We start from the raw sequence: 72089 nt of genomic DNA, 5'->3' as shown, positions 1-72089 counted from the left end.
ATAATAACACTTTAGTTAGGTGGAACCACGTAGACAACAACAGGGCCCTATAATAACACTTTAGTTAGGTGGAACCAGGAGACAACAACAGGGCCCTTAATAACACTTTAGTTAGGTGGAACCACGTAGACAACAACAGGGCCCTATAATAACACTTTAGTTAGGTGGAACCACGTAGACAACAACAGGGCCCTATAATAACACTTTAGTTAGGTGGAACCAGGTAGACAACAACAGGGCCCTATAATAACACTTTAGTTAGGTGGAACACGTAGACAAACAAAAGGGCCCTATAATAACACTTTAGTTAGGTGGAACCACGTAGACAACAACAGGGCCCTAATAACACTTTAGTTAGGTGGAACCACAGACAACAACAGGGCCCTATAATAACACTTTAGTTAGGTGGAACCAAGACATAGACAACAACAGGGCCCTATAATAACACTTTAGTTAGGTGGAACAGTAGACAACAACAGGGCCTATAATAAACATTTAGTTAGGTGGAACCACTAGACACAACAGGGCCCTATAAAAACACTTAGTTAGGTGGAACACATAGACAACAACAGGGCCTTAATACACTTTAGTTAGGTGGAACCACGTAGACAACAACAGGGCCCTATAATAACACTTTAGTTAGGTGAACCACGTAGACAACAACAGGGCCCTATAATAACACTTTAGTTAGGTGGAACCACGTAGACAACAACAGGGCCCTATAATAACACTTTAGTTAGGGTGAAAACAGTAGACAACAACAGGGCCCTTAATAACATTTAGTTAGGTGGAACCACAGACAACAACAGGGCCTATAATAACACTTTAGTTAGGTGGAACCACGTAGACAACAACAGGCCCTTAATAACACTTAGTTAGGTGGAACCACAGACAACAACAAGGCCCTATAATACAACTTTAGTTAGGTGGAACCACATAGACAACACAGGGCCCTTAATAACACTTTGTTAGGTGGAACCCTAGACAACAACAGGGTCCTATAATAACACTTTAGTTAGGTGGAACCACATAGACAACAACAGGGCCTAAATAACACTTTAGTTAGGTGGAACCACGTAGACACAAACAGGGCCCTAATAACACTTTAGTTAGGTGGAACCACGTAGACAACAACAGGGCCCTATAATAACACTTTAGTTAGGTGGAACCACGTAGACAACAACAGGGCCCTTAATAACACTTTAGTTAGGTGGAACCACAGACAACAACAGGGCCCTATAATAACACTTTAGTTAGTGGAACCACTAGACAACAACAGGGCCCTTAATAACACTTTAGTTAGGTGGAACCACAGACAACAACAGGGCCTAAAATAACACTTTAGTTAGGTGGAACCACGTAGACAACAACAGGGCCCTATAATAACACTTTAGTTAGGTGGAACCACGTAGACAACAACAGGGCCCATAATAACACTTTAGTTAGGTGGAACCACGTAGACAACAACAGGGCCCTATAATAACACTTTAGTTAGTGGAACCAAGTAGACAACAACAGGGCCCTATAATAACACTTTAGTTAGGTGGAACACCGTAGACAACAACAGGGCCCTATAATAACACTTTAGTTAGGTGGAACCACGTAGACAACAACAGGGCCATAATAACACTTAGTTAGGTGGAACCACGTAGACAACAAACAGGGCCCTTAATAACACTTTAGTTAGGTGGAACCAGTGACAACAACAGGGCCCTATAATAACACTTTAGTTAGGTGGAACCAACGTAGACAACAACAGGGCCCTATAATAACACTTTAGTTAGTGGACCACAGACAACAACAGGGCCCTATAATAACACTTTAGTTAGGTGGAACCACGGTAGACAACAAACAGGGCCCTATAATAACACTTTAGTTAGGTGGAACCACGTAGACAACAACAGGGCCCTATAATAAACACTTAGTAGGTGGAACCACGTAGACAACAACAGGGCCCTATAATAACACTTTAGTTAGGTGGAACCAAGTAGACAACAACAGGGCCCTATAATAACACTTTAGTTAGGTGGAACCACGTAGACAACAACAGGGCCCTATAATAACACTTTAGTTAGGTGGAACCAGGTAGACAACAACAGGGCCCTATAATAACACTTTAGTTAGGTGGAACCACGTAGACAACAACAGGGCCCTATAATAACACTTTAGTTAGGTGGAACCACAGACAACAACAGGGCCCTTAATAACACTTTAGTTAGGTGGAACCACGTAGACAACAACAGGGCCCTATAATAACACTTTAGTTAGGTGGAACCACGTAGACAACAACAGGCCCTTAATAACACTTTAGTTAGGTGGAACACACAGACAACAACAGGGCCCTTAATAACACTTTAGTTAGGGGAACCACGTAGACAACAACAGGGCCCTATTATAACACTTTAGTTAGGTGGAAAAATAGACAACAACAGGGCCCTATAAAACACTTTAGTTAGGTGGAACCAGGTAGACAACAACAGGGCCCTATATAACACTTTAGTTAGGTGGAACCACGTAGACAACAACAGGGCCCTATAATAACACTTAGTTAGGTGGAACCACAGACAACAACAGGGCCCTAATAACACTTTAGTTAGGTGGAACCACGTAGACAAACAACAGGGCCCTATAATAAACCTTTAGTTAGGTGGAACCACGTAGACAACAACCGGCCCTAATAACACTTAGTAGAGGTGGAACCACTAGACAACAACAGGGCCCTTAATAAACACTTTAGTTAGGTGGAACCACGTAGACAACAACAGGGCCCTATAATAACACTTTAGTTAGGTGGAACCAAATAGACAACAACAGGGCCCTATAATAACATTTAGTTAGGTGAACCAGTAGACAACAACAGGGCCCTATAATAACACTTTAGTTAGGTGGAACCACGGAGACAACAACAGGGCCCTATAATAACACTTTAGTTAGGTGGAACCACTAGACAACAACAGGGCCCTAATAACACTTTAGTTAGGTGGGACCACACGTTGACAACAACAGGGCCCTATAATAACACTTTAGTTAGGTGGAACCACGTAGACAACAACAGGGCCCTATAATAACACTTAGTTAGGTGGAACCAGGTAGACAACAACAGGGCCCTATATAAACACTTTAGTTAGGTGGAACCACGTAGACAACAACAGGGCCCTTAATAACACTTTAGTTAGTGGAAACCCGTAGACAACAACAGGGCCCTAATAACACTTAGTTAGGTGGAACCATAGACAACAACAGGGCCCTATAATAACACTTTAGTTAGGTGGAACACGTAGACAACAAACAGGGCCCTATAATAACACTTTAGTTAGTTGGAACCACGTAGACAACAACAGGGCCTATATAACACTTTAGTTAGGTGGAACCACGTAGACAACAACAGGGCCCTTAATAAAACACTTAGTTAGGGGGACCACAGACAACAACAGGGCCTATAATAAACACTTTAGTTAGGTGGAACCACGTAGACAACAACAGGGCCCTATAATAACACTTTAGTTAGGTGGAACACGTAGACAACAACAGGGCCCTATAATACACTTTAGTTAGGTGGAACCAGTAGACAACAACAAGGGCCCTTAATAACACTTAGTTAGGTGAACCACGTAGACAACAACAGGGCCCTATAATAACACTTTAGTTAGGTGGAACCACAGACAACAACAGGGCCCTATAATAACACTTTAGTTAGGTGGAACCACGTAGACAACAACAGGGCCCTTAATAACACTTTAGTTAGGTGGAACCACGTAGACAACAACAGGGCCCTATAATAACACTTTAGTTAGGTGGAACCACGTAGACAACAACAGGGCCCTAAAAACACTTTAGTTAGGTGGAACCACAGACAACAACAGGCCCTATAATACACTTTAGTTAGGTGGAACCACATAGACAACAACAGGGCCCTTATAAACACTTTAGTTAGGTGGAACCACTAGACAACAACAGGGCTATAATAACACTTTAGTTAGGTGGAACCACAAGACAACAACAGGGCCTATAATAACACTTTAGTTAGGTGGAACACGTAGACAACAACAGGGCCCTTAATAACACTTTAGTTAGGTGGAACCACGTAGACAACAACAGGCCCTAAATAACACTTTAGTTAGGTGGAACCACAGACAACAACAGGGCCCTATAATAACACTTTAGTTAGGTGGAACCACAGACAACAACAGGGCCCTATAATAACACTTTAGTTAGGTGGAACCACGTAGACAAACACAGGGCCCTATAAAACACTTTAGTTAGGTGGAACCACGTAGACAACAACAGGGCCCTATAATAACACTTTAGTTAGGTGGAACCACGGAGACAAACAGGGCCTTAATAACACTTTAGTTAGGTGGAACCAGTAGACAACAACAGGGGCCTATAATAACACTTTAGTTAGGTGGAACCACGTAGACAACAACAGGGCCCTATAATAAACATTTAGTTGGTGGAACCAGGTAGACAACAACAGGGCCCTAAATAACACTTAGTTAGGTGGAACCACGTAGACAACAACAGGGGCCCTATAATAACACTTTAGTTAGGTGGAACCACAGACAACAACAGGGCCCAATAACACTTTAGTTAGGTGGAACCACGTAGACAACAACAGGGCCCTAATAACACTTTAGTTAGGTGGAACCACGTAGACAACAAACAGGGCCCTATAATAACACTTTAGTTAGGTGGAACCTAGACAACAACAGGGCCCTTAATAACACTTTAGTTAGGTGGAACCACGTAGACAACAACAGGGCCCTATAATAACATTTAGTTAGGTGGAACCACATAGACAACAACAGGGCCTATAATAACACTTTAGGTAGGTGGAACCAGTAGACAACAACAGGGCCCTATAATAAACTTTGTTAGGTGGAACACAGTAGACAACAACAGGGCCCTATAATAACACTTTAGTTAGGTGGAACCACAGACAACAACAGGGCCCTTAATAACACTTTAGTTAGGTGGAACCACGTAGACAACAACAGGGCCCTATAAAACACTTTAGTTAGGTGGAACCACGTAGACAACAACAGGGCCCTTAATAACACTTTAGTTAGGTGGAACCACAGACAACAACAGGGCCCTATAATAACACTTTAGTTAGGTGGAACCACGTAGACAACAACAGGGCCCTATAATAACACTTTAGTTAGGTGGAACCAATAGACAACAACAGGGCCTATAATAACACTAGTTAGGTGGAACCAGTAGACAAACAAAAGGGCCATAATAACACTTTAGTTAGGTGGAACCACGTAGACAACAACAGGGGCCTATAATAACACTTTAGTTAGGTGGAACCACATAGACAAAAACAGGGCCCTTAATAACACTTTAGTTAGGTGGACCACGTAGACAACAACAGGGCCCTATAATAACACTTTAGTTAGGTGGAACCACGTAGACAACAACAGGGCCCTATAATACACTTTAGTTAGGTGGAACCAGTAGACAACAACAGGGCCCTATAATAACACTTAGTTAGGTGGAACCACGTAGACAACAAACAGGGCCCTATAATAACACTTTAGTTAGGTGGAACCACCAGACAACAACAGGGCCCTATAATAACACTTTAGTTAGGTAGACAACAACAGGGCCCTATAATAACACTTTAGTTAGGTGGAACCACGTAGACAACAACAGGGCCCTATAATAACACTTAGTTAGGTGGAACACGTAGACAACAACAGGGCCCATATATAACACTTTAGTTAGGTGGAACCACGTAGACAAACAACAGGGCCCTAATAACACTTTAGTTAGGTGGAACCACGTAGACAACAACAGGGCCCTATAATAACACTTTAGTTAGGTGGAACCACGTAGACAACAACAGGGCCTATAATAACACTTTAGGTAGGTGGAACCACGTAGACAACAACAGGGCCCTATAATTCACTTTAGTTAGGTGGAACCAGTAGACAACAACAGGGCCCTTAAATAACACTTAGTTAGGTGGAACCACGTAGACAACAACAGGGCCCTATAATAACACTTTAGTTAGGTGGAACCACGAGACAACAACAGGGCCCTATAATAACATTTAGTTAGGTGGAACCACAGACAAAAAACAGGGCCCTTAATAACACTTAGTTAGGTGGAACCAGGTAGACAACAACAGGGCCCTATAATAACACTTTAGTTAGGTGGAACCACGTAGACAACAACAGGGCCCTTAATAACACTTAGTTAGGTGGAACCACAGACAACAACAAGGCCATAAACACTTTAGGTGGGGAACCACGTAGACAACAACAGGGCCCTTAATAACACTTTAGTTAGGTGGAACCACATAGACAACAAACAGGGCCTATAATAACACTTTAGTTAGGTGGAACCACATAGACAACAACAGGGCCCTATAATAACACTTTAGTTAGGTGGAAACCACGTAGACAAACAACAGGGCCTATAATAACACTTTAGTTAGGTGGAACCACGTAGACAACAACAGGGCCCTATAATAACACTTTAGTTAGGTGGAACCACGTAGACAACAACAGGGCCCTATAATAACACTTTAGTTAGGTGGAACCAGTGACAACAACAGGGCCTATAAACACTTTAGTTAGGTGGAACCACAGACAACAACAGGGCCCTTAATAAACACTTTAGTTAGGTGGAACCACGTAGACAACAACAGGGCCTATAATAACACTTTAGTTAGGTGGAACCACGTAGACAACAACAGGGCCCTTAATAAACACTTTAGTTAGGTGGAACCACGTAGACAACAACAGGGCCTATAATAACACTTTAGTTAGGTGGAACCACGTAGACAACAAACAGGGCCCTATAATAACACTTTAGTTAGGTGGGAACCACGTAGACAACAACAGGGCCCTATAAAACACTTTAGTTAGGTGGAACCACGTAGACAACAACAGGGCCCTATAATAACACTTTAGTTAGGTGGAACCACGTAGACAACAACAGGGCCCTATAATAACACTTTAGTTAGGTGGGACCAACGTAGACAACAACAGGGGCTATAATAACACTTTAGTTAGGTGGAACCACGTAGACAAACAACAGGGCCCTATAATAACACTTTAGTTAGGTGGAACCAGTAGACAACAACAGGGCCTATAATAACACTTTAGTTAGGTGGAACCACGTAGACAACAACAGGGCCCTATAATAAACACTTAGTTAGGTGGAACCAGGTAGACAACAACAGGGCCCTATAATAACACTTTAGTTAGGTGGAACCACGTAGACAACAACAGGGCCCTATAATAACACTTTAGTTAGGTGGAACCACGTAGACAACAACAGGGCCCTATAATAACACTTTAGTTAGGTGGAACCACATAGACAACAACAGGGCCCTTAATAACACTTTAGTTAGGTGGAACCACGTAGACAACAACAGGGCCCTATAATAACACTTTAGTTAGGTGGAACCACGTAGACAACAACAGGGCCCTATAATAAACACTTTAGTTAGGTGGAACCATAGACAACAACAGGGCCCTATAATAACACTTTAGTTAGGTGGAACCACATAGACAAACAACAGGGCCTATAATAACACTTTAGTTAGTGGAACACAGACAACAACAGGGCCCTATATAACACTTAGTTAGGTGGAACCACGTAGACAACAAACAGGGCCCTTAATAACACTTAGGTTAGGTGGAACTACCTCATTATAACAACTACATGTCTCTCTACCTCATTATAACAACTACATGTCTCTCTACCTCATTATAACAACTACATGTCTCTCTACCTCATTATAACAACTACATGTCTCTCTACCTCATTATAACAACTACATGTCTCTCTGCCTCACTATAACAACTACATGTCTCTCTACCTCACTGTAACAACTACCTGTCTCTCTACCTCATTGTAACAGCTACATGTCTCTCTGCCTCACTATAACAACTACATGTCTCTCTACCTCATTATAACAACTACATGTCTCTCTACCTCACTGTAACAACTACCTGTCTCTCTACCTCATTATAACAACTACATGTCTCTCTACCTCACTGTAACAACTACCTGTCTCTCTACCTCATTATAACAACTACATGTCTCTCTACCTCACTGTAACAACTACATGTCTCTCTACCTCACTGTAACAACTACATGTCTCTCTACCTCATGATAACAACTACATGTCTCGCTACCTCAAATTTGATGTGTGCATAAATGCATATAAATATACAGGTCCCCCATCACAGCTTTATATCAATTATAATCTCCCATCTGTTCTCATTGAGAGGTTGGCAGCTTGGAAGGGAAGAGGAGGATAGTTGATAGTGGAGATGCATAGGCATATGCACACACACACACACACACACACACACACACACACACACACACACACACACACACACACACACACACACACACACACACACACACACACACACACACACACACACACACACACACACACACACACACACACACAACTCCAGCTGACTCTTGGCATAGCGCATGGGGATCTTAGACTTGTGTGCGGCTGCTCGGCAATGGGAATCCATTTCATGAAGCTCCCGACGAACAGTTCTTGTGCTGACATTACTTCCAGAGGCAGTTTGGAAATTGATAGTGAGTGTTGCAACAGACGAAAGACACATTTTACGTGCTACGCGCTTCAGCATTCGGCGGTCCCGTTCAGAGAGTTGTGTGGCCTAACACTTCACGGCTGAGCTGTAGTTGCACTTCACAGTAACACCACGTACAGTTGACCGCGGCAGCTGACGAACTGACTTGTTGGAAAGGTGATATCCTATGACGGTGCCACATTGAAAGTGCCTGAGCGCTTCAGTAAGGCAATTCTACTGCCAATGTTTGTTTATGGAGATTGCATGGCTGTGTGCTCGATTGTATACACCTGTCAGCAACGGGTGTGGCTGAAATAGCTGAATCCACTCATTTGTGTACACATACATTTGTACATATAGTGTATAAACAGACACACTCACAAAGAAGAGACACACACACACCACGAACAACACTAGAATACATGCAAATACCCATACAAATAGACAATTACAAATAAAAACACACACACACTTCAATCACACATCACACATCGCTCTCACAACTTCCCCTAATTGAAATTCCTTTCGCCAGAAGATGGAGATCTCTCCCTCCTCCCCTCTCCCCTCTCCCCTCTGCCAACCTGCAGCAGCTGTTTCTATACACACACACATCAATTAACTCTACAGCTACAGCGGATTGATGAAATGTCCTGTCTGTCTCTCTGTCTGTCCCTCTGTCTGACTGAAGGCTTTCCCTTAATCTGTCTTTTGATTGCCTCTGCGGCTCTCTGCGCCTCTCTGCGTCTCTCTGCGCCTCTCTGCGCCTCTCTGCGCCTCTCTGCGCCTCTCTGTGCCTCTCTGCGCCTCTCTGTGCTCTGACGCTAATACTGCTGTAGTAGACGTTAGCGTTATAGGTTGTGGGGGACAAAAAAATACAAATCTTACTGATCTGATTGACTGGTATAGGGTTTGCTGAGGGTGTGTCTGTGTCGTAGTTGAGTACTATTCTGAGCCTCCCTCTGAGCCTTGTCTATCCACCATTATTCAGTTCAGCCAGGGCTATAGCGCTCTCTGGGTGTTTTCATGCTTTCTGTCAGTTCATGCCTCTGTTTTATGTGGGAGAATAGAAGGGTAATATTACTGAGTGCAGTCGCAGCATCCAGTCTGTGGATTACATCATTCTATACTCCCCCTTCTCTCTCTCTCTCTTTTGACAGGATTCTGCAGTGATACGGCATCCCAGGTGATTACCTCTTGAAGCTGGTTGAGAGAATGCCAGAGAGTGTGCAAAGCTGTCATCAAAGAAAAAGGTGGCTACTTTGAAGAATCTCAAATATAGAATATATTTTTATTTGTTTAACATTTGTTTGGTTACTACATGATTCCATATGGGTTATTTCATAGTTTTGACGTCTTCACTATTATTCTACAATGTAGAAAGTAGTAAAAATAAAGAAAAACCTTGAATGAGTAGGTGTGTCCAAATGTTTGACTGGTACTGTAGAGAGAGAGAGAGACACAGAGAGAGAGAGAGACACGGAGAGAGAGAGACACAGAGAGAGAGAGACACAGAGAGAGAGAGACACAGAGAGAGAGACACAGAGAGAGAGAGAGACACAGAGAGAGAGAGAGACAGAGAGAGAGAGACAGAGAGAGACAGAGAGAGAGAGACAGAGAGAGAGAGAGACAGAGAAAGAGAAACCATCAGTATATTAGTGATATCTGTCACTGATCCCTCCTCTCTCTCAGTGCTGCAGGCAGGGCTAGCTACATAGCTAGGAAGCGCTCCTACACATTAAGATCAGTGCCACTCAGCTAAAGCTAATGCTATTGCTGCCCTTGGCATACACTGAGCTAGCATGCTAAAGGACAAGGCTACCGTACACAGGGCTATCACAGGCAACCCTGAGGCTACGGCTGAGGACAGGAACAAGTACAAGAACTCCCGCTATAATCTCCCACAGAGTCATCAAACAAGCAATAGGACAATATAGGAATAAGGTGGAATCATATTACACAGGCTCCAACACATGTTGCATGTGGCAGGGGTCACAGTCCATTACAGATTACAAAGGAAGACCCAGCCGTTATCTGCCCAACGATGCCTCTCTACCAGAAGAACTCAATGCATTATATGCAGGCTTCGACAATAACAACCCCGTGCCATGCATGAGGGCATCCGCCGACCCAGAGGACTGGATGATTTCCCTCTCCGATGCTCATGTGGGTAAGGTCTTTAATCAGGTCAACACTCGCAAGGCCGTGGGGCCGGACGGTATTCCAGGGCGCTTTCTCAGAGCATGAGCTGAACAGCTGGAAGACATATTCACAGTCATTTTCAACCTCTGTAATGCCCAGATGTCTTACCCTGACGACCATCCTTCCTGTTCCCAAGAACTCTAAGGCTTCATGCCAGAATGACTACCGCCCTGTAGAACTCACATTGGTAATCATTAACTCTAAGGCTTCATGTCAGAATGACTACCGCCCTGTAGAACTCACATTGGTAATCATTAACTCTAAGACTTAATGTCAGAATGACTACCACCCTGTAGAACTCACATTGGTAATCATTAACTCCAAGGCTTCATGTCAGAATGACTACCACCCTGTAGAACTCACATTGGTAATCATTAACTCTAAGGCTTCATGTCAGAATGACTACCGCCCTGTAGAACTCACATTGGTAATCATTAACTCTAAGACTTAATGTCAGAATGACTACCACCCTGTAGAACTCACATTGGTAATCATTAACTCTAAGGCGTCATGCCAGAATGACTACCACCCTGTAGAACTCACATTGGTAATCATTAACTCTAAGGCGTCATGTCAGAATGACTATCACCCTGTAGAACTCACATTGGTAATCATTAACTCTAAGGCTTCATGTCAGAATGACTACCACCCTGTAGAACTCACATTGGTAATCATTAACTCCAAGGCTTCATGCCAGAATGACTACAACCCTGTAGAACTCACATTGGTAATCATTAACTCTAAGGCTTCATGTCAGAATGACTACTGCCCTGTAGAACTCACATTGGTAATCTTTAACTCCAAGGCTTCATGCCAGAATGACTACCACCCTGTAGAACTCACATTGTTAATCATTAACTCGAAGGCTTCATGCCAGAATGACTACCACCCTGTAGAACTCACATTGGTAATCATTAACTCTAAGGCTTCATGTCAGAATGACTACCACCCTGTAGAACTCACATTGGTAATCATTAACTCTAAGGCTTCATGCCAGAATGACTACCGCCCTGTAGAACTCACATTGGTAATCATTAACTCTAAGGCTTCATGTCAGAATGACTACCACCCTGTAGAACTCACATTGGTAATCATTAACTCTAAGGCTTCATGTCAGAATGACTACCACCCTGTAGAACTCACATTGGTAATCATTAACTCTAAGGCTTCATGTCAGAATGACTACCACCCTGTAGAACTTGGTAATCATGAAGTGCTCTGAAAGGCTGGTTATGGCACACATCAACTCATCCCATCCCAGACATCCTAGACACACTCCAATTTGCATACCGCCCAAACAGATCCAGAGGTGACGCCATCTCAATTGCACTAAAATACTAAAACGTAGAAATTTGCATGAAAGTAGTTATACATTTGCAAAGTGTTCTCTCCGCCTCATGGCAAAATGTGTACAATTCTCCAGACACACACACACACACCCAACACTAGTCTAGGGTGACAGGTAAGGTGGAGGTGATATGATCCTTAACTAGTCTCTCAAAGCACTTCATGATGACACAAGTGAGTGCTACGGATAGTCATTTAGTTCAGTTACCTTCAGTTTCTTTGGTACAGGAACAATGTTGGACATCTTGAAGCAAGTGGGGACAACCGACTGGGATAGGGCCACCCCTCATGTGCATGCACATCAACCATATCCATAGTACAAACAAACAGGCACTGGTCCAAAAGTTAAGCGTTGTCAGAGCTGTGCTGCTCTTGTAATCCACTCCTTCTGCTTGTTTTCTGCACCGCAAGTGTGTGTGTTTGGGGGGGTTAACACCCTCCTCCCTGCCGTTCCTCGCTGTGTGTGTGTTTGGGAGGGGGGGTTAACACCCTCCTCCCTGCCGTTCCTCGCTGTGTGTGGCAGTCACACTATTGCAGGGGAGGATGAGGGACACACAGACATGGTTGGGGAAGCATTTCACGTATGCACACACTGAGTATAGGCTTGGCACTCAAACATAGAAACGGGTCAATCCATCCATCTGGCATCCGTTTATGTAAACAATGTTGAAGAAAGATTAAGAGTGAACAGGAAAGAGAGAGGGGAGAGGGGGAAGAGAGATGGAGGAGAGAGGGGAGAGGGGGAAGAGAGATGGAGGAGAGAGGGGAGAGGGGGAAGAGAGATGGAGGAGAGAGGGGAGAGGGGGAAGAGAGATGGAGGAGAGAGGGGAGAGGGGGAAGAGAGATGGAGGAGAGGGGAGAGAGAAGAGAGATGGAGGAGAGGGGAGAGAGATGGAGGAGAGGGGAGAGAGAAGAGAGATGGAGGAGAGAGGGGAGAGGGGGAAGAGAGATGGAGGAGAGAGGGGAGAGGGGGAAGAGAGATGGAGGAGAGAGGGGAGAGGGGAGAGGGGGAAGAGAGATGGAGGAGAGAGGGGAGAGGGGGAAGAGAGATGGAGGAGAGAGGGGAGAGGGGGGAGAGAGATGGAGGAGAGAGGGGAGAGAGAAGAGAGATGGAGGAGAGGGGAGAGAGAAGAGAGATGGAGGAGAGAGGGGAGAGGGGAGAGGGGGAAGACAGATGGAGGAGAGAGGGGAGAGGGGGAAGAGAGATGGAGGAGAGAGGGGAGAGGGGGGAGAGAGATGGAGGAGAGAGGGGAGAGGGGGAAGAGAGATGGAGGAGAGAGGGGAGAGGGGGAAGAGAGATGGAGGAGAGAGGGGAGAGGGGGAAGAGAGATGGAGGAGAGAGGGGAGAGGAGAAAGAGAGATGGAGGAGAGAGGGGAGAGATGGAAGAGAGACGGAGGAAGTTTGTCATTGGAGACTTCTCCCTGAGACCATAATGGTGTTTTCCATTGGGGGGATTAACAACAGTTAGAGTCCTGGGCCTGGGCCAGAACCTAATAGGACAATAACAGTGTTTTTCCACTGGGGGGATTTACAACAGTTAGAGTCCTGAGAACAACCCATTGGAACCCAGTGTGTGTACTGCAGTGATACATCACACTGTGGGAACCCACTGCCAAGCCTGTACCCTCTGTATTTAAATCACCATTGGACTGTTGATATATACTCCAGCATTGCAATCCATAACTCGTTTGGCACCATTCAATGCTGTTTGCTTCTGACTATAGCAAGGGGGGGGGGGCATTGAGGTCTACAATCGGTGACAAGAAATCAATCCGCTAACAAACCAGGGAGAAAATGCAAGCTGCTATAGACTGCACTATTGACTGCACTATAGACTGCACTATTGACTGCACTATAGACTGCACTATAGACTACACTATAGACTACACTATAGACTGCACTATAGACTGCAGTATAGACTGCACTATAGACTGCACTATAGACTGCACTATAGACTGCACTATAGACTGCACTATAGACTGCACTATAGACTGCACTTTAGACTGCACTTTAGACTGCACTATAGACTGCACTATAGACTGCACTATAGACTGCACTATAGACTGCACTATAGACTGCACTACGGACGGAGAGAGATAAATAAATAAAGAGTGAGAGACGGGGAGGAGCGAGAGAGATAAATAAAGAGAGAGAGGGGAGAGAGATATTGTGACAGAGAGAGAGAGAGAGTAGGGGGAAGGAAAGGGAGCGAGAGAAAGATATTGTGACAGAGAGAGAGAGAGGGGGGAGAGGGAGAGAGAGAGATATTGTGACAGAAAGATAGAGAGAGAGAGAAAAAACAGAGCAAACTAGAATGCTATTTGGCCCTAAACAGAGAGTACACATTGGCAGAATACCTGACCACTGTGACTGACCCAAACTTAAGGAAAGCTTTGACTATGTACAGACTCAGTGAGCATTGCCTTGCTATTGAGAAAGGCAATCGTAGGCAGACATGGCTCTCAAGAGAAGACAGGCTATGTGCACACTGCCCACAAAATGTGGTGGAAACTGAGCTGAACTTCCTAACCTCCTGCCCAATGTATGACCATATTAGAGACACATATTTCCCTCAGATCACACAGATCCACAAAGAATTCAAAAAAAATCTAATTTGGATAAACTCCCATATCTACTGGGTGAAATACCACAGTGTGCCATCAGAGGAGTAAGATTTGTGACCTGTTCCAACAAGAAAAAGGCAACCAGTGAAGAACAAACACCATTGTAAATACAACCCATATTTATACCTATTTATTTTCCCTTTTGTACTTTAACCATTTGTACATCATTACAACACTGTATATATACATAACATGACATTTTAAATGTCTTTATTCTTTTGAAACATCTGTATGTGTAATGTTTACTGTTCATTTTTATTCTTCATTTCACTTTTGTATAATATCTACCTCACTTGCTTGGCAATGTTAACATATGTTTCCCATGCCAATAAAGCCCCTTGAATTGAATTGAATTGAGAGAGAGATAAAAAAAGACAGAGAGAGAGAGAGAGAGAGAGAGAGAGAGAGAGAGAGAGAGAGAGAGATTAAAAAAAAGACATAGAGAGAGAGAGAGAGAGAGAGAGAGAGAGAGAGAGAGAGAGAGAGAGAGAGAAATAATCTTACCCTGCCATGACGATGAAGAAATCCAGACGGTTCCACGTGTCGCCCAGGTAACAGCGACGGCCAAAGATTCCGAGGGCCATCATCTTCACCACCATTTCCACCGCAAAGAAGACATAGATGAACACGTCGAAGGCCTGAGAGAGGGGGAGAGAGAGGGAGAGGGGAGGGAGAGAGGGAGAGAGAGGGGAGGGAGAGGGGAGGGAGAGAGGGAGGGGGTAGGAGAGAGCAAGAGAGAGATGGGGAGAGAGGAGAGGGATTGAGGGAGGGAGAGGGGGTGAGAAAGAGGGAGGGGATGGTAGAGAGAGAGAAAGTGAGAGAGAGAGGGGGGGAGGAGAGAGAGGAAGAGAGAGGGCGAGGGGAGGGAAAGAAGGATTAAGGAGTGAGGGAGGGATTGAAGGAGCAAGGAGGGGAAGTGGGTGGAGGAAGGAAAAGAGGGTGAAAGTAGGAGAGAGGGAAGAAAGGATAGTCAGTTTATTGAGAATACCTGATTTCACTCCATCTCCACATCCCTCCCTCCCAATCCACCTCCATATCACCCGTCTCCACCCTCCATTCCCTTCTTTCTGGAAACAGACGACTAATGAAAACTATTTGTTTGAACTGCAATCAGCGAAAAGCTTACACAGACACACACGGCGCGCACGCACACACACACACACATCGAACCACGGTCCCTAATCAAGCAGCTAATTAAAACTGTATAAAGGCATCACCAATCTCTGCTGCTTCTGTTGTTGACATTAATATTGTTGTTGATGTTATTGTTGTGCTTAATTCATTCACTCCAACATTCTGTTTGTTGTCTGCTGTTTATTGCAGGGATTACAGAATCATTATTTGGTTCAAAGAGTGCTCGTAATTGTATTAAATTGAATAATGTACACAACATGATTTGAAATTGAACTGCATGATACAACCCATTCATTTGTTGATCTGAGCTGAAAGCATCTTTCCCCTCTAGTCACAGTATAGTTGACAGAGCTGGAGTCTCTATCTACTGATAGAGGTTCAGATTTTATATCCACCTTAGGGGTATCGCAATCTGATCCTAGACCTGTAGTTAAATCAAGTGACAACTCTGTCAATCTTCACCTTTGACCTTTGTGAAATGGAAGCAATGAGCGAGGAGAGACCCTCAGTAAAGATCACCCAGGAGACAGAGTACCAACGATCAAACTAAATCATCCCTCCCTTGACATTTCTACAGGTTATTACCTCCCTCTCTCCCTCTCTCTCTCTTTCTGTCCTTCCCTCCCTCTCTCTCTCTTTCTGTCCCCCCCTCCCTCTCTCCATACCTCTCTCTTTCTGTCCCTCCCTCCCTCTCTCCATACCTCTCTCTTTCTGTCCCTCCCTCCCTCTCTCCCTAACTCAGATTTGACAGGAGGGCTCAAAGAATTTCAATTATTTTTTCATCTCTGAGGATTCAGATAGAGAAAGACTGACAACCCATTCACACAAACAAACAAGCACATACACACACACACATAGCTGATACGCATGGATGGAACCAATAGAGTGTAACTCAGGCTCTCTACATCACTAGCCCATCACAACCAAAATATCCCTGTCATTTCAAAACCATGAATGAACAAAACAGAAAGTACCAACAGTATGCACGGATGACTGTAAATCGCTTTAGATAAAAGCGTCTGCAAAATGGTACATTATATTATGATAAAAACAGACATAGCTAAAACTGTGTGTGTGTGTGTGTGTGTGTGTGCGTGTGCGTGTGCGTGTGCGTGTGCGTGTGTGTGTGTGTGTGTGTGTGTGTGTGTGTGTGTGTGTGCGTGTGCGTGTGCGTGTGTGTGTGTGTGTGCGTGCGTGTGCGTGCAGTGTGTGTGTGTGATACTGACCTGTAGTACCTTACAGCGGTCTGAAGAGCAGTCTATGTTCTCACAGGGTTGGTACATGCCCAGGGTCACACAGTTGAGTAATATCACCATTATACTGCAGCGCTCAAACCACGTAGAGGCACCAGGGTTAAGGATAATACACAGTGTAGAGAGACTGGATTAACAGAACATACAGACTGGATTAACAGGACAGAGAGACTGGATTAACAGAACATACAGACTGGATTAACAGGACAGAGAGACTGGATTAACAGAACATACAGACTGGATTAACAGGACAGAGAGACTGGATTAACAGAACATACAGACTGGATTAACAGGACAGAGAGACTGGATTAACAAAACATGGAGACTGGATTAACAGAACATGGGGACTGGATTAACAGGACAGAGAGACTGGATTAACAGGACAGAGAAACTGGATTAACAGGACAGAGAAACTGGATTAACAGAACATACAGACTGGATTAACAGGACAGAGAGACTGGATTAACAGGACAGAGAAACTGGATTAACAGGACAGAGAGACTGGATTCACAGGACATACAGACTGGATTAACAGGACAGAGAGAGTGGATTAACAGAAAATACAGACTGGATTAACAGAAAATACAGACTGGATTAACAGGACAGAGAGACTGGATTAACAGGACAGAGAGACTGGATTAACAGGACATGGAGACAGAAATAGTACTATTTTATACAGTCTCTAAAATTAGGTTCCTGTGTCCTGGTTAATCATGTGACATGCCTGGATTTGAACCTTTTTTTCAAGCTTCTTCATAAAATTGTTCATTTTTCTTTTCTGTCAAATGGTCCAGCTTTATGTTGTGATTTATTCCTGAATTCTGTAAAAGCCTTAAAATAAAAGGTTAAACTCCAGGACATGTGACATGAGATAATTAGTATAATACAAACATCTAGAGATATGTTTTTTGCATTGGATGCGTCTCAAGATAGTTAGGTGGAACCACGTAGACACCAACAGGGTCCTATAATAACACTTTAGTTAGGTGGAACCACGTAGACAACAACAGGGCCCTTAATAACACTTTAGTTAGGTGGAACCACGTAGACAACAACAGGGCCCTTAATAACACTTTAGTTAGGTGGAACCACGTAGACAACAACAGGGCCCTATAATAACACTTTAGTTAAGTGGAACCACAGACAAGAACAGGGCCCTATAATAACACTTTAGTTAGGTCGAACCACAGACAACAACAGGGCCCTATAATAACACTTTAGCTAGGTGGAACCACGTAGACAACAACAGGGCCCTATAATAACACTTTAGTTAGGTGGAACCACATAGACAACAACAGGGCCCTATAATAACACTTTAGTTAGGTGGAACCACGTAGACAAGAACAGGGCCCTATAATAACACTTTAGTTAGGTGGAACCACATAGACAACAACAGGGCCCTTAATAACACTTTAGTTAGGTGGAACCACATAGACAACAACAGGGCCCTATAATAACACTTTAGTTAGGTGGAACCACGTAGACAACAACAGGGCCCTATAATAACACTTTAGTTAGGTGGAACCACGTAGACAACAACAGGGCCCTTAATAACACTTTAGTTAGTCGGAACCACGTAGACAACAACAGGGTCCTATAATAACACTTTAGTTAGGTGGAACCACGTAGACAACAACAGGGCCCTTAATAACACTTTAGTTAGGTGGAACCACGTAGACAACAACAGGGCCCTATAATACCACTTTAGTTAGGTGGAACCACGTAGACAACAACAGGGCCCTTAATAACACTTTAGTTAGGTGGAACCACGTAGACAACAGGACCCTATAATAACACTTTAGTTAGGTGGAACCACGTAGACAACAACAGGGCCCTATAATAACACTTTAGTTAGGTGGAACCACAGACAACAACAGGGCCCTATAATAACACGTTAGTTAGGTGGAACCACGTAGACAACAACAGGGCCCTTAATAACACGTTAGTTAGGTGGAACCACGTAGACAACAGGACCCTATAATAACACTTTAGTTAGGTGGAACCATGTAGACAACAACAGGGCCCTATAATAACACTTTAGTTAGGTGGAACCACAGACAACAACAGGGCCCTATAATAACACTTTAGTTAGGTGGAACCACGTAGACAACAACAGGGCCCTATAATAACACTTTAGTTAGGTGGAACCACGTAGACAACAACAGGGCCCTATAATAACACTTTAGTTAGGTGGAACCACATAGACAACAACAGGGCCCTATAATAACACTTTAGTTAGGTGGAACCACGTAGACAACAACAGGGCCCTATAATAACACTTTAGTTCGGTGGAACCACGTAGACAACAACAGGGCCCTATAATAACACTTTAGTTAGGTGGAACCACGTAGACAACAACAGGGCCCTATAATAACACTTTAGTTAGGTGGAACCACGTAGACAACAACAGGGCCCTATAATAACACTTTAGTTAGGTGGAACCACAGACAACAACAGGGCCCTATAATAACACTTTAGTTAGGTGGAACCACATAGACAACAACAGGGCCCTTAATAACACTTTAGTTCGGTGGAACCACGTAGACAACAACAGGGCCCTATGATAACACTTTAGTTAGGTGGAACCACGTAGACAACAACAGGGCCCTATAATAACACTTTAGTTAGGTGGAACCACGTAGACAACAACAGGGCCCTATAATAACACTTTAGTTAGGTGGAACCACATAGACAACAACAGGGCCCTTAATAACACTTTAGTTAAGTGGAACCACAGACAAGAACAGGGCCCGTAATAACACTTTAGTTAAGTGGAAACAAATAGAGAGAGAGCGAGAGAGACAGAAATATATGCACATACATACAGTGGGGAGAACAAGTATTTGACACACTGCCGATTTTGCAGGTTTTCCTACTTACAAAGCATGTAGAGGTCTGTAATTTGTATCATAGGTACACTTCAACTGTGAGAGACGGAATCTAAAACAAAAATCCAGAAAATCACATTGTATGATTTTTAAGTAATTAATTTGCATTTTATTGCATGACATAAGTATTTGATACATCAGAAAAGCAGAACTTAATATTTGGTAGAGAAACCTTTGTTTGCAATTACAGAGATCATACGTTTCCTGTAGTTCTTGACCAAGTTTGCACACACTGCAGCAGGGATTTTGGCCCACTTCTCCATACAGACCTTCTCCAGATCCTTCAGGTTTCGGGGCTGTCGCTGGGCAATACGGACTTTCAGCTCCCTCAAAAGATTTTCTATTGGGTTCAGGTCTGGAGACTGGCTAGGCCACTCCAGGACCTTGAGATGCTTCTTACAGAGCCACTCCTTAGTTGCCCTTGCTGTGTGTTTCGGGTCGTTGTCATGCTGGAAGACCCAGCCACGACCCATCTTCAATGCTTTTACTGAGGGAAGGAGGTTGTTGGCCAAGATCTCGCGATACATGGCCCCATCCATCCTCCCCTCAATACGGTGCAGTCGTCCTCTCCCCTTTGCAGAAAAGCATCCCCAAAGAATGATGTTTCCACCTCCATGCTTCACGGTTGGGATGGTGTTCTTGGGGTTGTACTCATCCTTTTTCCTCAAAACACGGTGAGTGGAGTTTAGACCAAAAAGCTTTATTTTTGTCTCATCAGACCACATGACCTTCTCCCATTCCTCCTCTGGATCATCCAGATGGTCATTGGCAAACTTCAGACGGGCCTGGACATGCGCTGGCTTGAGCAGGGGGACCTTGCGTGCGCTGCAGGATTTTAATCCATGACGACGTAGTGTGTTACTAATGGTTTTCTTTGAGACTGTGGTCCCAGCTCTCTTCAGCTCATTGACCAGGTCCTGCCGTGTAGTTCTGGGCTGATCCCTCACCTTCCTCATGATCATTGATGCCCCACGAGGTGAGATCTTGCATGGAGCCCCAGACCGAGGGTGATTGACCGTCATCTTCAACTTCTTCCATTTTCTAATAATTGCGCCAACAGTTGTTGCCTTCTCACCAAGCTGCTTGTCTATTGTCCTATAGCCCATCCCAGCCTTGTGCAGGTATACAATTTTTTCCCTGATGTCCTTACACAGCTCTCTGGTCTTGACCATTGTGGAGAGGTTGGAGTCTGTTTGATTGAGTGTGTGGACAGGTGTCTTTTATACAGGTAACGAGTTCAAACAGGTGCAGTTAATACAGGTAATGAGTGGAGAACAGGAGGGCTTCTTAAAGAAAAACTAACAGGTCTGTGAGAGCCGGAATTCTTTTCTGGTTGGTAGGTGATCAAATACTTATGTCATGCAATAAAATGCAAATTAATTACTTAAAAATCATACAATGTGATTTTCTGGATTTTTGTTTTAGATTCCGTCTCTCACAGTTGAAGTGTACCTATGATAAAAATTACAGACCTGTACATGCTTTGTAAGTAGGAAAACCTGCAAAATCGGCAGTGTATCAAATACTTGTTCTCACCACTGTATATATATATATATATTTATATATAGAGAGAATGATAGAGAGAAATATATAGAGAGATAAAGCTAGCGAGAGAGAAAGAGGGATAAGGAGACAGAGAGAGAAATCCAGACGTATAAAAAGAAAAGCGAGAGAAACTTCCCAGCAGTTCTTTGAAGTGCGACAGTGAGATATTGAAAATACGTCCCAAATGGCACCCTATTCCCTAAATATTTCACTAGTCAAAAGTAGTGCACACTGTAGAGAATAGGGTGCCATTTGGGATGCATCCATTGAATATGCTGTGTGGTTTTGAGGGGCTGTGGAAGAATACAAACACTAAAAGAGGTATTTAATAGTCCAGCGGGCCAAATCACCCTCTGGGGGATTAATTAATACAAAAGGCTCTGCTCTAATGCAACTCTGCTATCCATCGCTGTCGGAACTACTTCCAACACTTCAGGGGGAATGGAGGTTAAAACACAGAGGGGAGGAAGGAGGGGGAAATAAAGAAGATATTGTTGCTGTATGACTCCTGTAGGATAGAAAATACATGCTCTTTTCTTTTCTATACCTCTCACATGTTCATATGAAAAGGAGGAGGAGAAGTACCAGCCATGAAGTAATACACAATACAGGGACAAATCCTTTCTTCAGATTTATGAGCACAGCCCAAAGTCCCATATTAATCTGTTCATTACCATGAATGGAGGATTTGTTAGGACATCTGAAGTACATATAATAGGCTTTTGAAATTAGGATTCTGGTCACAACATTACTGGAATCCTGGGCTTACAATAGTAGAATCCTGTGAATTACATCAGTAGAATCCTGTGAATTACATCAGTAGAATCCTGTGTATTACATCAGTAGAATCCTGTGAATTACATCAGTAGAATCCTGTGTATTACATCAGTAGAATCCTGTGTATTACATCAGTAGAATCCTGTGTATTACATCAGTAGAATCCTGTGTATTACATCAGTAGAATCCTGTGAATTACATCAGTAGAATCCTGTGTATTACATCAGTAGAATCCTGTGTATTACATCAGTAGAATCCTGTGAATTACATCAGTAGAATCCTGTGTATTACATCAGTAGAATCCTGTGTATTACATCAGTAGAATCCTGTGTATTACATCAGTAGAATCCTGTGTATTACATCAGTAGAATCCTGTGTATTACATCAGTAGAATCCTGTGTATTACATAAGTAGAATCCTGTGAAGAATCCTGTATTACTTACTTGATGTTCACCGTACCTGTATCCTCACTGTCCTTCTTCCTATTCTAAAAGCCTTGATGTTCTAAACATACATTGCTGTGGATAAAGACAGACAATGTGTGCACACACACACACACACACACACACACACACACACACACACACACACACACACACACACACACACACACACACACACACACACACATGCATGAACGCACATGCGCACACTCACCAATTTAAATCAATAACTTGCAGCTATTACTGGTATTTAAAGGGAAATATTCAGAGCTCTGAAGAACGTTTCATTAATATCACAACAGATCTATGATACAGTACAATGTATCACAACAGATCCACAATTCAATACAATGTAACACAACAGCTCTAATACAGTACAATGTATCACAACAGATCTATGATACAGTACAATGTATCACAACAGATCTGATACAGTACAATGTATCACAACAGATCTATGATACAGTACAATGTATCACAACAGATCTATGACACAGTACAATGTATCACAACAGATCTATAATACAGTACAATGTATCACAACAGATCTATGATACAGTACAATGTATCACAACAGATATATGATACAGTACAATAAATCACAGCAGAGCTATGATACAGTACAATGTATCACAACAGATCAATAATACAGTACAGTGTAACAGATGTACAAGGAAACATGAGGGAAAAGGTCTAGAGGGGAAAGAATAGTTTTCCTTCTCTTTCTCCCTCGTCACCCTCTCCCTCCCCCTTTCTCCTTATTCCTGTCTCCCCTTCTGCATTCTCCTTCCCATTCTCTCTCTTCATCGTCTTTTCTCCCCCCACCCACCCACCCCCCCACCCACCCACCCACCCACCGCTCTCTTCTACTTAATAGGTATAGGATATATGATATGTCAGCCATTTTCCCAAAGCTGGTCCAGCTCTATGCAGTAATGAGCACTTAGATTATCCCAAGCTGTCACAGCCCCTAGTGCAAATCACCAGGCTATCATCCTTCAAGCTGCTTTGTAGTTGTAGATGATATAGATACAGGGAAATAACTTCCTGGAAATAACTGTAACGTTAGTACATTTAAAGCCAGCAACTGTCAAAGTCAGTGAAAATGAAGGAATTGAGCCTTCAAGCTAATGGTATATAGGGATAATCTATGTCACACATGCACACACACACTTAACCTAACCTTAACCCTAACCTTAACTCCTAACTCCTAACCCTAACCTTAAAACCTTTTCTCAATAGGGGGTGCTGTTTGCACTTTGTAATAATTTCGTTCCCAAATTAAACTGCCTCGTACTCAATTCTTGCTCATACAATATGCCTATTATTATTACTATTGGATAGAAAACACTCTCTAGTTTCTAAAACCGTTTGAATTATATCTGTGAGTAAAACAGAACTCGAGTTGGAGCAATTTTCCTATGAGGAAGTGAGAAATCTGAAATCTGCAGGCTGTTCTGAGGTCGGTTTATTAATTTGCATGTCTTCTATTGGTTGAAATGCACTGCATACGCCTTCTCCTGGATGTCAGCGAATAGTGAGAATTGAAATGGAGTTGCTAGGCAGATCTGAGGCCTTATAAATGGGCTGGCAACGTGGGGTCCTCCCTTTCTTCTCTTCGCCATGACGCAAGACAGACCTCAGGATGGCGTTCTATAAAGCTCCCGTTATAGCCCTTGGATATATCCGGCTCTGATTTTATTCGATATAGGTGTTAAAGACATCATAATGTTGTTATTTTAAACCGAGTTATATCAGTTTATATCAGTATATTGCGATTTTCGGGTATTTATTTGTGCTGCGTTCTAGGGAGTTGGGCACGTCTTGCCCACATGGCTAATGTTTACTGCTAATTCCAACGTTGAAGGCGACAATCTACAACCGAGCAACGATTATTTTGGAAAAAGGACAACTTGCCCAAGATTCTGATGGGAGCTCATCAAAAAGTAAGAACTATTTATGATGTTAATTTGTTGTTCTGTTGAAAAATGTAAAACTCATATTCCGCCATTAATTTTGGTGCGGTCTCGCTTTAACGCACGCTGTATGTCGTAGTAACGTTAATTCTAAAAATCTAACACAGCGATTGCATTAAGAACTAATGTATCTTTCATTTGCTGTCCAACCTGTATTTTTTAGTCAAGTTTAAATTTAGTTACTGATTAGATTAGGTGCCTCTCCCAAGATTTCTCCCGACATATTGTTGGCAGCTTGGCTACAATTCTCATTGTATAACCACGATTTGTGCCGCTAAATATGCACATTTTCGAACAAACTCTATATGTATTGTGTAATATGATGTTATAGGACTGTCATCTGAAGAAGTTTGAGAAGGTTAGTGAAAAAATGTATATATTTTGCTGGTTTATTCGTTATCGCTATTGTTGGCTTGAATCAATGCTGTTGTGTGGTTGGCTATTGTAGTTAGCTAATATAATGCTATATTGTGTTTTCGCTGTAAAACACTTAAAAAATCTGAAATATTGGCTGGATTCACAAGATCTTTGTCTTTCATTTACTGTACGCTGTGTATTTTTCATAAATTATTTATGATGACTATTTAGGTAATTCACGTTGGTCTCTGTAGTTATTCTAGTTGCTTTGGTGAGAGTTGTGATGGTGGCTGCAATGGTAAACTATGATTTATACCTGAAATATGCACATTTTTCTAACAAAACATATGCTATACAATAAATATGTTATCAGACTGTCATCTGATGAAGTTGTTTCTTGGTTAGTGGCTATTTATATCTTTATTTGGTCGAAATTGTGATAGCTAGCTATGCAGGAAAAAAAATGGTGGGAAAAAAAGTTGTGTCTTTTGCTATCGTGGTTAGCTAATAGATTTACATATTGTGTCTTCCCTGTAAAACATTTTAAAAATCAGAAATGATGGCTGGATTCACAAAATGTGTATCTTTCATCTGGTGTCTTGGACTTGTGATTTAATGATATGTAGATGCTAGTATTTACTTGTGACGCTATGCTAGGCTATGCTAGTCAGCTTTTTTACTGACGGGGGTGCTCCCGGATCCGGGATTGTGATGAAGTAGAAGTTAACTCCTAACTCCTAACCCTAACCTTAACCCCCAACCCTAAACCTACATAACCTCTAAGCCTAAAACAGCCTTCGAAATGTCCCCACTTGTACGAATGTTTCTTTTCTAACAATCTTTGTGAGGACTTCTGGCTCCCACAAGGATTGTAAAACCACATGAGCACACACACACACATTTGAAAATAGTGTGACCACATCTCCAACTCTCTAGGCCGAAATCCAGTCGAGCAGTCCCTGATTCTTATAAGGTCTCAGCAGCCTGCTTTTCTCTCTCTCTCTCTCTCCCTCTCTTGCTTTCTCTCGCTCCCTCTCTCTCTGTTTCTCTCTCCTTCCCCCATTTTCCCTCGTTCAAAATGTGCAAACGCTTTAAAAATCGTTCTCTGAAAAATGAGTCAATTAGTGCTAGAGCCTTGGAGGAACTTTTCCTTTCTCTCTCTCTCTCCCTCTCTCCCTCCCTCCCTCCCCATCTCTCCCCATTTTTTTAATTTCACCTTTATTTAACCAGGTAGACCAGTTGAGAACAAGTTCTCGTTTACAACTGCGACCTGGACAAGATTAAGCAAAGCAGTGTGACAAAAAACAACAACACAGAGTTACACATAAACAAACGTACAGTCAATAAAAATAGAAAAAATCTATATACAGTGTGCAAATGGAGGAAGGAGGTAAGGCAACAAATAGTCAATTTAGCAAATTAACACTGGAGTGATATATGTGCAGATGATGATGTGCAATTAGAAATACTGGTGTGCAAAAGAGCAAAAAAAGTAAATAAAAACAATATGGCGATGAGGTAGGTAGTTGGATGGGCAATTTACAGATGGGCTGTGTACAGCTGCAGCGATCGGTAAGCTGCTCAGATAGCTGATGCTTAAAGTTAGTGAGGGAGATATAAGTCTCCAACTTCAGCGATTTTTGCAATTCATTCCAGTCATTGACAGCAGAGAACTGGAAGGAAAGGCAGCCAAAGAGGTGTTGGCTTTGGGGGTGACCAGTGAGATATACCTGCTGGAGCGCGTGCTACGGGTGGGAGTTGCTATGGTGACCAGTGAGCTGAGATAATGCGGAGCTTTACCTAGCAAAGTCATGTAGATGACCTGGAGCCAATGGTTCTGGCGACGAATATGTAGCGTGGGCCAGCCGACGAGAACTGTATAACGATGTTGACCAAAAACAACACTTTGTGAAGATTGAGTCAAAGTGTTTCAGAAACAATCCTTCAGTTTTTCACACTCGAGGAGGACAATGATTGCACAGCTACACAGAGAACACTTGTGACTCACTGTATTGAAAAGAACTGGAGCCTTGAGATGGGTTTGGGCCTCGGAAGCACAACAACAATAGAACAATACTCCGTTAGAAAACGAAACCAGCATTTTCAGATATTAAGTACACCACCTGCAAGCTAGCAAAAAAGGCTTGTGTTTAAGTGTTGGTATTGCAGAAGGAGGAAGAGGAGGAAGAGGAGGAGGAAGAAACGGCATAGAGATTTAGCTGTGCGATCAGTTATACCTTGAAATAACAATAACACAATACTCCATTAGAAAACGAAACCAACATATTAAGACTTCTACCATACCTCCTGCAGACCAGGATACAAGGCTGGAAGGTGTATACAGCATTGATATTAGTGAGATAAAGGTGGAGAGATGGGTGTATAGTTTAGCTTTGGAGATTACTTTTTAATATATATCAGCATGTCTGCACTTTGAGTTTTACTCAATCTCTCCAATTCTCCCTCTTTTTTATTGTTTCCAAAGAGACACAGAAGAAACATCAATGCCCTCTGATCTCCATGGCAACCCATCAACTATTAAGTAAAGCTAATTCTGTTACGCGTGTGTGTGTGTGTGTGTGTGTGTGTGTGTGTGTGTGTGTGTGTGTGTGTGTGTGTGTGTGTGTGTGTGTGTGTGTGTGTGTGTGTGTGTGTGTGTGTGTGTGTGTGTGTGTGTGTGTTAGAGAGAGAGCGACTGTATCTAATGCTGGGCCCAAGGGGGTATGAAATATGCTTCGATGTCATTAGCTGTCCTCTGTAGAGCCAGCATATCTCCCAACACATCCCAAATGGCACGCTATTCCCTATTCAGTGCACTAGTTTTGACTAGGGCCCATAGGGATCTGTTCAAAAGTAATGCACTATGTAGGGCATAGGGTGTCATTTGGAAGGCAAGCCTCATCTCTTCTCATTCACATTGGCGGCAACTCATTTTCTTTCCACCATTTTGGATGGCTCAAAATGGCTGCCAAGTATCTGCATGATTCTATGGGAATGATATGTCATGTCTTGTCAATATGAATGATATGTCATGTCTTGTCAAAATGAATGATATGGCATGTCTTGTCAATATGAATGATATGTCACGTCTTGTCCTGAACTGTCATGGGATATCACATACTGTAATGCTCCATAGCCCCTGATGTTATTTGTTGTTTCAAGACATGTAGTGGTATGCTTATTTTCATTGGCAGTATGACATCCGTTGACAACAGGTCCCATGGCCTGTATGTTGATACGATCACACACACGTGCAGAATAGATAAACACTGAGGACGTCTCTGATGTCATCACAGGACATTTTCCAGGATCCTCCTCCCTAGGCTTTCTGGGACCATTCCTGACGAGTAATACGATTAGCCACTCAGCAGTGGGAGGGCACAAGAGCTACGGACATCTATGGATACACGCACGCACGCACGCACGCACGCACGCACGCACGCACGCACGCACGCACGCGCACACACACACACACACACACACACACACACACACACACACACACACACACACACACACACACCTTCTCTTATCCTATGTTCATAGATCTCCCACTAGCTCTGACTAGCTACTGGTTCTCTGATTAGCTACAGGTTCTCTGACTAGCTACAGGTTCTCTGACTTGCTACTGGTTCTCTGACTAGCTACTGGTTCACTGACTAGCTACTGGTTCTCTGACTAGCTACAGGTTCTCTGACTAGCTACTGGTTCTCTGACTAGCTACAGGTTCTCTGACCAGCTACTGGTTCACTGACTAGCTACAGGTTCTCTGACTAGCTACAGGTTCTCTGACTAGCTACTGGTTCACTGACTAGCTACAGGTTCTCTGACTAGCTACAGGTACTCTGACTAGCTACAGGTTCTCTGACTATCTACAGGTTCTCTGACCAGCTACTGGATCACTGACTAGCTACAGGTTCTCTGACCAGCTACTGGTTCACTGACTAGCTACAGGTTCTCTGACTAGCTACAGGTTCTCTGACTATCTACAGGTTCTCTGACCAGCTACTGGATCACTGACTAGCTACAGGTTCTCTGACTAGCTACTGGTTCACTGACTAGCTACAGGTTCTCTGACTAGCTACAGGTTCTCTGACCAGCTACAGGTTCTCTGACTAGCTACAGGTACTCTGACTAGCTACAGGTTCTCTGACTATCTACAGGTTCTCTGACCAGCTACTGGTTCACTGACTAGCTACAGGTTCTCTGACTAGCTACAGGTTCTCTGACTATCTACAGGTTCTCTGACCAGCTACTGGATCACTGACTAGCTACAGGTTCTCTGACTAGCTACAGGTTCTCTGACTAGCTACAGGTTCTCTGACTAGCTACAGGTTCTCTGACTAGCTACTGGTTCACTGACTAACTACAGGTTCTCTGACTAGCTACAGGTACTCTGACTAGCTACAGGTTCTCTGACTAGCTACAGGTACTCTGACTAGCTACAGGTTCTCTGACTAGCTACAGGTTCTCTGACTATCTACAGGTTCTCTGACCAGCTACTGGTTCACTGACTAGCTACAGGTTCTCTGACTAGCTACAGGTTCTCTGACTATCTACAGGTTCTCTGACCAGCTACTGGATCACTGACTAGCTACAGGTTCTCTGACTAGCTACTGGTTCACTGACTAGCTACTGGTTCACTGACTAGCTACAGGTTCTCTGACTAGCTACTGGTTCACTGACTAGCTGTTTGTTCTCTGACTAGCTACTGGTTCACTGACTAGCTACTGGTTCTCTGATTAGTTACTGGTTCTCTGACTAGCTGCTGGTTCTCTCACTGTTACACAAGCCTGGATATATAAGTGTTAGAAAACAAGCATACAGTTCAGTAGTAGTAGTAGTAGTAGTGGGTGTGTGGTGCGGTGGGCGGCTTTGTAGGACTGGATTTGAACCAGAGTTCAACTCAGGACGATATTAATACATCAGAGAGGAAGACCTGAGAGAGAGAGACAGAACGCTGAAAGTATGAGGTGGTTACTGAACACTCATCTGCATTGCTTGCTGTTTGGGGTTTTAGGATGTGTTTCTGCATAAACACTTTGTGACATCTGCTGATGTTAAAGGGCTTTATATATAAATGTGATTTGATTGAAAAAGCCTTGGAGACTAGAGAGGAATATATACACAGAGAGAGAGAGAGAATGCGCTGTGGACACAAGGGAGAGATGGAGAGAAAGAGACAAGCGCCGGCTTGCTGAGCGGGCCCGAGTGGAGCCAGTACGTTGTAGAAGGTGCAAGTAGTCTGTGAGCTATTTGTCTTCATTTATAGTCTATTTTATGTTTTATTTAGATGAGTGTATAGACCGACGGCTTGTACAGGTCCGACCAATACACTCGTTTGTGTGTTTGTTTTTGTACATAGTTAATATTCTAACATTTCAAACAAATGTCTCTCTTTATAAACATGTGTGTGTTTAATGTTAACTGTTCATCTAGGAGTATGTTAATGAAATGCCCAGTGCAGTCTAAAATGTGCTTTTCCTGTATTTTATATACATTGACTTTATTACACATTAGTACCACCTTCCAAATATTGAGTTGGTGGAACATTCTGGATACACACAGTAAACTGTTGAGAGTGAAGAACCCAGCAGTCTAGCAGTTCTTGACTCAAACCGGTGCGCCTGGCACCTACTATACACCGTTCAAAGACACTTCCATTGTTTTGTCTTGTCCATTCACCCTCTGAATGGCACACATACACAATCCATGTCTCAATTGTCTCAAGGCTTAAAAATCCTTCTTTAACCTGTCTCCTCCCCTTCGTCTACACTGATTGAAGTGGATTTAACAAGTGACATCAATAAGGGATCATAGCTTTCACCTGGATTCACCTGGTCAGTCTGTCATGGAAAGAGCAGGTGTCCTTAATGTTTTGAATACTCAGTGTATATTGTGAAACTGTTTTTTTTAGTATAATATTGGTGAAGATGCTGGAGGCAAACTAAAGAAACAGGAAAAGGTCTCGGCACACGTCCAATCAGATGCACATTTCTGTAAATGTGGCTGAGCGTTCTGATGAAGGTCGACTGCTCAGCCACAATTCAAGAAATCTGCATCTGACTGGAAGTCGAGACCTTTTCCTGTTTCTCCAGCAGAAGAGATGTTTGAAAAGAGATCGTCTGAAATGTCTGCCTGTTTTGGTGGGATGGAGTTTTTGCCTGCCTGGTGACATCACCAGGTGGTAAATTAATTAATAGACCAATAAGAAAGAGAGTTCCAAACCTCTCAGCCAATAACAGCTAGTTTTCAGTTTTCCCCTCCCTTCTTTGACAGTCCTATAAAAATTCATGCTTGAGAAATTGCTCATTGCTAAGAGGCTATTTTTGACCTGGTGACTGACACACACACACACACACACACACACACACACACACACACACACACACACACACACACACACACACACACACACTTTAAACACCCTATGCTCCTTTGAGAACCCTCTTTCAAAGTGTTAATTGCTTAATTAACTCAGGAACCACACCTGTGTGGAAGCACCTGCTTTCAATATACGTTGTATCCCTCATTTACTCAAGTGTTTCCTTTACTTTGAAAGTTACCTGTATATTTCCCATGCCAATAAAGACCCTTTGAATTTAATTGAGAGAGAGAGAGAGAGAGAGAGAGAGAGAGAGAGAGAGAGAGAGAGAGAGAGAGAGAGAGAGAGAGAGAGAGAGAGAGAGAGAGAGAGAGAGAGAGAGAGAGAGAGAGAGAGAGAGAGAGAGGATTCTTAAACTCCTCTGAGGCTGAGTAAACAAGTGAAATAATTTTTGCCAAGCTCCTCCTTGTTCATGTGAACAGGAAGTAGTCGCCAGTGAGATCAGCAGTGTTATGAAGCGTTCCCGGTCTGAAACATTTAGATCCCTACTGAGTCACCGCTTACCAAGGATGAGCGTTGGCGGCTCTGTTGTTTTTCATAAGTTGAATGAATTCATTTTAATGTTCTCTCTCTCTCTCTCACACACACAGCACACACACACACACACACACACACACAACACACACAAAGTCACAGTGACTGTGATCCATATTTTTTTGCTGCAGCCCGTTGCCACAGCAACACTTGAGGAATCCTAGAGGCCTTGGCCGCTGGCCATCTGTGGAGAGAGGGAAGGAGAGATAGATAGTGAGATACTTAATTTGTGATTGTTTATTTCACTTGCTTTTGCAATGTAAAATATGTTTCCCATACCAATAAATGGAGCGAGAGAGAGCAAGAGAGTGAGAGGAAAATCAGAAAAAATAACCCCCCTCCCTCCTTCTCTCCCTCTCCTCCTCCTCCGTTACTTGTCAGGTGAAGACTTAAAAGAACCAGAAAGAGCCATTTATTTCCCCTAAATCTAATAGTACTTCAGCTGAAAAAGGGACTATAAGATAAAACAATCTATCTCCAGTTTCTCTAGACTCAGACTACATTCAATACTAGTAGCTCCAGTTTCTATAGACTCAGAGTACCTTCAATAGTAGTATCTCCAGTTCCTCTAGACTCAGAGTACCTTCAATAATAGTATCTCCAGTTCCTCTAGACTCAGAGTGCCTTCAATAGTAGTATCTCCAGTTCCTCTAGACTCAGAGTACCTTCAATAGTAGTATCTCCAGTTTCTCTAGACTCAGAGTACCTTCAATAGTAGTATCTCCAGTTCCTCTAGACTCAGAGTACCTTCAATAGTAGTAGCTCCAGTTCCTCTAGACTCAGAGTACCTTCAATAGTAGTATCTCCAGTTCCTCTAGACTCAGAGTACCTTCAATAGCAGTATCTCCAGTTTCTCTAGACTCAGAGTACCTTCAATAGTAGAATCTCCAGTTTCTCTAGACTCAGAGTACCTTCAATAGTAGTATCTCCAGTTTCTATAGACTCAGAGTACCTTCAACAGCAGTATCTCCAGTTCCTCTAGACTCAGAGTACCTTCAATAGTAGTATCTCCAGTTTCTCTAGACTCAGAGTACCTTCAATAGTAGAATCTCCAGTTTCTCTAGACTCAGAGTACCTTCAATAGTAGTATCTCCAGTTTCTCTAGACTCAGAGTACCTTCAATAGTAGTATCTCCAGTTCCTCTAGACTCAGAGTACCTTCAATAGCAGTATCTCCAGTTTCTCTAGACTCAGAGTACCTTCAATAGTAGAATCTCCAGTTTCTCTAGACTCAGAGTACCTTCAATAGTAGTATCTCCAGTTTCTATAGACTCAGAGTACCTTCAACAGCAGTATCTCCAGTTCCTCTAGACTCAGAGTACCTTCAATAGTAGTATCTCCAGTTTCTCTAGACTCAGAGTACCTTCAATAGTAGAATCTCCAGTTTCTCTAGACTCAGAGTACCTTCAATAGTAGAATCTCCAGTTTCTCTAGACTCAGAGTACCTTCAATAGTAGAATCTCCAGTTTATCTAGACTCAGAGTACCTTCAATAGTAGTATCTCCAGTTTCTCTAGACTCAGAGTACCTTCAATAGCAGTAGCTCCAGTTTCTCTAGACTCAGAGTCCACTAGATGAGGTATACTATAGTAGTAGGTCCAGTTTCTCTAGACTCAGAGTCCACTAGATGAGGTATAGTATAGTAGTATCTCCAGTTTCTCTAGACTCAGAGTCCACTAGATGAGGTATAGTATAGTAGTATCTCCAGTTTCTCTAGACTCAGAGTCCACTAGATGAGGTATAGTATAGTAGTATCTCCAGTTTCTCTAGACTCAGAGTCCACTAGATGAGGTATAGTATAGTAGTAGGTCCAGTTTCTCTAGACACAGAGTCCACTAGATGAGGTATACTATAGTAGTAGGTCCAGTTTCTCTAGACTCAGAGTCCACTAGATGAGGTATAGTATAGTAGTAGGTCCAGTTTCTCTAGACACAGAGTCCACTAGATGAGGTATACTATAGTAGTATCTCCAGTTTCTCTAGACTCAGAATCCACTAGATGAGATCTAGTATAGTAGTAGATCCAGTTTCTCTAGACTCAGAGTCCACTAGATGAGGTATAGTATAGTAGTAGGTCCATATCTAGGTGACAAAGGCTTTAGATTCATAATTAGGACGAATGAAACAACACGCTGCAGTTACTGAGAAAATACCACAGTCCACTAAGACAGAGAGTTGTTTGGGAGGAGGAGAGACATAGAAAGAGAGAGAGAGAGAGAAAAAGAGAGAGACAGAGAGAGAGAGAGAGAGAGAGAGAGAGAGAGAGAGAGAGAGAGAGAGAGAGATAGGAAGGAAGGAAGAAAGAGGAAGAGAAAGCGAGAGGAAGGGAGAAAGAGAGAGACAGAGAGGGTTGTGGTGAACGACATGACTCCTATAGCTCATGTTGAGCCCTGCTGGTGATCTGACATACCTGTCTCTACACATCACTGTCAAATCATACCTCAGCTAGAACTCCTTTCCCTCCCTCTCTCTCTCCCTCCCTCCCTCCCTCCCTCCCTCCCTCTCACCCTCCCTCCCTCCCTCTCACCCTCCCTCCCTCCCTCTCTCTCTCTCTCCTCATCTCTCTCCCTCCTTCGCTCTCTCTCCCCTCATCTCTCGCCCTCCCTCCCTCTCCCTCCTTCGCTCTCTCTCCTCTCATCTCTCTCCCTCCCTCCCTATCTCTCTCCCTCCTTCACTCTTTCTCCCCTCATCTCTCTCCCTCCCCCCGTCTCTCCCTCCCTCCCTCACTCTTTCTCCCTCTCTCCCTCCCTATCTCCCTCCTTCACTCTTTCTCTCCTCATCTCTCTCCCTCCATCCCTCTCCCTCCTTCACCCTTTCTCCCCTCATCTCTCTCCCTCCCTTCCTCTCTCTCTCCCTCCTTCACTCTTTCTCCCATCATCTCTCTCCCTCCCTTCCTCTCTCTCTCCCTCCTTCACTCTTTCTCCCCTCATCTCTCTCTCTCCCTCCCTCTCTCCCTCCTTCACTCTTTATCCCCTCATATCTCTCCCTCCTTCACTCTTTCTCCCCTCACCTCCCTCCCTCCCTCCCTCACTCCCTCCATCATTCCGATAATTTAAACAACTCACAACTATCACTCCATCACCCTCCTCCCCTCCCTCCCTTTCTCCTCTCCCTCCCTCATTCCCCCTCCCTCTCTCTCTACCTAGAAAGTTTTACATTCCAATCAGTGGCTGAAGGAAACCATATTGAAGAGATGTATTGCCTGTTTAGTGAAGGAGTGAGTAGAGTTGGAGAGAGAGAGAAAACTATGACAGGTAAATCATCATTTCTGCTAACAAGAAGTGGTCAGGTTTTCATGGGAACATTTGTCACTTTTTTTGGTGACACTGCATGTCCTAAACTGGGCTGATCATCACACACACACACACACACACACACACACACACACACACACACACACACACACACACACACACACACACACACACACACACACACACACAAGCCACCCGTCTGGCAGGACTACCGGAACCTCCAGATCACCATAGCGATGACACCGGCTGTGAGGCGACTGGGGGAGACCAAAAAAGCAGAAAAAAAGAGAGCAAAAAAGAGAGGAGGAAATGGCAAGAGGAAAGCACATCAGAGTTGATGCTAATGATGGTGGAGGCAGGTGATGCCAAAACTCACACACACACACTGGTCCAAAAACCTGCTGCGTTAATTGCAGGGCTGCTGGTTCTCTTGAAGGCTGACGCTCACCTTGGCTGACCCCTCACCACCCTGCACACATACACACACACATTCACCTCACCACGGGGGCCAGCTACAGAGGGAGCTGTGTGTTATTTCAGCACCAACTGCCACAGCAGGCTTCACCTGTCTGATGGTAATTTAGGTTGTCATCCACCACAGAGCAGGCAGACTGTAGCTAACAGATCTAGCAGTAGTGGGCGACCTGGAGTCTATACACTCTGAAATCATAGCATCATCTCTACTAATTATCTCTCTATGTGAATCCCAATTCCATTTCCAAGTTCAACTGGGTATTTTTAACGATTGCTCGGTCTTCTGTTATTTTAAGTTCCGCAAAGATAAATAATTACTGCCAAATACAAGTCATTGTGATGTAAATTCACTATGCAGCTGCAGTTCAGTCATGTTTCTGAATTCACAGGGTTTTCTATGCTTGGTTGCTATTGCAATGTTAACCAACGATAATGAAACATGGTCAATATATTACCACTGGGTAAAAATATCTTGTGTTCCCCAAAGATCAGTGTAAGGTCCAATACCCAACGCTCAATGTCCCTTAATTAAGCCCTGAGGGAGATGGAAAAACAGTCAACTCCAACCAACACTACTCCGTCAGGTAAACACATCTGGTGTGCCCCAAGGGTCTGTGTTGGGTCCAATATCCAACTCTCAAAGTCCCTTAATGTTGTCCTGAAGTACAACCCGACTCCAGCTCATAATCCAACTCTCAATGTCCCTTAATGTTGTCCTGAAGGACAACCCGAATCCAGCTCAAATCACTCCAACTCTCAATGTCCCTTAATGTTGTCCTGAAGGACAACCCGACTCTCAAAGTCCCTTAATGTTGTCCTGAAGGACAACCCGACTCTCAAAGTCCCTTAATGTTGTCCAGTAGGACAACCCGACTCTCAAAGTCCCTTAATGTTGTCCTGAAGGACAACCCGACTCTCAAAGTCCCTTAATGTTGTCCAGTAGGACAACCCGACTCTCAAAGTCCCTTAATGTTGTCCAGTAGGACAACCCGACTCTCAAAGTCTCTTAATGTTGTCCTGAAGGACAACCCGACTCCAGCTCATAATCCAACTCTCAAAGTCCCTTACTGTTGTCCTGAAGTACAACCCGACTCCAGCTCATATCACTCCTAGGATGCATCTCAAATGGCACCTTCCTCTCTATATATGATGCAATAGTTTTTACTAGAGCCTTATGGACCCTAACCAAAACTAGTGACCTATAAAGCAATTTAAGACACCCCTAATCAATAAAGGCCAGGTCACTATAGTGAGATCCTGGTTGTATTATTGAAGTTATTGATCTACTGTATGGGTTAAAGGCCTGGTCACTATAGTGAGATACTGGTGGTATTATTGAAGTTATTGATCTACTGTATGGGTTAAAGACCTGGTCACTATAGTGAGATACTGGTGGTATTATTTAAGTTATTGATCTACTGTAAGGGTAAAAGGTCTGGTCACTATAGTGAAATACTGGTGGAATTATTGAAGTAATTGATCTACTGTATGGGTTAAAGGTCACTATAGTGAGATACTGGTGGTATTATTGATCTACTGTATGGGTTAAAGGCCCGGTCACTATAGTGAGATACTGGTGGTATTATTGAAGTTATTGATCTCCTGTATAGGTTAAAGACCTGGTCACTATAGTGAGATACTGGTGGTATTATTGATCTACTGTATGGGTTAAAGACCTGGTCTGTAAGGGCTGTCTCTCTCCTCATCCTCGGACGAGGAGAGGAGAGAAGGATCATCAGACCAAAATGCAGCAGTAGGGAAATAGGCCATCTCTTTATTTGGGAAAAACTATGATGGCAACACGAAAAAACAAAACACTTTCAAAAATACAAAAACAAGAAAACGACGTTGACGAAACCTGAACATAAACTTACATAACTAAACGTAAACTCACGGACAGGAAACAGACGACATCAAAATAAACGAACAGCCAAACAGTCCCGTATGGTACATACATTCGACGACACAGGAGACAATCACCCACAAACAAACAGTGAGAACACCCTACCTAAATATGACTCTTAATTAGAGGAGAACGCAAAACACCTGCCTCTAATTAAGAGCCATACCAGGCAACCAAAACCAACATAGAAACAGATAACATAGACTGCCCACCCAAAACACATGCCCTGACCTAAACACATACAAAAAACAACATAAAACAGGTCAGGACCGTTACATGGTCACTATAGTGAGATACTGGTGGTATTATTGATCTACTGTATGGGTTAAAGGCCTGGTCACTATAGTGAGATACTGGTGGTATTATTGATCTACTGTATGGGTTAAAGACCTGGTCACTATAGTGAGATACTGGTGGTATTATTGATCTACTGTATGGGTTAAAGACCTGGACACTATAGTGAGATACTGGTGGTATTATTGATCTACTGTATGGGTTAAAGACCTGGTCACTATAGTGAGATACTGGTGGTATTATTGATCTACTGTATGGGTTAAAGGCCTGGTCACTATAGTGAGATACTGGTGGTATTATTGATCTACTGTATGGGTTAAAGACCTGGTCACTATAGTGAGATACTGGTGGTATTATTGATCTACTGTATGTGTTAAAGACCTGGTCACTATAGTGAGATACTGGTGGTATTATTGAAGTTATTGATCTACTGTATGGGTTAAAGACCTGGTCACTATAGTGAGATACTGGTGGTATTATTGATCTACTGTATGGGTTAAAGACCTGGTCACTATAGTGAGATACTGGTGGTATTATTGATCTACTGTATGGGTTAAAGACCTGGTCACTATAGTGAGATACTGGTGGTATTATTGATCTACTGTATGGGTTAAAGACCTGGTCACTATAGTGAGATACTGGTGGTATTATTGAAGTTATTGATCTACTGTATGGGTAAAAGGCCTGGTCACTATAGTGAGATACTGGTGGTATTATTGATCTACTGTATGGGTTAAAGGCCTGGTCACTATAGTGAGATACTGGTGGTATTATTGATCTACTGTATGTGTTAAAGGCCTGGTCACTATAGTGAGATACTGGTGGTATTATTGATCTACTGTATGTGTTAAAGGCCTGGTCACTATAGTGAGATACTGGTGGTATTATTGATCTACTGTATGGGTTAAAGGCCCGGTCACTATAGTGAGATACTGGTGGTATTATTGAAGTTATTGATCTACTGTATGGGTTAAAGACCTGGTCACTATAGTGAGATACTGGTGGTATTATTGATCTACTGTATGGGTTAAAGGCCTGGTCACTATAGTGAGATACTGGTGGTATTATTGAAGTTATTGATCTACTGTATGGGTTAAAGACCTGGTCACTATAGTGAGATACTGGTGGTATTATTGAAGTTATTGATCTACTGTATGGGTTAAAGGCCTGGTCACTATAGTGAGATACTGGTGGTATTATTGATCTACTGTATGGGTTAAAGACCTGGTCACTATAGTGAGATACTGGTGGTATTATTGAAGTTATTGATCTACTGTATGGGTTAAAGACCTGGTCACTATAGTGAGATACTGGTGGAATTATTGAAGTTATTGATCTACTGTATGGGTTAAAGGCCCGGTCACTATAGTGAGATACTGGTGGTATTATTGATCTACTGTATGTGTTAAAGGCCTGGTCACTATAGTGAGATACTGGTGGTATTATTGATCTACTGTATGGGTTAAAGGCCCGGTCACTATAGTGAGATACTGGTGGTATTATTGAAGTTATTGATCTACTGTATGGGTTAAAGACCTGGTCACTATAGTGAGATACTGGTGGTATTATTGATCTACTGTATGGGTTAAAGGCCTGGTCACTATAGTGAGATACTGGTGGTATTATTGAAGTTATTGATCTACTGTATGGGTTAAAGACCTGGTCACTATAGTGAGATACTGGTGGTATTATTGAAGTTATTGATCTACTGTATGGGTTAAAGGCCTGGTCACTATAGTGAGATACTGGTGGTATTATTGATCTACTGTATGGGTTAAAGACCTGGTCACTATAGTGAGATACTGGTGGTATTATTGAAGTTATTGATCTACTGTATGGGTTAAAGACCTGGTCACTATAGTGAGATACTGGTGGAATTATTGAAGTTATTGATCTACTGTATGGGTTAAAGGCCCGGTCACTATAGTGAGATACTGGTGGTATTATTGTAATGACCTGGGTGTCGGGGGGGTGCGAAGTCAAACGCAGGAGACAGCAGAGCTTCAATAAGTTGAGTCTTTTAATCCCCAACAGTCCAACACAAATGTCCAACACGGACGAACTGGGTGAACATACACTACGGTCCAACGACACGAGCAACAATCCCAGTCCACAAATATAATCTCCACTCCCGAAATCCAAAAGGTATACAAAGTAACAATCCCGCACAAAGACGCCTACGGGCTGGCTGACAAATAAAGCCATACTAATTACCCACTTAACTGAACACAGGTGTAACAAATAAACACATAAGGAGGGGGGAGGAAAAAGAGTCAGTGGCAGCTAGTAGGCTGGTGACGACGACCGCCGAACGCCACCCGAACGGGAAGGAGAGCCTGCCTCGGTTGAAGTCGTGACAGTACCCCCCCTCTGACGCGCGGCTCCCGCAGCGCGCCGACACCAGCCTCGAGGTCGACCCGGAGGACGAGGCGCGGGGCGATCCGGATGGAGGCGATGGAAATCCCTTAACATAGATGGATCCAAAATGTCCTCCACCGGTACCCAGCACCTCTCCTCCGGACCGTACCCCTCCCAGTCCACGAGGTACTGCAGGCCCCTCACCCGGCGTCTCGAGTCCAGAATGGCCCGTATCGTGTACGCCGGGGACCCCTCGATGTCCAGAGGGGGAGGAGGGACCTCCGGCACCTCACCGTCCTGCAGGGGACCAGCTACCACCGGCCTGAGGAGAGACACATGAAACGAGGGGTTAATACGATAATAGGAAGGGAGTTTTAATCGATAACACACCTCGTTTATTCTCCTCAGGACTTTGAAGGGCCCTACACACTGCGGCCTCAGCTTCCGGCAGGGCAAGCGGAGGGGTAGGTTTCGGGTCGAGAGCCAGACCCTCTCCCCCGGTACAAACACGGGAGCCTCACTGCGGTGGCGGTCAGCGCTCCTCTTCTGCCTCCTAGTAGCTTGTTGAAGGGACTCCTGGACGGACCTCCAGGTCTCTTTGGAGCGCTGCACCCACTCCTCCACCGCAGGAGCCTCGGTCTGGCTCGGATGCCATGGTGCCAGGACCGGCTGGTACCCCAACACACACTGAAAGGGGGACACATTAGTAGAGGAGTGGCGTAGTGAGTTCTGGGCCATCTCGGCCCAGGGAATGTATCTCGCCCACTCCCCTGGCCGGTCCTGGCAATAGGACCGCAGAAACCTACCCACCTCCTGGTTCACTCTCTCCACCTGCCCATTACTCTCGGGGTGAAAACCGGAAGTCAAGCTGACCGTGACCCCCAGACGCTCCATGAACGCCCTCCATACTCGGGACGTGAACTGGGGGCCCCGATCAGAAACGATGTCCTCCGGCACCCCGTAGTGCCGGAAGACGTGAGTGAATAAGGCCTCCACAGTCTGTAGGGCAGTAGGGATACCGGGCAACGGGAGGAGACGACAGGACTTAGAAAACCGATCCACAATTACCAGAACCGTAGTGTTTCCCTGAGAAGGGGGGAGATCGGTCAGGAAGTCCACGGACAGATGAGACCATGGCCGTTGTGGAACGGGGAGGGGTTGCAACTTCCCTCTAGGAAGGTGCCTAGGAGCCTTACTCTGAGCGCATACCGAACAGGAGGAGACATAAACCCTAACGTCCCGAGCTAAGGTAGGCCACCAATACCTTCCCCGAAGGCTCCCCACTGTCCTCGTCACCCCAGGGTGACCCGAGGAGGGTAGGACATGAGCCCACCGAATCAGTCGGTCCCGAACACCAAGCGGTACGTACTTACGGCCCGCCGGGCACTGAGGAGGCGCGGGTTCCGCCCGTAACGCCCGCTCGATGTCCGAGTCCACCTCCCATACCACTGGCGCTATCAGCCTCGAGGCGGGGATGATGGGAGTGGGCTCGGTGGTCCTATCCTCCGTGTCGTAAAGGCGAGACAGTGCGTCAGCCTTTACGTTTTGGGAGCCAGGTCTGTAGGACAACGTGAACCTAAACCGGGTGAAAAACATGGCCCACCTTGCCTGACGCGGGTTCAGTCTCCGAGCTGCCCGAATATACTCCAGATTCTGGTGGTCGGTCCAGATGAGAAAGGGGTGTTTAGCCCCCTCAAGCCAGTGTCTCCACACCTTCAGAGCCCTGACCACCGCTAACAACTCCCGATCCCCCACATCATAGTTACGCTCCGCTGCACTGAGCTTACTAGAGAAGAAAGCGCAGTGGCGGAGTTTTGGTGGCGTACCCGAGCGCTGTGATAGCACGGCACCCACCCCAGCCTCGGACGCGTCCACCTCCACTATGAATGCCAAAGAGGGATCCGGATGCGCCAACACGGGAGCATCCGTGAACAGAGCCTTCAACCTGTTGAAAGCTCCGTCCGCCGCCGCTGACCACCGCAACCGCACCGGGCCCCCCTTTAGCAGTGAGGTAATGGGAGCCGCCACCTGACCAAAACCCCGGATAAATCTCCGGTAGTAGTTGGCAAAACCCAAAAACCGCTGCACCTCTTTCACCGTGGTTGGAGTCGGCCAATTACGCACGGCCTTTATGCGGTCACTCTCCACCACCACCCCCGAGGTGGAAATGCGATAACCCAGGAAGGAGACGGCTTGTTTGGAGAACACACACTTCTCAGCCTTGACGTATAGGTCATGCTCCAGCAGTCTGCCAAGCACTTTGCGCACCAGAGATACATGCGCGGCTTGAGTAGTTGAGTAGATCAGAATGTCATCGATATACACAACTACCCCCTGCACGTGCAGGTCCCTGAGAATGTCGTCTACAAAGGATTGGAAAACAGCTGGAGCATTCTTTAACCCATACGGCATGACGCAGTACTCATAATGGCCCGATGTGGTACTAAATGCGGTTTTCCACTCGTCCCCCTCCCGAATACGCACCAGACTGTACGCGCTCCTGAGGTCCAGTTTTGTAAAGAACTGCGCTCCGTGAAATGATTCCACCGCCGAAGCGATGAGAGGTAGTGGGTAACTAAACCCCACTGTGATGGCATTTAGACCTCTATAATCAATACACGGACGCAAACCTCCCTCCTTCTTCTTCACAAAAAAGAAACTCGAGGAGACGGGTGAGATGGAGGGCCGAATGTACCCCTGTCCCAGAGACTCCGCGACATATGTCTCCATAGCCAACGTCTCCTCTTGGGACAAAGGGTACACGTGACTCTTGGGAAGCGCAGCGTTAACCTGGAGATCTATCGCACAATCCCTACCCGGTCGATGTGGTGGTAATTTCGTCGCTTTCTTTTTACAGAAAGCGATTGCCAAATCGGCATACTCGGGGGGAATGCGCACCGTGGAACCCTGGTCTGGACTCTCCACCGACGTGGCACCAATGGAAACTCCCAGACACCTTCCAGAACACTCCTCTGACCACCCCTGGAGAACCCCCTGTCTCCACGAAATATTGGGATTGTGCCGGGCCAACCAGGGAATACCCAGCACCACTGGAAACGCAGGCGAATCAATAATAAAGAGACTGATACGTTCCCTATGATTCCCCTGCGTCACCATGTCCAGGGGAACTGTGGCCTCCCTGACCACCCCTGACCCTAATGGCCGGCTATCTAGGGAGTGCACGGGAAAGGGAGAATCTATCGGCACAAGCGGAACGCCCAACTCTCGGGCGAGTCCGCGATCCATAAAGTTCCCAGCTGCACCTGAATCTACTAGTGCCCTATGCTGGGAAGAGGGGAAAAATAAAGGGAAAAAAATTGAGACAAACATGTGACCAACAGGGGGTTCTGAGTGAGTTTGGTGCTGACTCACCTGGGGTGATCGAGAAGCGTTCCGCCTGACATCTCGACTCCCAGACAGACCCCCCCAGCACCGATCGGCCGTGTGTCCTCTCCGACCACAGCTGGTGCAGGGGAGGCCTCCTCCTCCGGTACCCCTAGGCGCGGCCCCTCCCAACTCCATTGGGATGGGAGCCGGGGCGCTGGGTGGTGGAACGCACAGGACCCTCTCCGAACGCCCGCGGGCAGCCAGCAGATTGTCCAGTCGGATGGACATGTCGATAAGCTCATCCAAAGAAAGAGCGATGTCCCGACACGCTAGCTCCCTGCGGACGTCCTCCCGGAGACTACACCGGTAGTGGTCAATAAGGGCCCTGTCGTTCCACCCTGATCCCGCGGCCAAGGTCCGGAACTCCAGCGCGAAATCCTGTGCGCTCCTCTTCTCCTGCCTAAGATGAAACAGTCTCTCACCCGCCGCTCGGCCCTCTGGGGGGTGGTCGAACACGGCACGAAAGCGACGGGTAAACTCTGGGTAGTGCTCCTTCGCTGAGTCCGGGCCATTCCAGACTGCGTTGGCCCACTCCAGAGCACGACCCGTTAGGCAGGAGACGAGGACACTCACCCTCTCCGCTCCCGAGGGAGTAGGGCGAACAGTGGCCAGGTATAGCTCCAGCTGGAGTAAAAACCCCTGGCACCCTGCCGCCGCTCCATCATAATCCCTCGGGAGCGTAAGACGGAGCGCGCTGGAGCCGGGGGATGAAGAGTCCTGAGGAAGGGGAGCTGAAGGTGGAGAGAGGAGCCCACTCCTCTCCCATCGCTCCATTCTCTCCATCATCTGGTCCATGGCGGATCCGATTCGATGGAGGACGGTGGTGTGGTGGAGAACCCGTTCCTCCATCGATGGGAGAGGGTTGGCTGCTGCTCCTGCTGACTCCATTCGTGGTGCGGGATTCTGTAATGACCTGGGTGTCGGGGGGGTGCGAAGTCAAACGCAGGAGACAGCAGAGCTTCAATAAGTTGAGTCTTTTAATCCCCAACAGTCCAACACAAATGTCCAACACGGACGAACTGGGTGAACATACACTACGGTCCAACGACACGAGCAACAATCCCAGTCCACAAATATAATCTCCACTCCCGAAATCCAAAAGGTATACAAAGTAACAATCCCGCACAAAGACGCCTATGGGCTGGCTGACAAATAAAGCCATACTAATTACCCACTTAACTGAACACAGGTGTAACAAATAAACACATAAGGAGGGGGGAGGAAAAAGAGTCAGTGGCAGCTAGTAGGCTGGTGACGACGACCGCCGAACGCCACCCGAACGGGAAGGAGAGCCTGCCTCGGTTGAAGTCGTGACAATTATTGAAGTTATTGATCTGCTGTATAGGTTAAAGACCTGGTCACTATAGTGAGATACTGGTGGTATTATTGAAGTTATTGATCTACTGTATGGGTTAAAGGCCTGGTCACTATAGTGAGATACTGGTGGTATTATTGATCTACTGTATGGGTTAAAGACCTGGTCACTATAGTGAGATACTGGTGGTATTATTGATCTACTGTATGTGTTAAAGACCTGGTCACTATAGTGAGATACTGGTGGTATTATTGATCTACTGTATGGGTTAAAGACCTGGTCACTATAGTGAGATACTGGTGGTATTATTGAAGTTATTGATCTACTGTATGTGTTAAAGACCTGGTCACTATAGTGAGATACTGGTGGTATTATTGATCTACTGTATGTGTTAAAGACCTGGTCACTATAGTGAGATACTGGTGGTATTATTGATCTACTGTATGGGTTAAAGACCTGGTCACTATAGTGAGATACTGGTGGTATTATTGATCTACTGTATGGGTTAAAGACCTGGTCACTATAGTGAGATACTGGTGGTATTATTGAAGTTATTGATCTACTGTATGGGTTAAAGACCTGGTCACTATAGTGAGATACTGGTGGTATTATTGATCTACTGTATGGGTTAAAGGCCCGGTCACTATAGTGAGATACTGGTGGTATTATTGAAGTTATTGATCTACTGTATGGGTTAAAGACCTGGTCACTATAGTGAGATACTGGTGGTATTATTGAAGTTATTGATCTACTGTATGGGTTAAAGGCCCGGTCACTATAGTGAGATACTGGTGGTATTATTGAAGTTATTGATCTACTGTATGGGTTAAAGGACCTCAGACATAAAACACCATTGGAGGGCTGGAACCCTTACAGTTTTCTGGAGTGGTTGTCAATGACACCTAAAACGGGTTAATTGATTTATTACAGCCAAATTAAACAAATTACTGTGTGTGTGTGTGTGTGTGTGTGTGTGTGTGTGTGTGTGTGTGTGTGTGTGTGTGTGTGTGTGTGTGTGTGTGCGTGCCCTTTGGAAATGAAGTTGCTTACTTAATTTGTCCCGTAGTAAATGAAGTTAACCCCTTTATGACCATGAAGGGAAGATCACAGATCAAAGGGAACCGAGGCCTTTGGGGGTGAAATTAGATTTTGATTGAAATCCAAATGATAGGCAAGCAGAAATGTTGGAGTCATCTGTGTGACAGAGCGATAGAAGAGGAGAGAGAGAGATAGAAGAGGAGAGAGAGAGAGAAAGTGAAGGGATACATTAAAGAAAAGAGAACAACATGAGAGAGTAGAGAGACAGATTTAGAAACAGACAGGGAGAGAGGGAATGAAGGAGAGAGGGAGAGAGTGACTGGTTGGTGTGCAGAAACCTACCCCTGTCTAGAGTCTCCACCCCTTCCAAACCTCTCTCTTCCTCCATGTTTGACCTGTCAACGCTCCCCAAGTCTGCTACAGAAACATATGGAAGCAAACTTCTCCGAAAAGCGTCATCAAATCACTCAAATGATAGTTGAGTTGTGAGCCCCGACATCAGCCCTCTGTTTTATGGACCCATTTCATTTGTCAAAGCAATTGGCCACATTGGTGTGTGTGTGTGTGTTGTGTTGTGTAATAATCTGAGTGTTTCTGCCAGTCTAGACATAACATTATGGATCACTGGGAAGTTTAAGGTCTATAGTTATAATGTATGGTTGATAATGTGTAGCAATATCTCATGAGTTTAGAGGAATGTAATATGCTGTTAAATAAAGTATGGTTTATTAGCTGTACTATAACACATATATTCAGGTACGTTCTAAATATATACAGGTACATTCTAAATATATACAGGTACGTTCTAAATATATACAGGTACGTTCTAAATATATACAGGTACGTTCTAAATATATACAGGTACATTCTAAATATATACAGGTACGTTCTAAATATATACAGGTACGTTCTAAATATATACAGGTACGTTCTAAATATATACAGGTACATTCTAAATATATACAGGTATGTTCTAAATATATACAGCTACGTTCTAAATATATACAGGTACATTCTAAATATATACAGGTACATTCCAAAGCTTGTAGGATAGGTTCAGGACTGGGAATCTTTGAGAACATAACTCAATATCTGCGTCCCAAATTGAACCCTGTTCCCTATGTAGTGCGTTGCTTTTAACAAGAGCCCTATGGGCCCTAGTAAATAGAGAATAGGGGGCCATTTGAGCAGCTGTCTTTGAGTACAGAACTCAATGGGTGGTCATCCTTCCTCTATGTGGAATAGAAACATGAAAGGTATTCCGTTTGAACGCGCTTCACAAACAATCCCATCCCCTTTCTCCATCCCTCCCTACCTGAACCCCTGTTTCCCATATCTACCTGAACCCCTGTTTCCCATATCTACCTGAACCCCTGTTTCCCATATCTACCTGATCCCCTGTTTCCCATATCTACCTGATCCCCTGTTTCCTATATCTACCTGAACCCCTGTTTCCCATATCTACCTGATCCCCTGTTTCCCATATCTACCCGAACCCCTGTTTCCCATATCTACCTGATCCCCTGTTTCCCATATCTACCTGAACCCCTGTTTCCTATATCTACCTGAACCCCTGTTTCCCATATCTACCTGATCCCCTGTTTCCCATATCTACCCGAACGCCTGTTTCCCATATCTACCTGATCCCCTGTTTCCCATATCTACCTGATCCCCTGTTTCCTATATCTACCTGAACCCCTGTTTCCCATATCTTCCTGATCCCCTGTTTCCTATATCTACCTGAACCCCTGTTTCCCATATCTACCTGATCCCCTGTTTCCCATATCTACCCGAACCCCTGTTTCCCATATCTACCTGATCCCCTGTTTCCCATATCTACCTGAACCCCTGTTTCCTATATCTACCTGACCCCCTGTTTCCCATATCTACCTGATCCCCTGTTTCCCATATCTACCTGATCCCCTGTTTCCTATATCTACCTGAACCCCTGTTTCCCATATCTACCTGATCCCCTGTTTCCCATATCTACCCGAACCCCTGTTTCCCATATCTACCTGATCCCCTGTTTCCTATATCTACCTGAACCCCTGTTTCCCATATCTACCTGATCCCCTGTTTCCCATATCTACCCGAACCCCTGTTTCCCATATCTACCTGATCCCCTGTTTCCCATTTCTACCCGAAACTCTGTTTCCCATATCTACCTGATCCCCTGTTTCCCATATCTACCTGAACCCCTGTTTCCTATATCTACCTGAACTTCTGTTTCCTATATCAACATGAACCCCTGTTTCCCATATCTACCTGACCCCCTGTTTCCTATATCTACCTGAACCCCTGTTTCCCATATCTACCTAAACCCCTGTTTCCTATATCTACCCGAACCCCTGTTTCCTATATCTACCTGAACTTCTGTTTCCTATATCTACCTGAACCCCTGTTTTCCAAATCTACCTGAACCCCTGTTTCCTATATCTACCTGATCCCCTGTTTCCTATATCTACCTGAACCCCTGTTTCCCATATCTACCTGATCCCCTGTTTCCTATATCTACCTGATCCCCTGTTTCCCATATCTACCTGATCCCCTGTTTCCTATATCTACCTGAACCCCTGTTTCCTATATCTACCTGATCCCCTGTTTCCCATATCTACCTGATCCCCTGTTTCCTATATCTACCTGAACCCCTGTTTCCTATATCTACCTGATCCCCTGTTTCCTATATCTACCTGAACTCCTGTTTCCTATATCTACCTGAACCCCTGTTTCCTATATCTACCTGATCTCCTGTTTCCTATATCTACCTGATCCCCTATTTCCTATATCTACCTGAACCCCTGTTTCCTATATCTACCTGAACCCCTGTTTCCCATATCTACCTGAACCCCCGTTTCCCATATCTACCTGAACTCCTGTTTCCTATATCTACCTGATCCCCTGTTTCCCATATCTACCTGATCCCCTGTTTCCTATATCTACCTGAACCCCTGTTTCCTATATCTACCTGATCCCCTGTTTCCCATATCTACCTGATCCCCTGTTTCCTATATCTACCTGAACCCCTGTTTCCTATATCTACCTGATCCCCTGTTTCCTATATCTACCTGAACTCCTGTTTCCTATATCTACCTGAACCCCTGTTTCCTATATCTACCTGATCTCCTGTTTCCTATATCTACCTGATCCCCTATTTCCTATATCTACCTGAACCCCTGTTTCCTATATCTACCTGAACCCCTGTTTCCCATATCTACCTGAACCCCCGTTTCCCATATCTACCTGAACTCCTGTTTCCTATATCTACCTGAACCCGTGTTTCCTATATCTACCTGAACCCGTGTTTCCTATATCTACCTGATCCCCTGTTTCCTATATCTACCTGATCCCCTGTTTCCTATATCTACCTGAACCCGTGTTTCCTATATCTATCTGAACCCGTGTTTCCTATATCTACCTGATCCCCTGTTTCCTATATCTACCTGAACCCCTGTTTCCTATATCTACCTGAACCCCTGTTTCCCATATCTACCTGATCCCCTGTTTCCCATATCTACCTGAACCAAGTGTTTCCTATATCTACCTGAACCCCTGTTTCCCATATCTACCTGAACCCCTGTTTCCTATATCTACCTGATCCCCTGTTTCCTATATCTACCTGAACCCCTGTTTCCTATATCTACCTGAACCCCTGTTTCCCATATCTACCTGAACCCCTGTTTCCCATATCTACCTGAACCCCTGTTTCCTATATCTACCTGATCCCCTGTTTCCTATATCTACCTGAACCCCTGTTTCCCATATCTACCTGAACCCGTGTTTCCTATATCTACCTGATCCCCTGTTTCCTATATCTACCTGATTCCCTGTTTCCTATATCTACCTGAACCCCTGTTTCCTATATCTACCTGAACCCCTGTTTCCTATATCTACCTGAACCCCTGTTTCCCATATCTACCTGAACCCCTGTTTCCTATATCTACCTGATCCCCTGTTTCCTATATCTACCTGAACCCCTGTTTCCTATATCTACCTGAACCCCTGTTTTCCATATCTACCTGAACCCCTGATTCCCATATCTACCTGATCCCCTGTTTCCTATATCTACCTGAACCCCTGTTTCCCATATCTACCTGAACCCCTGTTTCCAATATCTACCTGATCCCCTGTTTCCCATATCTACCTGAACTCCTGTTTCCCATATCTACCTGATCCCCTGTTTCCCATATCTACCTGATCCCCTGTTTCCCCCAGGAGTCAAATCCTGACATTGATTTCCTCTACTCCACGTATCATATCTTTCTCCCCCCTCTCTCTCCTTCTTCCTCTCCCCCTCTCCTTTTCCCCCCTCTCTCTCTTTCTCTCTCTCTTGTCTACTTCACACAGCCCTGTCTCAATATAGCAGAGACAGAGGATGGTCCAAAGGGAGGGAGGGAGGGAGGGGATAAATAGAGAGAGGAAAAGAGAAAGATGAGGAAGTGAGGAAGATTGAGGGAGAGGGATGGTTGAGGGTGGGTGGTGGGAAGAATGGATGATTGAGAGAGCAGGGAGAGAGGGAGGTCAGACAGAAAAGGAGGGAGAGGATTGAACAATGGAGAAGCAAGGATAGAGAGAAGAAAGAATAATGTGGAGGAGCACGAAGACATTCGTATAAACATTAGTATAGAGAAATACAGAGAGAAGAGAGGAGAGAGAGATGAGAGAGAGGAAAGAGAGAGAGGAAAATAGAGAAGAGAGAGAAAGAGGAGAGGGAGCGAGGCAGAGAGAGAGAGAGGGAGCGAGACAGAGAGAGAGAGAGAGAGAGAGAGAGAGAGGGAGCGAGACAGAGAGAGAGAGAGAGAGAGAGGGAGCAAGACAGAGAGAGAGAGAGAGGGAGCGAGACAGAGAGAGAGAGAGAGAGAGAGGGAGCGAGACAGAGAGAGAGAGAGAGAGAGGGAGCAAGACAGAGAGAGAGAGAGAGAGGGAGCGAGACAGAGAGAGAGAGAGAGAGAGATGGAGCGAGACAGAGAGAGAGAGAGAGAGAGAGGGAGCGAGACAGAGAGAGAGAGACTTCCTAACCAAATGTATGACCTTACTAGAGAAACATATTTCCCTCAGATTACACAGACCTACAAAGAATTTGAAAACAAATCCAATTTTGATAAACTCCCATATCTACTGGATGAAATACCACGGTGTGCATCACAGCAGCAAGATTTGTGACCTGTTACAACAAGAAAAAGGGCAACGTGAAGAAGTGAAGAACAAACACCATTCTAAATACCACCTTTATGTATTTTCCCCTTTGTACTTTAACTATCATTACAACACTGTATATAGACATAATATGACATTTGAAATGTCTTTATTCTTTTGGAACGTGTGTGAGTGTATTTACTGTTCACTTTTTATTGTTTATTTCACGTTTGTTTATCCATTTCACTTGCTTTGGCAATGCAAACATATGTTTCCCATGCTAATAAAGAACTTAAATTGAATTGAATTCACAGAGAGAGAGAGAAAGAGAGTGCGATAGAGAGAGAGAAAGAGAAAGTCTATTCAGGTCAACAGTAAATGAGTGTGCATCTCTCTAGCTGCTACGCCACAGAGGTTTCCTGTGTGTCATAAGTCTCTCCGAGCAGAGATGCCCTTCTAAAGCAAACAGTTGTACCTCAATGTACACATCACATCAGTCATACAGAGTGGATTTACTGTAGAGAAACAGCACAGTCCCTCTGAGGGATGTGGACTGCCAGGACACATACAGGACACCGTCTCTTCTTCTCTGCATACTGTAAACACACTCTTTTACACAGGCAAGCCATCCATTTACTATACATACCGTAGTCACACACACAGACATAGTCGCAGGTGGCATGTGTGTTTGATTCTGGTTGTCTTTTAGACTGAATGTGCATCTCTACAATTTCCACACACACACTCTCTCTCTCTCTCTCTCTTACTCTCTCTCTCTCTTACTCCCTCTCTCTCTCTTTCCTCACCTCACTCTGGACAGGAAATGTTTGATTGAATAATAAAGTGAATTGAGGGGATGCATGGCCACACACACGCACTTGCATGTGCATGCACACACACACACACACACACACACACACACACACACACACACACACACACACACACACACACACACACACACACACAGATAAAATGAGGGTGTGTTGGTTTAGATTGGTCATGGATTCAAAGCTATCAATATGTCATCTCACTCCTATCACGTTTGGTTTGGGTAGCAGACGCATGGAACCAGATTGGCTTTGTGGGGTGGGATCCGTGTGTGTGTGGGGGGAGGGAGGTAATTCGTGCCTGCCTGCCTGCCCGTCCGCCCGTCTGCCCGTCCATCTGTCTTTCTGAATGTGTCTATCGCTTTTCCCCCCTTTCCTTCTCTCTAACCAATCTCTCTCTCTCTCTGTCACGCCCTGGCCATGGAGAGGTTTTATTCTCTATTTTTGTTAGGCCAGGGTGTGACTAGGGTGGGCATTCTAGTGTCTTTATTTATATGTTTTCTATTTCTTTGTTTTTGGCCGAGTGTGGTTCCCAATCAGGCAGCTGTCTATCGTTGTCTCTGATTGGGAATCATACTTAGGCAGTCATTTTTCCCTCTTTCATTTGTGGGTTCTTAAGTTTGCATTGGTTGGTATTTTGCCCTGCAGAACGTCACGTTCGTATTTTGTTTTGTTGTTGTCGGTGTTCGTTAAATAAATAAATAGAATGAACACGTACCTGTCACGCCCTGGCCTTAGTTATCTTTGTTTTTCTTTATTATTTTAGTTAGGTCAGGGTGTGACATGGGGGATGTATGTGTTTTGTATTGTCTAGGGTTTTTTGTATGTTTATGGGGCAGTGTTTAGTCTAGGTGTATGTATGTCTATGGTTGCCTAGATTGGTTCTCAATTAGAGACAGCTGTCTATCGTTGTCTCTGATTGGGAGCCATATTTAGGCAACCATAGTCATTAGGTAAGTTGTGGGTGATTGTCTATGTCTATGTTGCATGTTAGCACTTAGTTTATATAGCTTCACGTTCGTCGGTTTATTGTTTTGATTTTTGTTTGTATAGTGTTCTTCGTTTTTTTCGTCTTTATTAAGTAAAGATGTATTGCTATCACGCTGCGCCTTGGTCCTCCTCTCTTTCACTTTACGACGATCGTGACAGTACCACGCTGCGCTTTGGTCCACTTCTCCCATGACGATTGTGACAGAAGAACCCACCACCAAAGGACCAAGCAGCGTGGTAAAAAGGACGAGTGGACATGGGAGGAGATCCTGGACGGAAAAGGACCCTGGGCGCAGGCTGGAGAGTATCGCAGTCCAAGGGAGGAGATAGAAGCAGCAAGAGCGGAACGGCGAAGATACGAGGAATTAGAGGAACGGCGACGAGATCAGGAGTTACGGCAGAGACGGGAGCACGAGAGGCAACCCCCCCCAAAAGATTTGGGGTGCACACGGGTTGGCGAGTGGGGCGAGCGGAGTTGGTCATGTTTTCCGGTTTTACGCACCGTGCCTTCAGTGCAAAGTCACAGCTCAGTGCGTGCAGTACATGCCGCGTAAAGAGGGGTATCCAGCAAGGAAGGGTAGTGCCGGCTCAGCGCTCCTGGTCTCCAGTGCGCCTCCTCGGACCGGGATATCCTGCGCCGGCTCTGCGCAAGGTGTCTCCAGTGCACCTGCACAGCCCAGTGCGTCCTGTGTCAGCGCCTCGAACGTGCCGGGCTAAAGTGGTGATTCAGCCAGGAGGGGTTGTGCTAGCTCTAAGCTCCATACCTCCAGTGTGTTTTCACAGCCCAGTGCGTCCTGTGCTGGTGCCCTGCACTTGCTGGATTGAAGTGGGTATCCAGCCAGGACAGCTTGTGCCTGCTCCACGAACCAGGCCTCCAGTGGTTCTCTCCAGCCCGGTGAGTCCTGTGCCTGCTCTACGAACCAGGCCTCCAGTGTGTCTCTCCAGCCCGGTGAGTCCTGTGCCTGCTCCACGAACCAGGCCTCCAGTGGTTCTCTCCAGCCCGGTGAGTCCTGTGCCTGCTCCACGAAACAGGCCTCCAGTGGTTCTCTCCAGCCCGGTGAGTCCTGTGCCTGCTCTACGAACCAGGCCTCCAGTGTGTCTCTCCAGCCTGGTGAGTCCTGTGCCTGCTCTACGAACCAGGCCTCCAGTGTGTCTCTCCAGCCCGGTGAGTCCTGTGCTTGCTCTATGAACCAGGCCTCCAGTGTGTCTCTCCAGCCCGGTGAGTCCTGTGTCTGCTCTATGAACCAGGCCTCCAGTGTGTCTCTCCAGCCCGGTGAGTCCTGTGCCTGCTCTATGAACCAGGCCTCCAGTGTGTCTCTCCAGCCGGTGAGTCCTGTGCCTGTTCTATGAACCAGGCCTCCAGTGTGTCTCTCCAGCCCGGTGAGTCCTGTGCCTGCTCCACGAACCAGGCCTCCAGTGTGTCTCTCCAGCCCGGTGAGTCCTGTGCCTGCTCTACGAACCAGGCCTCCAGTGTGTCTCTCCAGCCCGGTGAGTCCTGTACCTGCTCTACGAACTAGGCCTCCAGTGTGTCTCTCCAGCCCGGTGAGTCCTGTGCCTGCTCTATGAAGCAGGCCTCCAGTGTGTCTCTCCAGCCGGTGAGTCCTGTGCCTGTTCTATGAACCAGGCCTCCAGTGTGTCTCTCCAGCCCGGTGAGTCCTGTACCTGCTCTACGAACCAGGCCTCCAGTGTGTCTCTCCAGCCCGGTGAGTCCTTTGCCTGCTCCACGAACTAGACCTCCAGTGTGTCTCTCCAGCCCGGTGAGTCCTGTGCCTGTCTCTCTCTCTCCCTCTCTCTCCCCCTCTCTCTCTCTCCCCCACTCTCTCTCTCCCCCACTCTCTCTCTCTCCCCCTCCCCCCATCTCTCGCCCCCTCCCTCCCCCTCTCTCTCTCTCTCTCTCTCTCTCCCCTTCTCTCTCTCTCTCTCCCTCTCTCTCTCTCCCCCTCTCTCTCTCTCCCCCTCTCTCTCTCTCCCCCTCTCTCTCTCTCCCCCCCTCTCTCTCTCTCCCCCTCCCCCCCTCTCTCCCCCCCTCCCTCTCCCCCTCTCTTTCTCTCCCCCATGTCTCTCCCTCTCTCTCCCCCTCCCTCTCCCCCTCTCCCCTTATCTCTCTCTCTCTCTCCCCCTCCCTCTCTCTCCCCCTCCCTCTCTCTCCCCCTCTCTCTCTCCCCCTCTCTCTCTCCCCCTCTCTCCCTCTCCCTCTCCCTCTCCCTCTCCCTCTCTCTCTCTCTCTCTCTCTCTCTCTCTCTCTCTCTCTCTCTCTCTCTCTCTCCCCCTCTCTCTCTCTCTCCCTCTCTCCCTCCCCCTGCTCTCTGAGACACAGGTGCTCTGTTGTGTGGAGAACAGTGTAAAACAGAGCTTTAGCCCGTCTTCATCTCTCCTTCTCCGCTGGTTTCAATAGTACATCTCCATGGAGATTCATCAGCTCTGGATGAATACTGAACGCTGTGTAACACAATTCACAGGTCTATGCTGTCACTGCATGGTGTTTTCTAACCACAGACAATTGGTTAGTCAAGCAGAAATAGGGAAAATTGGTTAGTCTAGCAGAAATAGGGAAAATTGGTTAGTCAAGCAGAAATAGGGAAAATTGGTTAGTCAAGCAGAAATAGGGAAAATTGGTTAGTCTAGCAGAAATAGGGAAAATTGGTTAGTCTAGCAGAAATAGGGAAAATTGGGGAGTCAAGCAGAAATAGGGAAAATTGGGGAGTCAAGCAGAAATAGGGAACATTGGGGAATCAAGCAGAAATAGGGAATATTTCTATATTTGAGAGTTTAACATTTAGAGGGGAAATCTGCATTCGGAATAATAACAAAGCAGATTCCCCGCCACCATTTGGGTAAAAAGCTGAGGGATGGGCCTGGAGAAATGTACCCACTCTCAGATTCATGGACACAGCTATGGAGGCACTGACCATCCATGACATCACAATGATAGTTTAATCACAGGTTTTGAGGCTATATAGTGTTTCATTTACTTTGTTTACAAACATTGGAGGAAAACAAGGTCATATTTGCTTTCTGATGGGGTACAAAAGTTGAACAAGGCTCATGGGTCATTTCTCAGTTATGTTCTTCATGAATCAATGGGTACATATCATTCATTTCTCAGTTATGTTCTTGAAGAATCAATGGGTACATATTATTCATTTCTAAGTCCACAACTGAATGTAGCAGCTGCAGATGAGCAGCGTCAGATTACTTCTCTATCTGTTCATTTCTCTCTCTGTCTCTTAGAAAGAAAGGGTCAACTCTCCAGGAGGACACACACTGTTCTAAACACACACACACACACACTGTTCTAAACACACACACACATGCACACACACACACACACACACACACACACACACACACACACACACACACACACACACACACACACACACACTGTTCCTAACACACCAACACACACTGTTCTAAACACACACACACACACACACACACACTGTTCCTAACACACCAACACACACTGTTCTAAACACACACACACACACACACACACACACACACACACACACACATTGTTCTAAACACACGCACACACAAATACACACTGCGCCTCAATGTCACTATGCAGAGAAAAGCATTCTCTCTGCTTCACACAACACCAGCAGAGCAGAGAAAGAAAAGAAAGAGAGAGGGAACGTTTCTTTCTTTTTTCATTCACTCCATTTTCTCTCTTGGCAGTGAGGCAGTTCTGACATTTAGGAAGTAGTGTTCACTGGAGAAAGGCAATCTATTGACGCAAGGTGCTGTTTAGGATAGAGGAAATGGAGAGAGGGAGGGAGCATACCTTTAACTAAAAAAGAAAATAAAGAATAGTACGTAAGGGGATACAGAAACATTTAAAAGAGCAAGTAAGGGGGAGTGGAGGGAGGGAGGGAGGGAGGGAGGGAGGGAGGGAGGGAGGGAGGGAGGGAGGGAGGGAGGGAGGGAATGCCCTGTCTGCAGTTGTACATCAGCTTTCCTTTCTTTTATCTCTATCTTTCTTTAAGATGCTTTACAGGCATTTCTGTGGTGTGATTGGACCCTATAAAACCCCCAGCTGATATCTGTGGAGGGAAGAGACTGCAGTCCCACGGATCACTATGAAGACCTACTGTAGCAAAGTCACTATGAAGACCTCCTGTAGCAAAGTCACTATGAAGACCTCCTGTAACAAAGTCACTATGAAGACCTCCTGTAGCAAAGTCACTATGAAGACCTCCTGTAACAAAGTCACTATGAAGACCTCCTGTAGCAAAGTCACTATGAAGACCTCCTGTAGCAAAGTAACTATGAAGACCTCCTGTAACAAAGTCACTATGAAGACCTCCTGTAGCAAAGTAACTATGAAGACCTCCTGTAGCAAAGTCACTATGAAGACCTCCTGTAGCAAAGTCACTATGAAGACCTCCTGTAGCAAAGTCACTATGAAGACCTCCTGTAGCAAAGTCACTATGAAGACCTCCTGTAGCAAAGTCACTATGAAGACCTCCTGTAACAAAGTCACTATGAAGACCTCCTGTAACAAAGTCACTATGAAGACCTCCTGTAACAAAGTCACTATGAAGACCTCCTGTAACAAAGTCACTATGAAGACCTCCTGTAACAAAGTCACTATGAAGACCTCCTGTAACAAAGTCACTATGAAGACCTCCTGTAACAAAGTCACTATGAAGACCTCCTGTAACAAAGTCACTATGAAGACCTCCTGTAGCAAAGTCACTATGAAGACCTCCTGTAGCAAAGTAACTATGAAGACCTCCTGTAGCAAAGTCACTATGAAGACCTCCTGTAGCAAAGTCTTCCTGGAAATCTGTGGTCTAACCGCTCCATGTTCTGGCACAGCGTGTTAGTCATATCGCCGTCCGCCAACCACCTTCACTTCAATCATTAAAACAAATGTGTGGGCCAATCACAGTCATGTCCCCCGAGACATGGATGAAGTCACAATAACATGATCATGTGGATGTCCTCAATGTGTTCAAACCCACAAACCATTTCATTGAACCAGTCAATCCAGAGTGTTGTTCGGTCAGCCATGGCTCTTACAGTGCACTGTCACGTGCACGCATGCACACACGTACACACACACACACCCACGCACACCCACGCATGCACACACGTACACACACACACACCCACGCACACCCACGCATGCACACACGTACACACACACACCCACACGTACACACACACACCAACACACACCCACGCATGCACACACGTACAAACACACACACCCACGCACACCCACACACACCCACGCATGCACACACGTACACACACCCACGCACACCCACGCATGCACACACGTACACACACACACCCACGCATGCCCACACGTACACACGTACACACACCCATGCACACCCACACACACCCACGCATGCAAAAGGGAAAACACACACACACCCACGCACACCCACGCATGCACACACGTACACACACACACCCACGCACACCCACGCATGCACACACGTACACACACACACACCCACGCACACCCACGCATGCACACACGTACACACACACACCCACACGTACACACACACACCAACACACACCCACGCATGCACACACGTACAAACACACACACCCACGCACACCCACCCACACACACCCACGCATGCACACACGTACACACACCCACACACACCCACGCATGCACACACGTACACACACACACCCACGCATGCCCACACGTACACACGTACACACACACACACCCACGCACACCCACGCATGCAAAAGGGAAAACACACACACACCCACGCACACCCACGCATGCACACACGTACACACACACACACCCACGCACACCCACGCATGCACACACGTACACACACACACCCACGCATGCCCACACGTACACACACACACACACACCAACACACACCCACGCATGCACACACGCACAAACACACACACCCACGCACACCCACGCACACCCACACACACCCACACATGCACACACGTACACACACACACACACCCACGCACACCCACGCACACCCACGCATGCACACACAATGTGTGGAGAGTAGTACTTGATGGATGGAGGACTACTGAAGTGACAAAGAGACAGAGTAAATGTCATTTCATTTTGTTTCATTAAAGGAATGTGTCAAATATAATTTGACACACACAGAGATTGTCCCTCTCTCTCTTAGCAAACAGTAGCCGTCTGGCATACCCTGATGTGAAGGCTCAGTGTCCCTAGAGAAAACCCTCATTTCTCAAGTACACACTGTACCATCTGAGCTTTACTTTACTACACAACAAGACTAACAAGCACCCAGAACAGAGATGACAGAGAGGACAGAGAGAACAGAGGACAGAGAGAACAGAGAGATTACAGAGAGAACAGAGAGGGCAGAGAGGACAGAGAGGGCAGAGATGACAGAGAGGGCAGAGAGGGCAGAGATAACAGAGAGAACAGAGAGGACAGAGAGGGCAGAGATGACAGAGAGGGCAGAGAGGGCAGAGAGAACAGAGAGGACAGAGAGAACAGAGATGACAGAAAGAACAGAGAGAATAGAGAGGACAGAGGGGACAGAGAACAGAGAGAACAGAGAGAACAGAGAGGACAGAGAGGGCAGAGATAACAGAGAGGACCGAGAGGACAGAGAGAACAGAGAGAACAGAGAGGACAGTGAGAACAGAGACGACAGAGAAAACAGAGAGGACAGAGAGAACAGAGAGGACAGAGAGAACAGAGAGAACAGAGATAACAGAGAGGACCGAGAGGACCGAGAGGACAGAGAGAACAGAGAGATTACAGAGAGAACAGTGAGAACAGAGAGGACAGAGAAAACAGAGAGGACAGAGAGAGAACAGAGAGGACAGAGAGGGCAGAGAGAACAGAGAGGAGAAACTTTCTCCCGGGGTGCCGGAAATGTCAGAAAATCATTTTCAATTAGGAACTGATGAATAGTGTGAAGCAACAAAACCTTCAGCAGGGGACAGAAATGAACGTAACATCCGTCCAACGCTGTTTAGCACCACTAAATGAAACAGCCACGGAGGCAGAAGCAGAAAGAACCAGAATGTTGAAAAAGGTTCTGGAAGATTCTGGGTGGTCTGAGTTCTTTTTCTGCTCCCTTTCTGGTCTGCCAAAATCCCCACTGTCACTGCAGTATAACTCTTAGAGCGAGAAAGTTAGTCTGAAATATCCTTATCTGCAGTTCCAGCACACACACACACACACACACACACACACACACACACACACACACACACACACACACACACACACACACACACACACACACACACACACACACACACACACACACACACACACACAAACACACACACAGGGACACACACAAAGAAACAGATATCGAGAGAGAGAGGCAGAGGAGGGGAAAGCGTTTTGCTTGCCTTCTTACCTTGGTTCATATCTTGTTAGTTTATCTTTCTTGGTTTCTTTTGTTAATTACATGCCTCTCTTTTTATCTTTTTCCTGTCACTTCACTTTATCTCCTCCACATACCCAGACTAGTGTACTAAATAGTACGCGGAAAAAGAATGTGTTATAGTATGTGACTTTTCTAAAATACTACTCCGAATGTGTCATCTAATGACGATTGCGTTGACTCGCACCACCAGTTTGGTAGTGAGTCAATTTATCTGAATATCAGCTGCTGTCAAACATGCGAGTGGGAAAAGAAAAGTGAATTCTACGAGATAAAATGGCAAAATGAGTATTTAAGTACGTAGTACACTAGAATGGGTATTAGGACAGGGACAGTCTCTCTCCTCCCACATCTCCCCCTCTCCCTATGTTTCTGTCTCCTGCAGTATCTCTCTCCCTCTCTCCCTATGTTTCTGTCTCCTGCAGTATCTCTCCCTCTCTCACTATGTTGCTATCTCCTGCAGTATCTCTCCATCTCTCACTATGTTCTATCTCCTGCAGTATCTCTCCCTATGGTTCTATCTCCTGCAGTATCTCTCTCCCTATGTTTCTATCTCCTGCAGTATCTCTCTCCCTCTCTCACTATGTTTCTATCTCCTGCAGTATCTCTCCCTCTCTCACTATGTTTCTATCTCCTGCAGTATCTCTCCCTCTCTCACTATGTTTCTATCTCCTGCAGTATCTCTCCCTCTCTCACTATGTTTCTATCTCCTGCAGTATCTCTCCCTCTCTCACTATGTTGCTATCTCCTGCAGTATCTCTCCCTCTCTCACTATGTCTCTGTCCCCTGCAGTATCTCTCCCTCTCACTATTCATCTGTGGGAGAGGGGTAAGTTGAGCCAAAGGGGTAAATTGAGCCACTCATGTTTCTGGGAAACCATACACACAATTCATAATTGAACTTACCCTATCTCGTAGGTCAATTTACCCCATACCCGGGCTAAGTTGTGCCAAGCTATGATTTTAATTCATCTTATTTCCAGGGATACACCACATCCTGAAATACATGTTAGAAAGAATACTATATTTCACTTGATGGAACGATGCTGAATGTAAAACCCTCAACTTACCCTACTATGTGTGTGTGTGTGTGTGTGTGTGTGTGTGTGTGTGTGTGTGTGTGTGTGTGTGTGTGTGTGTGTGTGTGTGTGTGTGTTGGACTAGACTTGTTCTGTATGAGGGAACAAGCAGAGGTATCAACAGCTCTGTTCTTGTGAACAGAACAGATAACAGAGAGAGAGAATACAGGTATCTTCCTTGTTTTGCTCTGTGTGGGACTCAGCAGTGCTGGGTTTATCAGGAAAGTGACACACACCTACATTGGCACAAACACACAAACACACAAACAAACACAGACACACACACACACACCTTGATAAAAATACAATTCCTCCCAATACTCACACACATATTCCCACCCAAGTACTAACTCAAACAAATGCTCTCTCCCAGACATTGGACAAGATAACACATAATGTTCCCACTAACTGCATCCTTCACATTCAACACTCCACCTAATGTTCCCACTAACTGCATCCTTCACATTCAACACTCCACATAATGTTCCCACTAACTGCATCCTTCACATTCAACACTCCACATAATGTTCACACTAACTGCAGCCTTCACATTCAACACTCCACATAATGTTCCCACTAACTGCAGCCTTCACATTCAACACTCCACATAATGTTCCCACTAACTGCATCCTTCACATTCAACACTCCACATAATGTTCCCACTAACTGCATCCTTCACATTCAACACTCCACATAATGTTCACACTAACTGCAGCCTTCACATTCAACACTCCACATAATGTTCCCACTAACTGCATCCTTCATATTCAACACTCCACATAATGTTCCCACTAACTGCAGCCTTCACATTCAACACTCCACATAATGTTCACACTAACTGCAGTCTTCACATTCAACACTCCACATAATGTTCACACTAACTGCATCCTTCACATTCAACACTCCACATAATGTTCACACTAACTGCATCCTTCACATTCAACACTCCACCTAATGTTCCAACTAACTGCATCCTTCACATTCAACACTCCACATAATGTTCACACTAACTGCATCCTTCACATTCAACACTCCACATAATGTTCACACTAACTGCATCCTTCACATTCAACACTCCACATAATGTTCCCACTAACTGCAGCCTTCACAATGAACACTCCACATAATGTTCACACTAACTGCAGCCTTCACATTCAACACTCCACATAATGTTCCCACTAACTGCATCCTTCACATTCAACACTCCACATAATGTTCACACTAACTGCAGCCTTCACATTCAACACTCCACATAATGTTCACACTAACTGCAGCCTTCACATTCAACACTCCACATAATGTTCCCACTAACTGCATCCTTCACATTCAACACTCCACATAATGTTCACACTAACTGCATCCTTCACATTCAACACTCCACATAATGTTCACACTAACTGCATCCTTCACATTCAACACTCCACATAATGTTCCCACTAACTGCAGCCTTCACATTCAACACTCCACATAATGTTCACACTAACTGCAGCCTTCATATTCAACACTCCACATAATGTTCCCACTAACTGCAGCCTTCACATTCAACACTCCACCTAATGTTCCCACTAACTGCAGCCTTCACATTCAACACTCCACATAATGTTCACACTAACTGCAGCCTTCACATTCAACACTCCACATAATGTTCCCACTAACTGCATCCTTCACATTCAACACTCCACATAATGTTCCCACTAACTGCATCCTTCACATTCAACACTCCACATAATGTTCACACTAACTGCATCCTTCACATTCAACACTCCACATAATGTTCCCACTAACTGCAGCCTTCACATTCACCACTCCACATAATGTTCCCACTAACTGCATCCTTCACATTCAACACTCCACATAATGTTCAAACTAACTGCAGCCTTCACATTCAACACTCCACCTAATGTTCCCACTAACTGCAGCCTTCACATTCAACACTCCACATAATGTTCCCACTAAATGCACAAGAACTGTAAAGAGACCATACAGTGCATTCAGGAAATATTCAGACCCCTTGACTTTTTCAACATTTTGATACATAACAGCCGTATTCTGAAATGGATTAAATAGTTGTTTTCCCCTCATCAATCTACACACTATACCCCATAATGACAACGCTTAAAAAATTGTGTTCAGACCCTTTACTCAGTACGTTGTTGAAGCACCTTTGGCAGTGATTACAGCCTCGAGACTTCTTGGGTATGACGCTACAGGCTTGGCACACCTGTATTTGGGGAGTTTCTCCCATTCTTCTCTGCAGATCCTCTCAAGCTCTGTCAGGTTGAATGGAAAGCGTTGCTGCACAGCTATTTTCACGTCTCTCCCGAGATGTTCGATCGGGTTCAAGTCCGGTCTCTGGCATTCAGAGACTTGTCCCGACGCCACACCTGTGTTGTCTTGGCTTTGTGCTTAGGGTCGTTGTCCTGTTGAAAGGTGAACCTTCACCCCAGTCTGAGGTCCTGAGCGCTCTTGAGCAGGTTTTCATCAAGGATCTCTCTGTACTTTGCTCAGGTCATCTTTGCCTCAATCCTGTCTAGTCTCCCAGTCCCTGCCGCTGAAAAACATCCCCACCGCAGGATGCTTCCACCACCATGCTTCACCGTAAGGATGATGCCAGCTTTCCTCCATGTGACGCTCGGCATTCAGGCCAAAGAGTTCAATCTTGGTTTCATCAGACCAGAGAATCTTGTTTCTGATGGTCCGAGTCCTTTAGGTGCCTTTTAGCAAACTCCAAGCTGGCTGTCATGTGCCTTTTACTGAGGAGTGGCTTCCGTCTGGCCCTACCATAAACTGGCCCTACCATAAAGGCCTGATTGGTGGAGTGCTGCAGAGATGGAACTCTGGAGCCCTGTCAGAGTAATTTATTTATGTTTTTCATTTTTTTATAAATTAATATTAAATATAATATAATATATATAATTAACATATTTTTATCCTAGCATTTCTAAAAACCTGTTTTCGCTTTGTCATTATGGGGTAGTGTGTGCAGATTGATGAGGAAAAATGTAATTTAATCCATTTCAGAATAAGGTAACAAAATGTGGAAAAAGGGAAGGGGTCTGAATACATTCCAAATGCACTGTATATACTGTATACAGACACATAGGAACGCACTGTAATTCACTGTAATTCACTGTAACTCACTGTAATTCACTGTAATTCACTGTAATAGCAGTCCTTTGTGAAAGTGACCCTGGATAAACACACACAGACAGATACACAGACACAGAGTCACCCTGGATAAATGCACAGGATTACACAGCTGACCGCTTAGATTCTGTCACCGATCCAGCCCAATTCACCCTGGGTAATCTAGCACCCCTGTCGTCCCTCACACACACACTCAGCATGTGTGTGTGTGTGTGTGTGTGTGTGTGTGTGTGTGTGTGTGTGTGTGTGTGTGTGTGTGTGTGTGTGTGTGTGTGTGTGTGTGTGTGTGTGTGTGTCTGTGTGTGTGTGTGTGTGTGTTTGCCTATCTCAGCATTTCTGCCTGCTCTGGAGTCCAACTGTATGCATGGCCAGTTTTATGTTAAGGACTCTGGCCCTATTGTTACTGTTGCACAGACACACTGATACTGTTCTCAACTGCTGGTGACAGATGAGAGGTTAGAGGTCATAGGTCATAGTGTAAAGGATATGGGCCTGACGCGGCACGTATACACCAGCTCCACACACTTATATCGTACTTACACACAGTAGATCCAAAGCAAGTTGAAGGGTAAGGGGTTAGAGGTCAGAGGTCATAGTGTAAAGGATATGGGCTGGACACGGCACGTATACACCAGCTCCTGGGGAACGTGGTCTGCTTGAGACAGAAGAAGATGACAGGAGCCAGCTCAGGATACGGAACTATTAGGGTGCTGATGTCACTGCTCGCATCATCATCATCATCATTATTGTCACCGTTGGACTCCTCCTCTTCTTCCATCACTCGTTCTTCTAGGATCGATCCCTCCATCCTTCGCTCCATCCGCCGCTCTTCCTCCTCCTCCTCTTCCTCGAGGGAGGAGCCACGGCGGGGGAGGGGCATCTCGTCGTCCCTGACGATGGAGACGGCCACCGCCCCCGCTGCTCCGGGACCCTCCTCCTTGGTCGTCATGGCAGCAGGGCGGTCTGAGGTAGAGGGGAGAGAGGAGAGAGAGGGGGTATAGGCAGAGAAAGAAAGGGAGAGAGGAAGGGGAGAAAGAGTTGAAGAAGTGGTTAGAGAACAGGACCAGCATGTCCTTTATGAGTTACTAATGTACAGCAGAAACTCTGATTTGACATAGAATGTGCAATATCCTTTCCATTGATTTCGAATTATGTCCCCAGATATACCTCAAGGTTCAATATTACTACTGTACAGGGCTGATAAATTCATGATGCTGAACAGACTGTGTAGGGAGATTATGAGGGTCATACATTAGTAATCGACATAGACACAATGATTCACAGTGTGTCTTCTAACACACACACACACACACACACACACACACACACACACACACACACACACACACACACACACACACACACACACACACACACACACACTTCAGAATATATAGATCAGGGGTACTCAACTCTTACCCTACGAGGTCTGCTGGTTTCTGTTCTACCTGATAATGAATTGTACACAGCTGGTGTCCCTGACTAGAGGGGAACAATGGAAAAACGCAGTGGAACTGGTTTCAAGGTCCAGAGCTGAGTTTGAGGGATATAGAGCAGGATGACATGTGATTGCACATACATCACAAATCAGCTGACACATAAAGGACATGTAGTCAGTCACATGACAGCGGACTGAGGGACAGTCAGGGTTGTGTGTGAAACACCATCCCAGGAGGTATGGGTTGTTGAGATGCAGCACAGATGTCCAGATAGGGACACAATAAGAATTATTATTATTATTATTGTCATTATTATTATTATTATTGTAATTATACACTGAGTGTACAAAACATTAGGAACATGCTCTTTCCATGACACAGACTGACCAGTTGAATCCAGGTGAAAGCTATGATCCCTTATTGATGTCACTTGTTAAATCCACTTTAATCAGTGTAGACGAAGGGGAGGAGACGGGTTAAAGAAGGATTTTTAAGCCTTGAGACAATTGAGACATTGTCACGCCCTGACCTTAGAGAGCTTTTTATGTCTCTATTTTGGTTTGGTCAGGGTGTGATTTGGGTGGGCATTCTATGTTCTATTTTCTATGTTTTTGTATTTCTTTGTTTTGGCCGGGTATGGTTCTCAATCAGGGACAGCTGTCTATCGTTGTCTCTGATTGGGAATCATACTTAGGCAGCCTTTTTTCCCTTTTGTGTTTGTGGGAAGTTGTCTTTGTTTGTGGCACTATAGCCCTTAAGCTTCATGGTTGTTTATTTTGTTTCTTGCTTTGTTGGCGACATTTTAAAACGCTGCACTTTGGTCCAGTTCTTTTGACGGCCTTGACAGACATTGATTGTGTATGTGTGACATTCAGAGGGTGAATGGGCAAGACAAAACAATGGAAGTGTCTTTGAACGGTGTATAGTAGGTGTCAGGCGCACCGGTTTGAGTCAAGAACTGCTACACTGCTGGGTTTTTCACTCTCAACAGTTTACTGTGTGTATCCAGAATGTTCCACCACCCAAAGGACATCCAGTCAACTTGACACAACTGTGGGAAGCATTGTAGTCAACATGGGCCAGCATCCCTGTGGAACTCTTTCAACACCTTGTAGAGTCCATGCCCCGAAGAATTGAGACTGTTCTGAGGGTGAAGGGGGGGGGGGGTGCAACTCAATATTAGGAAGGTGTTCTTAATGTTTTGTACACTCAGTGTATAACATTTATAGGCTTTTCAAATCAAATCCAATGTTATTGCCCAATATAACTGGTGTTGACCTTAGAGTGAAAAACAAGCTTAAGAGCCCTTCACAACTAAGCAGTTTAAAATAAAATAAAACAAGAATACAATTAAATCCACAAGAATAGAGCTCTATACAGGGAGTACCAGTACCAGATCAATGATGGAGCTCTATACAGGGAGTATCAGTACCAGATCAATGATGGAGCTCTATACAGGGAGTATCAGTACCAGATCAATGATGGAGCTCTATACAGGGAGTTCCAGTACCAGATCAATGATGGAGCTCTATACAGGGAGTACCAGTACCAGATCAATGATGGAGCTCTATACAGGGAGTATCAGTACCAGATCACTGATGGAGCCCTATACAGGGAGTATCAGTACCAGATCAATGATGGAGCTCTATACAGGGAGTATCAGTACCAGATCAATGATGGAGCTCTATACAGGGAGTATCAGTACCAGATCAATGATGGAGCTCTATACAGGGAGTATCAGTACCAGATCAATGATGGAGCTCTATACAGGGAGTACCAGTACCAGATCAATGATGGAGCTCTATACAGGGAGTACCAGTACCAGATCAATGATGGAGCTATATACAGGGAGTATCAGATCAATGATGGAGCTCTATACAGAGAGTATCAGTACCAGATCAATGATGGAGCTCTATACAGGGAGTATCAGATCAATGATGGAGCTCTATACAGGGAGTACCAGTACCAGATCAATGATGGAGCTCTATACAGGGAGTACCAGTACCAGATCAATGATGGAGTTCTATACAGGGAGTATCAGTACCAGATCAATGATGGAGCTCTATACAGGGAGTACCAGTACCAGATCAATGATGGAGCTCTATACAGGGAGTACCAGTACCAGATCAATGATGGAGCTCTATACAGGGAGTATCAGTACCAGATCAATGATGGAGCTCTATACAGGGAGTATCAGTACCAGATCAATGATGGAGCTCTATACAGGGAGTATCAGATCAATGATGGAGCTCTATACAGGGAGTACCAGTACCAGATCAATGATGGAGCTCTATACAGGGAGTACCAGATCAATGATGGAGCTCTATACAGGGAGTACCAGATCAATGATGGAGCTCTATACAGGGAGTACCAGATCAATGATGGAGCTCTATACAGGGAGTACCAGTACCAGATAAATGATGGAGCTCTATACAGGGAGTACCAGTACCAGATCAATGATGGAGCTCTATACAGGGAGTACCAGATCAATGATGGAGCTCTATACAGGGAGTACCAGATCAATGATGGAGCTCTATACAGGGAGTACCAGATCAATGATGGAGCTCTATACAGGGAGTATCAGATCAATGATGGAGCTCTATACAGGGAGTACCAGATCAATGATGGAGCTCTATACAGGGAGTACCAGATCAATGATGGAGCTCTATACAGGGAGTACCAGATCAATGATGGAGCTCTATACAGGGAGTACCAGATCAATGATGGAGCTCTATACAGGGAGTACCAGTACCAGATCAATGATGGAGCTCTATACAGGGAGTACCAGTACCAGATCAATGATGGAGCTCTATACAGGGAGTATCAGTACCAGATCAATGATGGAGCTCTATACAGGGAGTACCAGTACCAGATCAATGATGGAGCTCTATACAGGGAGTATCAGTACCAGATCAATGATGGAGCTCTATACAGGGAGTATCAGTACCAGATCAATGATGGAGCTCTATACAGGGAGTACCAGTACCAGATCAATGATGGAGCTCTATACAGGGAGTATCAGTACCAGATCAACAATGGAGCTCTATACAGGGAGTATCAGTACCAGATCAATGATGGAGCTATATACAGGGAGTATCAGATCAATGATGGAGCTCTATACAGGGAGTATCAGATCAATGATTGAGCTCTATACTGGGAGTATCAGTACCAGATCAATGATGGAGCTCTATACAGGGAGTATCAGTACCAGATCAATGATGGAGCTCTATACAGGGAGTATCAGTACCAGATCAATGATGGAGCTCTATACAGGGAGTACCAGTACCAGATCAATGATGGAGCTCTATACAGGGAGTATCAGTACCAGATCAACAATGGAGCTCTATACAGGGAGTATCAGATCAATGATGGAGCTCTATACAGGGAGTATCAGATCAATGATGGAGCTCTATACTGGGAGTATCAGTACCAGATCAATGATGGAGCTCTATACAGGGAGTATCAGTACCAGATCAATGATGGAGCTCTATACAGGGAGTACCAGTACCAGATCAATGATGGAGCTCTATACAGGGAGTACCAGTACCAGATCACTGTGCAGAGGTACCAGGTATTTGAGGTAGATATGTACATGAAGGCAGGGTAAAGTGCCTAGGCATCAGGATAGATAATAATAAAGGTATTTGAGGTAGATATGTACATGAAGGCAGGGTAAAGTGACTAGACATCAGGATAGATAATAATAAGGTATTTGAGGTAGGTATGTACATGAAGGCGGGGTAAAGTGACTAGGCATCAGGATAGATAATAATAAGGTATTTGAGGTAGATATGTACATGAAGGCAGGGTAAAGTGACTAGACATCAGGATAGATAATAATAAGGTATTTGAGGTAGGTATGTACATGAAGGCGGGGTAAAGTGACTAGGCATCAGGATAGATAATAATAAGGTATTTGAGGTAGATATGTACATGAAGGCAGGGTAAAGTGACTAGACATCAGGATAGATAATAATACGAGTAAAATAAAGTACAGAGTAGCAGCAACAAATTATGAATGTAAAAGTGTGTGTGTGATTGTGTGTGTGTGTGTGTGTGTGTAATGTATTTGCATGTGTATTTGTGTTGTGTCGGTATGTGTGTGTGTGCGTATGTAGTGTATGTGAATGTGGGAGTTTTGTGTGGGAGTGTCAACGTAGTGTGTGTGAGTGAGTGTGTATATGTTGTGTATTTATAGTGTAGTTAGTGTGCGTAGGGTCAATGCAAGATAGAGTCAGGGCAGATCGTTTGGCTACCATTAATGGACTATTTAGCAATCTGGCATTTTAGCAATCTTATGGCTTGGGGGCAGAGGCTGTCTCGGAGCCAGTTGGTCCTAGAGCCGATGCTCTGTTACTGTTTGCCGGATGGTAGCGGAGTGAACAGCCTATGGCTTGGGTGACTGGAGTCTTTGGCAATTTTTCGGGCCTTCTTGTGACACCGCCTGATATATAAGTCTTGGATGGCAGGGAGCTAGCCATACCAAGCGGTGATGCAGCCAGTCAAGATGCTCTCGATGGTGCAGCTGTTTGAGGATCTGATGGTCCATGCCATATCTTTTCAGCCTCCTGAGGGGGAAGAGGCACTGCTGTGCCCTCTTCACGACTATGCGGTTGTGTGTGTACCATGTTAAGTCCCTAGGGATGTGGACGCCAAGGAACTTAAAACTCTCGACCCGCTCCACTACAGCCCCGTCGATGTGGATGGGGGCGTGCTCTGCCCTCTTTCTCCTATAGTCCACGATCAGCTCATTGGTCTTTCTGACGTTGAGGGAGAGGTTGTTGTCCAGGCACCACACTGCTAAGTCTCTGACCTCCTCCCTGTAGAAGGACTCATCTCTGTCGGTGATCAGGCCGATCACTGTCATATCGTCATGCGTAGCCACGCAGTTGTGGGTGAACAGGTGGACTACAATCGAGTTGTAGAAACATCTCAGGGATGATCAATGGAAACAGGATGCACCTGAGCTCAATTTCGAGTCTCATTGCAAAGGGTTTGAATACTCATGTAAATAAGGTATTTCTGTTTTTAATTTTTAATACATTTGCAAAAAAAAATGTAAAACAGTTTTTTTGCTTTGTCATTATGGGCTATTGTTTGTAGATTGATGAGGAAAACATGTATTTAATCCATTTTAGAATAAGGCTGTAACGTAACAAAATGTGGAAAAGGGGAAGGGGTCTGAATAGTATACACTAAAGCAGAGCTCTTCAACCCTGTTCCTGGAAAGCTATCGTCCTGTATGTTCCTGCACTCTTAGAAAAAAGGGTTCCAAAAGGGTTCTTCGACTTCCCCATAAGATAACCCTTTTTGGTTCCAGATAGAACCCTTTTGAGTTCCATGTAGAACCCACTGTGGAAAGGGTCCTACATGGAATCCAAAAATGCGTACTACCTGGAACCAAATGGGTTCTAGCTGGAACCAAAACGGGTTCTTTAAAGGGTTCTGCTATGGGGACAACCGTAGAATAACTCATCTCTATATATGATATACTACACACTAATGGTCCCCAGCCTTGGTCCTGGACAGCTAGAGTACAAAGCGTGTCACTTATGCAGCCCAGCATGTCCCATGATGACTTGGTCCTGAGCCACGTGTGACGTGGATGACGCGCCGCCCCCTCCCTAATGCCATGGTCCTTTATGAGTCAGCTACACTATAGAATGTATAGATCAATGGTCAGCACACCTGGTCCTGCAGAGCTACAGTCCCACCTTCACTGGTCCCCCATAGATCATCTATACTGAGTGGGAGCGGCGGTGGGAGAAAGAGTGGAGGCAGAAAAATGAGCTGTGGAAAAGAGATGGAAATGGAAGGGAAATACCAAAGAGAGAAATAGTGAGTGAGAAAATAAAGGGAAAAAGTTATCCGTCTTCCTCCTAACTTCAGCCTGAGTCATTTCAGTTCATATTTGGTCTCCCCTCTGCTGCTCTAAACCAGATGTAACAGATTGAGCCTACTGAGCAGACAGGAGTGAGAAAGATTGGAGATTGAAGAGATATATCTAGAT

General features: G+C 45.0%; 1 protein-coding gene across 1 annotated transcript; it reads right to left on the bottom strand.

The window, feature by feature from the left end:
* Nucleotides 1-15250: 15250 nt before the first annotated feature.
* On the bottom strand, nt 15251-50291 carry LOC120023203 (voltage-dependent T-type calcium channel subunit alpha-1I-like). Its single transcript, XM_038967242.1, has 3 exons — nt 50254-50291; nt 17111-17264; nt 15251-15388 (listed from the first exon to the last, which is right to left on the bottom strand). Exons 1-3 carry the CDS (start codon nt 50289-50291, stop codon nt 15251-15253), a joined length of 330 nt encoding a protein of 109 aa, XP_038823170.1.
* Nucleotides 50292-72089: the final 21798 nt, after the last annotated feature.

This window comes from Salvelinus namaycush, chromosome 2, assembly GCF_016432855.1.
Source record: "Salvelinus namaycush isolate Seneca chromosome 2, SaNama_1.0, whole genome shotgun sequence".
Taxonomy (NCBI): domain Eukaryota; kingdom Metazoa; phylum Chordata; class Actinopteri; order Salmoniformes; family Salmonidae; genus Salvelinus; species Salvelinus namaycush.
The sequence above is the reverse complement of the archived record's forward strand: the minus strand, read 5'-3'. Positions and strand labels throughout refer to the sequence as shown.

Coding starts and splice junctions, on each gene's coding strand:
- LOC120023203 (XM_038967242.1), bottom strand. CDS start 50,291: ATGTCAGGATTTGACTCCTGGGGGAAACAGGGGATCAG. Junction 17,265..50,253: donor TGGGGGAAACAGGGGATCAG/GTAGATATGGGA, acceptor CTGTTAATCCAG/TCTCTCTACACTGTGTATTA. Junction 15,389..17,110: donor ACCGCTGTAAGGTACTACAG/GTCAGTATCACA, acceptor CCCCTCTCTCAG/GCCTTCGACGTGTTCATCTA.